This window comes from Dermacentor andersoni, chromosome 8 (assembly GCF_023375885.2).
Source record: "Dermacentor andersoni chromosome 8, qqDerAnde1_hic_scaffold, whole genome shotgun sequence".
In the NCBI taxonomy this organism is placed as follows: Eukaryota; Metazoa; Arthropoda; class Arachnida; order Ixodida; family Ixodidae; genus Dermacentor; species Dermacentor andersoni.
Window position 1 is genome coordinate 142065848 of NC_092821.1, and position 71568 is coordinate 142137415.

The following is a 71568-nucleotide window of genomic DNA, read 5'->3' on the forward strand; positions in this document are numbered from 1 at the left end:
CGGCATGATTTTATGTCTGTGTCTACACTCTGCGTAGATAGTGCAACACCCGGAGATAGTGCAATACCGGCCCGACCCGCGGCGGAGGGGAAGCACACGTTAAGCACTTCCCATACGTGGGCCGGTCCCGAAGACAGTGCAATGCCGGCCCGACACGCGGCGGAGGTGCAGTTCGCCATTAAGGGGCCCACATACACAGCTTCGCTGGTCATCCTTCTTCACAGAGTGGAAGGACACTGCAGAAATTTTTTATCCCAAGACACACTGACCAGGTAAAGTTATACAGTTTTTAGCGTCAGTGCAGAATATCCGTATTTAGCGTCTGAAAGCAAGACAGACGTTACTGCCTATATACTGTGAGATGGTACGCGTGATATACTACAACACGAGTCGATGTGCGTAGTTGCCGGCGAAGGTCGAAATCCGTCGAGTATCGTACCTGTACCAGAAACGCCGGAGTAACGCATGGAGTAACGCCGCGAACAAGTAAGTGTCTGCACTTTTCGGAGGCCCGCTCTGCACAAACACATCCTCTTTTAAACCTCCGGCTCGCATGAAATCTTGTTTGTCTTAAAAAAAAAATCTGATGTGGTTCGCTGCGCAGGCCGGATATATGCACACACAGCGCAAGGATTTCCGCGGTTTCGTCGCTGAAATCCTGGAGACCGTTTAAACTACGAAAGGTAACCGGCAGCAAGGACCGTGTCGGATTCGGCGAAACAGCTCGATTCGACGCCGCGAACGAGAAACGCATGAGCGCAGCACCAAATGAAAGAGCTGCCGCGAGCCTGAATGCCGTAGCCATAGAAACTCTGTGGTCGTAGCCATCCTTTGTTTACTTGGACAGTGTTGCCAGCGCAAGTAACAGATTCTCGAGTTAATTGCCGATAATGGCGGTTTATAGCAGAATCACACGGGAGAATTTGATAGCCCAGTCACGCGGTCGTCGGAGCCGAAGGTCTGGCGACGCCATCCTTGCAGGTCCTCCAGGATGGCCCGCAATTAAGATTAACAGCCGGCGTTTGCCCGCTATGGCCTGTGGACGTACAAGCCAACGCTGATGTCAAGCTGATCAAGCAGTGTGGAGGCCGAACTGTGCCCCCGGAAACGAAACCAAAACTGGTTTGTAGAAATGTTATAATAGTAAATCATTCAGGGGCGCTCTGAGGCTCAGTAATTTTTCCCCCGGGGTTTCGGGGTAAGGACCTTCATTTAAAGCAAAAAATGAAAAGTCGAGAACGTTATATGCTAGTATTACTTTAACTGCATTTGCAGTTTATGCCTTTTTGTGTACATATGTGTGCTCGTTTGGCACGTGCAATATAGTCACACTTTGTGTAAACACTTATACACACTTCTAGCACTGCGTACACTTAAGAGCATAAGCGTCAATTACGGGTGAGCAAGGATACTCCCCCGCCCCACCCCAACCCCGCCGGGCCGGAAACCTTAGACGTGTTACGTGTTGTTGTTTTTGAATGTTTGAAGGAGATTTTGCTCTACAAAGAAAGGAACCATGCGTAAAAAACTTTGAAAGTTTGATCACAGCAATGACTGATTTATTTTGTGTGTCTCAATCAACAGAACAGCTAGTTCCACTTCCCCCCCTCCCCCCTTATCCAGGAAAATGGGAACGTTACGCCTCTACTTGAGAGAGTTATTCGTTAAATACAGAGCCATAGTACACAGTGCACCATGTTGTAGAGTTATTAAGCATAATGTACACTTAACGGCTAACGAAGGCCGATTCCCAAAACGCAAATATACACGTGTACTTCACTTCTGGAACTCTTTTGAACATCTTTTTCTATCGGCTATTAACGACAGGCGGGGTATTAAGCCCGAAACGCAACAGATGCGTCTCTAAAGACTGCAGTATTCTTTTGAGCGAGCCTGCCGGAAAGTCGTGCAAGAACAAAGCCAGACTACAGCTTTACGGGCGAATAGGAGAGACAGCGCGTGGAAGGGTAGTTAGCTCGAGTCCCTTTGCTTTATCTCTCCTGGGTTCAGCTGGCGTAAGTTGCGTATTTATTGTCCTAGCTCTACACTGCAGTCGATGTGGCACGGTAGCGTTGCACAGTGTTCAGCGGATGGAAATTCGGGTACAACTCTCAGTGCGAAGAACAGCCTTCTAGGTGCACCCTAAAGGAATATTCACACTTAAGCTGTAATTAATTCAATCTTTGGTTCAAGCTATAATTCAAGCTGTAATTCAAGCAATTAATTCAAGCTGTAAGTCACGCTTTTGTAATTACCGATCTAATGGGCGCTCCCATACCACCAGTGGTCTCAGTTCGCCATGGCCACCATGACCAGCAGCTCTCGATGACGTCCCAGATTTTGACAGCGTCTGTTTGGGTCTAGTTAAACGTTTCGCTTTGAAAAAGTAGCACGGACAGGATTTTTTTTTTGTGTGTCGTTTGCACTGCTTTGCAGGATAGCCGCTGACCCATTATTGCGCTATGGAGCCTCAAATTTACGATTACGTCGCGCGGAGTTTTAACACCAAAAATATGAACGGCCACGACAAGAAACCGCGAAGTGCAAACTACCAACTCTTTATTCCTTATATTCTTATATTTCAATGCTACACTTTAGGGGTGCGCGAATATTCCAGACCAAATTGGAAACGAATCTATTAGTGCCAGAAGCGACTCGAATCGAATATACATCGAATATTCAATACTTTTCGAATAGTTTTCTAATAATGAACAGCCTTTATCGCACGTAAATTTAGCAAAAATTAGCAAGTCTCTGTCGTTACATAGTACATTAATTACGAAGCGTTGTTTATTAAAATCACAAATGGAGCATTAGGAGCAAACAAGCAATCTTTTTTTCTACAGATACACAGGATTCTTCGGAGATTGCGGATGATCGCTGCATAGCCCGTGAAGTATGGTTACCTAAGTGACGTAGCCCGCCGTACTACGCAAGTTCTCATGTTTTATGTCAATAGTATGCCTGTGGTGGCGGAAATTTACCGTACTCTTGCTCCAAGTTTATGTTTAATTGGGCGCAATTGACTGTTTGAAATGTTCGAAATATTTTCGAAAAATATTCGCATTTACGAATATTTTGCCTGAATAGTGTCCTGTTCGATCGAATCGAACAGGACACTATTCGATTCGTTAATAGAAAGTTTCAAATATTTGCACCCCCTAAAATATTTCATTACTTCTTACATTTCATTCCTATCGCCATGTAAAAAACGCGTTCACTGACAGTAATAAAGTGTTGGTAGTTTGTACTTCATCCTTCCATGTCGTAGACGTTCATATTTTCAGTGTTGAAATGAACCTTTAGCTCAGGCAATACAGGGGAAAGGAAAAATCCGTTTTCTCGGGAACTGCTGCTCCACATTTGATGAGGTTTGTTGCAATTAACAGAAAACGTTCAAATCTAGTGACTGTTGGAAGCGAATTTCTGATTTGGGCCGGCACTTCTTCAATAAAAAAATGTTGAAAAATTGTAAAAGTTTTAGAAAAGAAAGTTATCAAGTTTACAACTCCTTAAATCAGCAATAATAAAAAAGCCATATCACAATTCTGTAAACCGCATCTAATAGTACATTTAAGCGGACAAAATTGATGTGTTACACATATGGCTCTCAAACACATCACTGATATGTGGTTAGGACTTTTGTGATACCCTTGTAAACGTTGCAACCAATTCACATGAGCTGTGAGTTAATATATGAAATTCGTCCACTTTAACAGATGAAGTGTCCAGAACTGCAATATCTGCTTGTGCTACGGAGTTTCGCGTTTGTAAACTTTCGGCTTGTATTTTTTTAACACAATAATTTCCGGCAACTTTTGTAAAAATCTTCAGGGCCTAAATAAACGTTCTGCTTCCTACAGTCACTAGAACTCAAATTCAACAACTTTTATTCAAACCAGTCCAGAGGTTGTTTATAAGACCAGTATTGCGATTCACATGTAATTACTTTTAACATGTAAAAACAGGCAAGATCACACGCTGCTGTAATATTGAAAAATCCATGTTTTCGTTATCTCAGATGAAGTAAGAGTAGTACGTATTGCAGATGTCACTTAACTAGCATGGGAAAGTGCTTTGCAAGTGTTTATGTTCGCACTTCTATTTTATGGTTTACGTACCGAGCGAAAAAGTAACCCAGTGAATTAAGCCTTCATATAGTTCGGGTGAAACAAAAAATAATTTGTCCCTACCCTAAGCATGACACTTAAGCTGCATACTGTTGTTCGACCCTGAAACTTTCATCACCAGGACATATTCACTCTTTCGATTGCTCGAAAATTGCCTCCCAACGGATAAACACGCGTAACCGACTGCGTCGTTTCATTATCTCTGATGACATTTATTTTCCTAACTGGGTATGTGTCGCATGCTCTTACATTTTGTCGCTTTGTAGTAAGTAAGCATCAGACCAGATTTTTTGACGAGGCACCGTCTGGGGACATCGTAGACATATTGCGAGTGTTTTATATGCGTTTGCTTAGCACATAATAAAAGCAGTCTCAATATCCACGCATGGAGAGCATATGTATTCAAACAAAGCTCACATGAGGAAATAAAACAAATGCAGAGTAAAAAAAGAATAAGTACAAGCTGTTCTCTTCGTTGTTTTGTATTAAAGGGACACTAAAGAGGAACATTTTATAGTTAAGATGCACGGAGTGTTGCAAAAAAGCAAGAGTACGTCAGCTGTTTACATGGCTCTTCCAGGCAAGCAGCTGGCTGATTTTCGTTCAAATTTCGCATAAATGCATGGCCCACAAGTGAATTCAATTTATTTCGATGTTTGAGAGCGCCACTTGCTTGTTCAATTCAAAATAAAGCCGAAGTACAAGCTTACACGATCGACCTTGTCAGTACCAGGAACCTGCACTCTCTGCATGTACGTGCAACGAAGTTTAAATTTTTTTTTTACTCCTACTGCATGTCAAGGTTTACAACAAGAAAAATGTAGTATAACTGCCTATCACCGCTACCAGTACATTGTAAAATAATTTACGCTCTTAAACGTGAATAAGGGTGTAAATATGTCTATAACTTACACTCTTACCCTCGAAAAAGGGCCTCAGAGTGTGAGTTATAGACACATTTACACCCTCATTCACACTTAAGGCTGTAAATTTTTTTACAGTCTACCAATAGAGGTACTGTTAATCATTAGGGCCTACAACAGAACTAGAATCATTCAAGAACGACACTGCCTCAATGTTTATGACAACGCCACATTACAAGAAAAAAAAAGAAGAACATGCAAAAGAGTTGTCCACCATTAAGAACAGGAAATCTCCTATATATATTGCTTTCCAGTGCGAAAAAAGAAAAAAACAAGTCGGGACATTTGCCAAGGTTGAAGACATGGGCGTGTTGGTATAGCATATCAGAGGCTGGAGTGCTCTGTGGTGTGTGTTTATCTTCTGTGTGTCTCGTCAAAATGTTGCGCAATCCAACTACGGGACATTTGACCACCCCAAGGGGGTCAAGTCTGAATCCACTCGGGACATTTACTAAAGAGTCAGGATTTGTCTTGCCGAATTCGGGACGGTTAGCGATCCCAGAATACTTAGATTGCGATGTCTCGACGGCTACGCGCGAGTACCTCCCGGGCGACCTGGAATACCCCCGTTTTTCCAAGCATCCTTTCTACATCTCGATCGTGTCTCTTTTGCGATTTAGTGCTCCCTGTGATGCGCTCGCGATGCACGTCTCCAGCTTTCTGTTAGATACCCCGAAAGTGTGTATACAAGTCTGGCTATATCTTGCTATAAAGGAATGCGTGGCCAATGGTGGGATCCAACCTCCGTCTTACAACACAACTGCCGAAATGCTCTTTTTTTTTAAACACGACTCAAACTGAATGCTCTGCTCGCTCCCCTGGCGGCCGCGACGAGAACCAAGCCGATCTATGCATGGCCTCCGAGATACACCGTGGCGCAGAAACGCGTGCGGGGGTAAATCTCGGAGGCCATGATCTATGTTCATCCGCAGGTTCTCGCATTACAGCGTGTGCTGCAACGTTGCCTCGTAGTCTTCAAATCGTTGCGACGTGGTCGCGTACAAGCCCCCAAAAAAGAAGAAAAAAAATTATGCAGATCCCACGCACTGTGGTAATCGATGTAAGCGAAGCTTTCTGTGCTGGTTGCTTCGATTGGCGATAATTAGCGGTGATGTGGACGGCGCTAAAGCTTAATTTCATCAACGCTTAGTCTAACACGAGAGCGGTGAGTTTATGTTAAACGTTACCTTGCCTGCGCCACGGCCGTTTGTCTGCGTAGTGCACAGAACACACAGGGAGAGGTGTTTGCTTGAGGCGTTGTAGTGCGCCATATTTCGTAACCTCTGAGAGGGTTGAGCATTGTCGTTACCTCGCATGGCGCATCGCATCTTGGCAGAAGTATAAAACTTGAATTGCATCATGGGGCCGTACGTGTCAAAACCACGATCTAATTAGGAGGCACACCGTAGTGAAGGTTTCCGGATTAATTTTGACACCATGGCGTTCTTTAACGTGTCTCTAAATATAAGTGCATGAGAGTTTTTTTTTTATTTCCGTCGAAATGCGGCTGCCGCTGTCGGGAACAAATGCGCGATCTCTAGCAATGTCATTGCCGCAAAGCTAACGCGGCGGGCACAGAAGTGTTGATTTGACGGTCGACTGCTACCGTAGTGTAGCCTAGACCCTGTGGTGCGCTTTAATTAATGTGGCTTTGCTTTTGCACGTCCTGCGTAAGCGTAATTTGTCCGCTTGGCAGGGAGTGTTAGCCAGCGCCACCACCTCTCATGTTATGATTAATAAAATCGGGCCCCTCGGTTCCCTTTCTGCTCGCATGTCTCTCTCTCTCTCTCTCTCTCTCTATATATATATATATATATATATATATATATATATATATATATATATATATATAATGTCAGCATATGCCAAGTGGCGCTTATATTGCTGCCATGTACAAGCTTAGCACAACACAATTAAATATATAACAATCAGAATAGGATAGTATATACATATATACTCGGTTATATACTTATCATAGAACAAATGGCCACCTCATCGTGTAATTTTGATCAAGGGTTAGAATTGTGCAATCTGCCACAGGCAATTTTGGCAAAATTTTGGACCTTCTAAAAAAAGCTGCAGAAATTCTGAGAATTGCCTTCGAAAGCGCAAGCATTGTTTGATTTGGCCCCCCTTTGTCTTGATATTTTGCTTACTTGTTTTTTTCCCAGCTTATGCGCGCCTACAAGTTGCCTTACCGGCGGCAAACAATGCTTAGGCTTTCGTATATAGGCAATCGTCAGATGTTCTCACCGCATCTGGCCACTCGAAAGCGATCGCGTCAATTGAGCTGGAACGCCCCGGGCTCGAGCGTGCCTAAACGTAGCAGAGCGGTCGAAAGAGAACGGCAGCTGCCGCAGTAACGCGTGAGGCGACGCGTGAGGGGAGAGTGTGCGTTGCCGCGACGCCACGTCACCCTCGCTGTAACTCACGCAAGCCTGCATTATGCGCGCGTTCCTTGTCCACGCAAGCTCTCGGCTGCGTTCTGACTGCGCGTCGGTCGGTAAGGCCCGATGGAAACGCGCCAAGCGTCTCAATGCGCTCGCTTGCCGGCGAAATGTTCAAAACTCGAAGGTGCTCAGCAGCGTTCAAATGGACACGGGGTTACACCAAAATGTCAGGTTGGCCCACACCCGAATTACAAGTTGTCCCGCCCCCTGATTTTAGTTGGCCCGCCCCCAAATTTAACTTGGCCCACCCCCAGATTTCAAGCTTGCCCACCTGAAATTTAAATTCATCAAGCTTGCCCTCGGCCTTCCAGTCCGAACGCACACTAAAGACCTCCTCAATTTGGGAATTCACAACACGTTCGAAGAAATAGTTGAAGCCCAAGAGATTTCCCAGTTTGTCAAACTCTTCGGTACCCCACCGGGCCGAGCCATACTTGGCAAGCTGGGACGTAACCTTACGGTCGTCGGTCCCGAAATTTCAAGTTGAACCACCCACAAATTTCAAGTTGTCCCACTTGTAAATTGCAAATTGAACCAGCCCCAAATTTAAGTTGGCCCACTGTTATGACTGCAGTAGACGACACGCTGTTTGTCACGCGCAAGGATAGAATGCGAGAGCCACGTTGGGAAGCAGATAGTCGGAAGACAGTCCCCACGCGATGCTGGACGCTGCTGATTTTCCCGTAACGAGCTCCCATCGTCAGAGAAGAAGTGACACAAAGGGGAGAAAGAGTTGCCGCTCCAGGGGAGGTGGGGACGGCGCGAAGGGCTGACGGATGTTTCCTGGAAGAAAGCCGCCCCGATCTGGTGCCTGCCATGCAGCGGACAAGACCACTTGGGAGTAATAAAGCCCCTTAACCTTCGTAAAATAGCGACACTCTCATCCTCCGCCTTCACTCCTTCTCGTTTCTCCTCTCTTTCACGCCCCCTCCTCGAGCGTGGCGCCACCTACACTGTTCGAGCGTAGCAACGGCGCCAACATGCGCTGCTCGCCACTCCGTAGACGCTTCTCGAGCAAAAATGGCGCTGATGCACGGCGTGAGGGCCCACGTGATGCTATCAGGCCAATAGCGACGCGGCGGCGGCCTCGGCCAGAGCGCGCGAGGAGGAGGCGCCATTCTTCAGAGCGTGGTACTACTTTACGAAGTTTAAGGGGCTTTAGGGAATAATAGATCTCCTCTCCCATTCCCACGGCCAGACCCTCTCTCCGCCTTTGCATCCGCTGGAACTTGGTGGGGCCGCTGGTCCGATATTCCGTCGGCAACAGTGTTGTTTGTGCTTCTTGATTGGTTCTGACCGGTGTGTGATAGGCTACCGCCAGGAGGGAGGGTTGGAACAAGGATGTTGTAATGACGGTGCGGAGAGAAAACAAGCGGCTCTGGGCCATGGATACGAGATTCTTCCAGACGCTGGGTGCTAAACACTTCACTTTTTTTTCTGTTTTTCCTATTCAGCGATGTAAATAACTTTTGTTCAAGTGCCAGTAAACCGGTTGGTCATCGTTTTGCCAACTTCCGAACATCTGACTTCTTCAACCTGAAGCCCCCGCCCTGCTACCATATGGAGCCGGGTTCGAGACGTAACCTAGCACCACGACACCACCTCCAAATTTCAAGTTGGCCCATCCCCAAATTTCACTTGGCTCACCCGTACTATAACCTTCCCTATGCATTTTCTAAGGAGCCCTGTGTATCTCTATGGGCCTCTATGTGTATTCTGTTCTTATATTATTTTGTTTTTGCTTTAAGTTATTCCTCATCAGTTAAAAGCTACCATTCATCTACATTTACTTTATCACAACGATTATATGTCGTAACATTGCAAATTATGCATTGTTGGGCAGATACAAGGCAGTGCACTTTTCGCGTGGCAGGGCCGGGGAGCTCGCCAAAGAATGCTTACGCATTAAAAGCACCCGGTACACAATTTTTCCCACTCTTCCACTCCTAGTACTGACGCATTGTTAAAAAGAAGATTGTGGTCTAACGATTAGAGAATAAGGCTGCTGTTCCCGGAAATCGAGGTTCGATCTATCGTCGGACACTTGCTTTCCGTTTCTTTTATTTTACCGAAGAAGCCATAAACGATGCGAGACAGGAACCCACCTACAGCGAAGTGCCCGGTATTCAACAGATAATGATTCGCATCTAATTGCGCACTGCTTTCAACGCAGCACGCCCGACATGGCCAGACCGGTGGTTGCACTCCTGGTTCTGGTTTGCCTGGTGGTGCTATGCGAATGCACGTTCGAGGGGAAGATGGGGCAGCAACTCCGGACGCCCGAGTGCAGGAAACGTGAGTAGAAATGAAGTTTAGCAGGATGCGTTGTTGGGCAAGTTGGATCATTGTAATAGGAAACATTGGTTGCGCTTTCTAGACAATCACATGTAAGAAGACAAACCGAATTAGCGCCTTTCCTGTCTTCTTACATGTGACTGTCTAGAAAGCGCAACCAATGTTTCCTGTTACAGTGAGTAGAAACGTAGCGGCACGTTGTAGTGACCGCTTGAGAGCGCTCTGCTGGCGTTATGAAGATCGTAAAAAAAAAAAAAAAAACGCAGCTTTAAAGCTGTATGTATTACGACAACACCCTGGTAGGGTTATAGCGATAACGTGGCTTCGTTAAAGGGACACTAAAGCGAAACAATAAATCCGTTTAAACTAATGAAGCATTGTTTGAGAACCCTGCAGGCATTTGTTAAAAAAAAAACTTTGATAATTAGATGAGAAAATGAAGGTCGAAGTATCAGTATTTGAATTTCGCGCCGAAACCCAAGCGCCGATACGTCAGGGTGAGGTCAGGGATTCCAAATTATGTTTTCGCATTTGGGCCGCGTTGGCTGAATAAAGGTTCCCGAAACTTGCCATGTTTAACATTTGGTTGCTTTAGAACACAATGTAGTCAATCTGTACCGCTATATACAATTAGTAGGCCCTAGACGATGCCATCAAAATCCAAGACGTCACAGCCCCCAGGTGCGGCAACATAAGTAGGCGTCGCCACCCGTATTTCGTTCTTGCGCTTTTTCTGGCTTACCAAACGCCTTATCGTTGTAAAAATGGTGTTTTTCGTTTTGTAGAACGCTAATTTATTGATGCAGAAGAAATCATTTTGCCCTTTAGCGTCCCTTTAACATCACTGGAGCCGTTTGATTCTTGCAGAAGTGCTCTTAGTTGGTATTTCTCACCAGCTTTGTAACAAAGCGTTGTCAGTTCGCCATGAAAAGAGCACCCGAATACGCCGCAGAAGTATCGTTGCAGGAGGAGAATAATAGGTCCAGGAAAGGGTAAACGCAGAGCTATAACCACAAGGCTCAGCAGTGTTAGTGTGTACGTGAGTGAGCAAGTAAGCGAGTGAGTGAGTGAGCATAAGCGAGTGAGTGAGTGAGCATAAGCGAGAGCGTGTTAGTGAGAGAGTAAGTAAATAAATATGTAGGTACACGAGAGGCAAAGAAGCTTGAGAACAGGTTAAGGACCGCGCACAGAGCGATGGAACGAAAATTGCTAGGCATAACTTTAAGAGACAGAAAGAGAGCGGTTTGGATCAAAGAGCAAACGGGTATAGCCGATATTCTAATTGAGATTGAGAGAAAAAAATGAAGCTGGGCAGGTCACGTAATGCGCCGGTTAGATAACCGTTGGACCATTAGGGTTACAGAATGGGTACCAAGAGAAGGGAAACGCACTCGAGGACGGCAGAAGACAAGGTGGAGCGATGTGATTAGAAAATTCGCGGGGTGCTAGTTGGGATCGTTCGGCACAGGACAGGGGTAATTAGAGATCGCAGGGAGAGGCCTTCGTGATGCATTGGACACAAACAGGCTGATGATGATGATGACACGTGAGGAGTCATTAATAAATGAGCGAATGAGTGAGGAGGCAGAAAAAAATATTGGAAGAAAGTTGCTAAATAAACGTTTTGTGAGGCCTGTTCGCTGCAGTAACGCGGTTCGGAGGGATACCTGCAGTTGCACCATCTAAGATTTCGTAATTTAGGCGTTCGATATTTCGAGGCTTGCTCAATTATCTCCTACGCTGATGGTTTACTTGCTTGCTTGTTCCTAAATTGTGGCGCTACGGGAGATTGGCCAAGAAGCAGACGGTTAAAGGTTAAAAGTTATAGGGAAAGGGAGAGAGAAAAACTGAAACATAAAATTAAATCAGGATGAAGTATAACGTTCATGGTAATTAAAAACAGATTTACGTGGAAGATATAGAAATGTTTTTTTGTAATTATGTATAAACTGCAAATTTCGTATCCTTGTTTTTTAAGTAGTATTAGAATAATTTCGAAGGCACAATCAGGGACTTAATGATTTATCCAAGCATTGATTTCGAGATTTAACATGGTGGCCTTTTTGTGCCAGTCGCAAATGGCCACGCAGATGTTCTTGCCGCTAAAGCCCAATGAAGAAGCCCCGAAGGAGTGGATATTTTGAGTAGTTAAAGAAATACCCAATTTTCGGAATGAACACTCTAGTTTCTTCCTCTGATTTCTAAATCGACGGCATGCTACTAGAAAGTGATCAATGTTTTCGGGTTCAAGGCAGGTTGGACATAGAGGGGACGGTGCCAGACCAGATCCGTATAGGTAAATACTTAATGGTGGGATGCGGCATCGTAATTTCGTTATGGAGATTTGTAATTTACGTGTGGGACACCATTTATTGTCCCATGAAAGGGACAAATGGCTAAGTTCTGACATTGGGACACCGGTTTCGGATTTCATCATCTTCGTTTATTTCTCATTTTGCATGTGACAGTACTCAAAGTATTCAAGAAGTGCGGCATCAAGAAGCATTGGACAAACCAATTGCAGAAGGACTTGGCCGCCGTCGTAAGTGTGCCGTAACCCACCGATGAAGTCAAAGCTTTCGAAGTCACGCGATGAGCGAGTATCCCTAATGGGGTACGCGACGTGCTGGGCAACCATCACAGGGCCTCCGGGATCGGGAAGTGTGTACGTCGCGCGTCACCTGATCACGGAGGCCATGGGTGACGTCGACCATTGTAATATGCGAACTTTTCGCTTCGAGTAAGCAAACGAGACCGAAAAAAAAAAAAGGTTTTGAAGCCTAAACTAACATTTTTACTGTCCTATCCGCTTGTCAGCTCTTTGCGGAGGAGTGCGCTGGAGCGCCTTCTTCCCCTGTCTGAACGTTACTGTGCTGTAACCTTTCAGAATATCCATACTGGGGCCGCACGATCAGGGATGCCATATAAAACTTCTTTTGCGGCCGGCTAAAATATTACTGTTCTTTTGTTTGTTTTGTTCACTGTCTCGATTTAATTTTTTTGTTCCTTATAAACTTTTAAAATTAAAGCACACAAATTGCATCATCTGCAACCCTTCACAAGTTGTTTATCTTCAATAAGAATTGCTCCTCAAAAGGTTCTTCCGCGATCCTCCTTCGTTTTCGGGAGAAGACATGTGCAGCGACTCTGAAAACTGTTAAATGCTCGCCCTGAAGGAAAGGGCCGCGCTAATCGTGATGTACGAACACATTCAGATGGACTCAGACGGTGCAGACGTCCGTCTGCATCCTTTTATGCCTATTTTCTATTTTTTTTTTGCTAGTGTAAAAAAAAAAAAAAAACAGCGCAGCGTAATCATGGACGTGTGCCAGTTAGCTCCTCTCATTGCTTTACGAACGCGTTACACACAAGATTGCTGTTATTCGATGCCGCGATGCTCAGGTCTGGGTCTTCTGCGCTTCGTTGCTGCTGGGGCCAGCAGAAGGCGCTACCGCGATAAGGCCAATGAAAAAAAAAAAGAAAAACTGAAAATTGTTCACAAGTTGATTCCCAGTCATCAACGTCCGAAGTAACAATAACTAAAGGGTCGTCGAAGCGCCGTTCCATATTGTTGGCCAACATCTGGTGGACCGGCGCCCCTCACTCGCTAGCCACTCAGAGATTTACATGATTAACTGTAACGGACAGTCAGCGAACGTTCACGTTCCTTCGAATATTGGCTAAATTTGTGTTGTCACTTACCATAAAGCTGCATATCATTCCGCGCTGATGATACTGCCCGTGTCTTACAATCGCAAAACACAGGTGTATGCGAGTCACGTGTACACGCCTATATAGAACAGATGAAAGCATTTGCGTTGAAAGGCCGAAAACTGCACTAAGCGAATAAGAATTGAGCAGCAGCTCTTGCCGCCCATGAGTGGAACGCGCGCTTCCAGGGGCGAGAGAAGGAGAGGGAAATTGATTATAGGAAAAAAGTTCGGCGGTGGTGTACTTCCAAGAGAAGTTTGCAAATGCGCAAGCCTGCCTTGTTAGGGAGATCGAGGCACAGTTGCAGCAGCAGAAGCAGAGAGAGAGAGAGAGAGGGATATAAGGAAGGAAGGTATATTAACCAGTCAAGAGTCCGGTTGGCTACCCCACGCTGGGGAAGGGAGAATAGGAAGTGACAGAAAGGAGAGAGAGAGAGAGAGGACGCCGATTGTAGGAAGGAGGTAACACGCAGGTAACTCACGTAAATATTTACATCCATGTGGGCTCACTATTGTTGCCGCCAAATTTAAGAGCTCGAAGCTGCATGGAATGGAAAACTTTATTGACTCTTTTAAGGTTCTAGCGGGTCGAGGCCGAAGTCTTCATTCATCGCCAATTATGGCTTGTTTTGCCAAAAAATGCAGCTGGTTACATGTAATTGGTTGCTGCAAAAAAGTAATTCAATTACAGCGTGCGTTACCGAGTAAACAAATTATTCGTTAAATTGCCACATTTACTAAAGAGCGTAATTGATTACTAGTAAATAATTACTTGTAATTGATTGTGTTTTGTTACGTACAAGTCTTAATATCGCCCGCATGTAAAGAGTATCATGGTAAACTACAGCGTTTATCGCGCCATTCAGCGCTCTCTATCCATTCATGGCGCTGTATAACAACGTCACACCTAGCATGGATAGCGTCTGATGGCTACGCGAATATAATAAGTATGGCTCTGGAGCAGCGTGAAGAAAACAAAGGCATCGAATTTTTCCTTCTTTCTTTTTTTTTTTACGATGGCTAAAATATATTTTTTTTGTGATGGGCCCTGGCACTTGCGACCTCTCCAACAGATGGCCCAGATTCCATTCCACGACGATCTAAACGGCTGTTTGGCCATGTCCCTCGACATGGGGACCAACCAGTCCTACTGCAAGGATGAACCAAGTGTAAGTAGCGATACGTATTTGTTCGTGGCGCGAAAGACACGCCAGTGATAATGAGAACTCGACCAGGCAAACTATTTTTGCGCATAAGCAAGTGTATATTCTACTTCGCTGTTGGTGTAAATATTTGGCGGTGTCATAATCGGGTACAGGTTGCCTTTTTAAAAGTTTTTTTTTTCAATAACACTCGTGGAACAATAAAGTGTGCCTGTAATTAAGGTTATTCGCTCTCTGACCTGCACCGCTCTCATCCTGTCTCTTAACGTTACGCCTAACATTTTCCTCTCGAGCTTCCTTGATGACCTCCAAGTTTCTGTCCCATAGACTGGCACCGGTAGAATGCAATGATTTTGCGCTTTTCTTTTCAACCAGAGTGGTAAGCTTCCAGTCAGGAGTTCGTAATGCCTGCCGTATGCACTACAAGCAATTTTTATTCTGTAAATTTCCTTTTCATGATCAGGGTCCCCTGTGAGTAAGTGTCCAAGGTAAACGTACTCCTTCATGGACTCTAGATGCTGACTGGCGATAATGAATAGTTGTTCCTTTACCAGGCTCTTGAATATTACTTTTGTCTGCAGCATATTAAACAACAGTACTCATCCACTTTCTCGGTTATGGCCCTCAATCATTTGTTGCAATTTATCCCCAGTGTTACTACTGAACAGGACAATGTCATCTGCAAATCCAAGGTTGTTGAAACATACGCCGTTGATCCTCGCTCCTAAGCATTCCTAGTCCCAGATATTTTAGTTAACATTAACAGATAAAGAAATGGAGCTGGGCAGGCCATGTAAAGCGGGATGCAGATAACCGGTGGACCATTAGAGTTACAGAGTTGGCGTCAAGAGAAGAGAAGCGCTATCGAGGAAGCGCAGGAAATTAGGTGAGGTGATGAAATTGGGAAAGTTGCAGGTGCAAGTTTCAGTCAGCTTGCGCAAGACAGGTATATATGGAGATGGTTAGGACAGGCCTTCGTCCTGCAGTGGACATAAAAGTAGGCTGCCGCTGATGATATCAATAATTAAGGCGTTGTGGTTGGCTGAATCGGCAAATGATGTCGCCAACGGCGTCCGGTAACCAGGTACCATGCAAACGCCACTGCGTATACCGGAATAGTGGACACGCTAGATCTCTCTTTTGTATATATGTATATATATATATGAGAAAAAGGCTAAGACTGTACTAGCGGACAAGACAACTTTCTGTGGCAATCGAGCGAAAGCTGGAGGGGCGGAGCTTCTGTACATGTGTTACTGCGCCAAGTAGTCCAACAGCGTTTCAGAGCGCTTCTTTGTTTCTTTCGAATAGTCTGAATCAGCGTAGCTTTCATGCGCGACGGTTCCGCATTTGCCATTGTGCGGAAGAACAACGCGGAAGAAACGGTTCAGATTTAGAAACTAAATGGCGCAATTGGTGTTACCATTTAGTTGTCGGGAAATGATGTTCGCATTTTCTCTTTCCCCGCTGAGACAAACGTGGATTACAATGCGCGACTTTAAAGCCCCTTAAACTTCGTAGTGCCACGCATTGAAGAATACCGCCTCCTCCTCGCGCGCTCTGGCCGAGGCCGACGCCGCGTCGCTATTGGCCTAATAGCATCACGTGGGCCCTCGCGCCGTGCATCAGCGCCATTTTTGCTCGAGAAGCGTCTACGGAGTGGCGAGGGGCGCATGTTGGCGCCGTTGCTACGCTCGAGCAGTGTAGGCGGCGCCACGGTCGAGGAGGGAGCGTGAAAGAGAGGAGAAACGAGGAGTAGTGCAGCCAGAGGCGGAGAGTGTCGCTACATTACAAGGTTTAAGGGGTTTTACGAGACTTCAGCCGGGAGCGCCCCCTGCTTTGTGCGCGCGCTCCCTGTCCGTAGCTTCGCCTCGCTTTCCCTTCACTGAGACAGAAAGTTGTGCACGAGTTTAGGCGGATCACTGTTGCACGCAGTTGTGATCAAATAAGACGAAAACAAAGCTAAGTGCTGGGCAACTTCGTACATTATAAGTACATCGACTTATGTTGTGATCCTGTTTTTTTTGTGCTATGTATAATTGTGTTCTGAGCTTTGCAGTGTAATTGCTTGTGTTCTGGGTTTTGGCCATTCAAAATGTTTGACCTTATATATGCGTATGTGTACTGAACTACCCATGCACAAAGCATTGTAGGTCATGTACTGTAGGACGGCATTTTTTTTATACATCTGATGTTCTTCTGAACGCCATATTTTGTGACACCATTCGCTCTTCTTTATGCACATATTTGTTTCCTTTACTAAGTGACAAAGAGTAGCCGGTGCCGCTATAAAGGTGCCGCCAACTTTTCCTATTATTTATTTTAATAAAAAATACGTGCCCATATATGTACACAAATGATCAGTACACGAAAGCGTATGTGTGATGTGTCAGAGCCATCCTCTGCTGCATTCTCGACTGATTTTTCGTTGTTGTTGGCGGAGACACGCGCTGTCACGGTTTGCATACCGATTCATAAGTGTGCTGCTATGCGTAAACTTTAAGTTTGTCGCATCGTTTCTTTTTGTTTTCAACTCGTCGAAGCGCTACATTATCTTTTATTTCGACCGGCTTTGCTCGGGAGCGGATCATTATAGCGGCAGGCAAAGCAGACGAATTTATCCGGGGATGTCAAATAATCTCACGAGAGGGCGTCTGATACTCGTTCGCTTTGCTTTCTCTCGCAGTTGAGGGTTTACCTACAGTGTTCAAGAATGGCACTGGTCAGAAGAGTCGTAAGTGTCCTTTTCGAGATCTTTTTTTTTTTTTTGACGTTGCGTCCGTCTGCGCGCGCGGAGCTGGTGTTAAAGAGGCAATAACAAAAAGCACTACATTATTCTAAAGACTGCGTAATTGCCCTTTCAAAAGTGTCTCTGTAATACTTTGCGGGGAAAAAATAATGCTCGTTACTAGAGAAATACGAAAGCCCAACCTCTCGTCCTAATTTTTTTTCAAGCATTGTGGCAGACGCTGGCAGTAACGTCTGTTCGTGCTTTGAAGCCTCTGCGTGTTAAAGGGGTGCTGACATGATATTTTCTAGCCTTAACTATTTGCCTTTAAATGAAGGTCCGGTACTCCTAAAGACGAGAGCAAATACAGCCAAGCGTCCCAGTGTCCTAAACAACTTCACGAATTAGCTTTTCTATAGCCAGTTTTGGTAGTGTTTCTACAGTGTCGTCAGTCGTGACACAGTATGCGGTCACGTGGGAGCCGGTCATCGCGGCGTTTCGACACTGAATCCGGCTCACTTAGTAGTCCGCTATGCCGCTACATCGGTGTTCGCAGTGAACGAAAGCATAATCCAAAATAGTTTACACCCATGAACGCCCCCCCCCCCCACACAAAAAAATAAAAAATAAACATGAGATTTTCATAAATAAACTCACACACCTGCGCGGAACATGCAGCCCAGTCACGGCGTATGGTGGAGAAGCGGCTACATAGGAGTTCCATTTTTGGCACCATGCACTAGAGGTCCTCGCAGCGAAGTATCAATCAATCAATCAATCAATCAATCAATCAATCAATCAATCAATCAATCAATCAATCAATCAATCAATCAATCAATCAATCAATCAATCAATCAATCAATCAATCAATCAATCAATCAATCAATCAATCAATTCAGTATCAAAGACACTTGGTGACACTATCATCATCGCGTTCTTTTCACGACAACGATCTGAAATGCCTACAACTCATACAATTACGCCCCAGAAGGGTGTAAGGGCGTGAGTTATAGACCTATCTACACCACTCTTTTGCCTCTAGGGGTGCAAATTGTTTAACAATGCACGGGTGTCAAAACGCCGGAGCGAATGTCAGAAGGTCGCAAGACGCTGCACTCATGCGACCGCATGCCGTGTTGTGACGACGCGACACAGCACCCTCTTGGGAAAGGTCACCAGCAATGGCTGTAGAGAAGGAGCTATATTAATTAATTGATGGCGCTATTTATGGTCACTATCTTTTATAGGGTTTAGAGCTGTAGGACCTTCATATAACGGAAGAAAAAAAAGATAATTAATGGTGAAAATTTGAAGTCAGTACTCCTTTAATCGTTAAAGGTGCATAAAAAAGGTATTCGAGCTGCGTCAGAAAATTACTCTTCTGAAATACAAAAAAGAAAAATGTCACTTTTACCGTGAGCAGAGCCTCATGAAGGTTTCACGCGGCGCGCACTTTCGATCGCGATCATGCCCGATCGGGACTGAACTTAATTCTCGCTCGCGATAGGCTCCTTTGCTCAAGCCGAGCAAGAAATCCAGTCACGGTCTCAAATTGTGATCCAGATCGGGCTCGATCGCGATCTAGCGTACGCCGTTTGACGCCGGTAGTAGTAAGCGTGCAAAAATGCGCGAGAACGGAAGACGGTTTGGTGACACGAACTCGGTGTTTCCTGATTAAAAAAAATGACGTACAGCGCGAAGGACAAAAACTGCGAGAGACGACATACACTGCGCTCTCGCAGTCCTCCTCCTTCGCGCTGTACATAATTTTTTTTTATCAGGAATTACCAACTAGCCCAAGCAACCACCCCAATTCGGTGATTCCGCACCAGCTCCCCCAGGACGTCATCAATATTGACGTTATCGGCTCCGGCTTATACATAGTATGCACGTACGTCATTCAATGATACTCCGTGACTTCCGGTTTACGGCAGCGCCATTTTGGGGGACCTATAGGCCTATGCGCGCGCCTGTTGATAAGGTACCCCAAGATGGCGGAAGGTAGCGGAAGCAGACGACAGCAGCGGATGTGACGTCACGTGCATACTATGTATAGTTAACTTATTATCGGTAAAGATGGAATACGTTGCCTTCTAAAAGAGCCCCAAAGACTGAACTTATGAAGGTTTCAGAACATTCACTGGGAGGTCTCAATGGCCCGTATACGAAAAAGTATCTTGAAATCTGTGACGTCACAATGACGTGAGAGCTGTGGTGTTTCGGCACGATATTGAGGAACTGGAACCTTGACCCTCGTTTCCGCTTCTAATGAGAAACCTGTTCCAATGAAGTTGTCTAAAATAGTGTGTGGAGCGAATACTTAATCAGTTTAAACAGATTTATTGTTCTTTAATATTACATACAGTTAAAGTACTTCGGAATGTCGAGGATCCATAAACATTTATCCATCCTCTGCATTGCCCTTGAGAGGCATTAGACTGTGCGCATAACGATTTCCCGCTAAACAGTGTAGATTTCACAAACCCGCTATCCTAAACAGTGTTAAGACGGGCAACCTAACGATGTTGGCATGTCATACCAAAAGTGAAATTTTCGCGCTGGTTTTAACATGAATTTCAATCGTATAGTTTCAACTATGGAAGGCATGCCGCTTACATTAGTGCGTTATCATTCTGGAATCGCCTCCTGTTAGCCGTTAAGGAGTCTTCCTTGTAGTAATCTTGAAAAAAAAAAAAGGAATTCTAACGAATGACTGGTGTATGTGCTTAGAATTATTATTACGTACTCGCTGTTTTGTTTCATAAAGATTGTCTTGAATATTTTCTAAAATTATTTGACTTGACACGTTTTCTAAGCGTACTGCTGGTGTATTCCACGTTTATTGTTTATACAACTTGCTGGCAGTTGGTCCCCGTGCAGCCACGTGCTATGTGACCTCCTTATGCAAATTTATCCACGTATTCTTTACCTGCAAAGTAAAGATCACCGATTTATTGATTGATCGAACCCGTATCAGCCTTCTGAGTGTACCTTTCTTCTAAGTGAAAATTCGGGCAAAGAGAGACGATGATTGACAACGGTGTCTCGTACGGTAATCCTATGGTCGCACGTCATTGGAACGCTGCACATTAATTTTTTTTATTTTCTGCTGCGAGTGTTTGCGCTTGTGCAGGGTTTAAGCACCGTGCCAAGTGGCGATTCAAATATTTCCGTCTTGTTGCAGTAGAAGAAACGAGACAACCAAATTGACAAGACCGTACAGAGCGCTGCAGCTATCAGTTCACATTGGCAGGTTTTGCTTCGGTAGAATGTATCAGCTGTAATCACAAAGGGTTACGATCGATCCGTCACGGTAGCCCATCAGTGGATGCGGCGTTGGGCTTCTCAGCTCGCGAGGTCGCCGGTGCGATCGCCTCCCCCCTGCGGACGCAATTTCGATGAGAGTGGAATGCAGGAAGGCGCTAATGCATTCTGCTCCCATCAAAATGCCGAATCGCTGATGTACTGAGAGTTAGGTTCAAGTTAAGACAGCCCAATGTGGCCAAAATTAAGCCGTAGACCCCCCCCCCCCCCCTCCTACCCGCTAAACGGCGTACGTCGCAGTCACATCGTGGTTTCAGCGCTAAATCCTCAGTTTAGTTAATTAATTTATAATAAGCGATGCAAAGGAAGACTTATGAAAGGGCACCTTTTCTTTTGTTCCACATCGAGCATGGCTCGCAGCATACACTACACGTGCCCAGGGAAAAATAATTAAGGTCTCGTCTGTGCCAACGGAAACGGAAGCAACGCTGACGCTTACCAGGAACTTGGATTTATTTCTTAGTTACGTGTCAGGTACGGTTAGAACTTTGAGGCGAAGAAGATGTCCTTTCGAGTGCCCACCTTTGTCTCTGTGAATTGAGGCTCGTATATGCTATCGGGGAGTCCAACAATAAACAACTGCGGATAGCCAGCGCCCTGCGTTGTCTCGTCTATTTGGTTGCCCCCCCCGACTCCCCCCCTCACCCCCCCCCTTGCTTCATCGCTGAAAACTAGCAGTAACGTCAACTAGACTGGCAGTACCTCCTCGCGAGTTGATTCAGAAACGTCGGCCGTGATCGGCGTGGGCCTGAATGATGTGCCGGGAAAAAAAACGAGCACCTTCGAGGGGCTCGCGCGTTCATTAAGTGCACGCGAGTTTGTCTGGCAAGAAGGCAGCTGGCCGAGCTTGAGTAACGCTTTTTTTTTACTTTCTCATTTTCCCTGTCGCATCCAAGGACGTGAGGAACAAGTACGCGGCCATCAAGTTTCATGGTGGATATGACGTAAGCTCTTAGTTCATCGCCTGGCAAAACTGCGCGGCACATGCTATAATTATAAGCGTTAGATTACCTGATGTGTGTATGTATATGCTGTGTACAATGCAGAAAAAAGGATGACGAACTTTAGAAAATGTCTTTACGTAACGCACGTCAGAAATTCACTATACTGGCGAAGGCAGGTCCACCAGCTGAAACGTTAAGTAAGGACCTATTAAAAAAAAAAAAAACCGATATATATCTGCGTCGCCTGCAGAGTATTTTTCACTAAAATATCCTTGACGATTTTCGAGGAACTCGCCAAAGGCTCAGGGCAGAAACAAAGGTTACAGACCTTGTTCAAACTTCGTGGCTAGGTTTACACCCTAAAAGACAGAGTGAGCAACTGATTTATGTGGGAGTAATTGCATACACCATGTTTAACACCCGTTTTCGTGTTTGGCGTATCACTCTAAAAACGCTTCGCACTCTTTGGAGTGTACCCTTGTCTCACAACAGGCACCCTTTCTGTCACCATACGTCCGTGACACTCTCTATCCACACTCTCCGTCATGCTCTCAAACTCTCATTTACTCTCACACTCTCCTTCATGCTCTCAGATAGTCTCCTACTCTCCTACTCTCCCACACTCTTATGCTTCACACTCTCCATTATGCTGTAAGGTTCTGTCATACTCTTTGTCATACTCTTCGTCATACTCTCACACTCTCTTACTTTCGGACCCTCTCGTACTCTTATATCCTCCATCATATTAACACACTCTCATATACTCTCATGCAATTTGTCATAAGCCGAGGTGCTGCCATACTCTCACATACTCTCTGTGATACCCTCATACTTTCCTACTCTTATAACTTGCATCATACTCGTTGATACTCTCCTCCTTTCATACACAACCATACATTCCAGCATACTCTCGGATGCTCTCATACTCTCCGTCGTACCCTTGGGTACTCCACACCCTCGGTTTCAACAATAATCGTCATTTCTCTTAATTGCTTGCGTTTCCTATCTCAAAAAAAAAAAAAAAAAATCTGAGCTCACTACTTTTCTGGCAAGAATGTAATGTGACGCTAATAACGTGCATGCCGTCCCTCATCTGGACGTACCTGGCGCACCGCGATAAACAATGCAAATGAACGCAAGATAGATTACGTTAATTGTTGTAGGACAAGAATACTCCCCAGAAAGTGTAAACTGTTTTTTTATAGCGTACTTTACGAAGCAGTACATTGACTCTGGGTAAGTGAGGTGTGTTCATAAGGGATGTAAATGCCCACTCCACCCAGAAGTATGGAAAATTCTCGAAATACAGGACAGGCACTTACAACCACATTAAAGGTGCTAATTGAGGGCCCTGCCTTCGTATTTAAGGGGCATAATAGAGAAGCCGAAAATTTTTCCTTTCTTTATGGTATTTATTTCGAAAAAGACAAACAAACCGGTACGTGTTTGAAGTACTATACCTATTGCGATCGAACCAGACATAGTATTTAATGCAGAACATTAACACAGGACAAAACGATTAGTAATTCCGTGTTTCGTGTGTATACATTCGTGATAGTCCCTCATCGGCACCTTTCCCCTTCATCGCCGCCTTCGTATTAGGCTCGCTCGGTTTCTCCTAATTAAAGAACAAACAAATTTTCTGGCGTCTTGCGACGTTTGTGTTGCATGGGCAGCAGCTCCACCGCTTGTAAGATGTTGTCTGATTGAATGCTTAATTCGGAGAAACCGAGTGAAACCAGGCCGAATAAGAAGCCGACAACTCAGCGACGTAATCGCTTTTGAAGTCAGTTCTTACGACCGACCGGTGCGTTAGAAGCGTTAAAAGCAATCTTCTTTTTTTGTTTGTTTACGTACCACGGTTAGATGTCGAAGAAGAGATTGTTATGTAAGTAGAGAAATGGTCTGTCTGAATGCTCGAAACTTTCCAATAACGAATCGAATATCATTATGCAAAAAAGAGGTGACGCGTGCAGACAGGACATAAGAGTAGAGAAGTGGACAACACGAACGCCGTGTTGTCCACTTCTCTACTCTTGTGCTTTGTCTGCACGCCTCACCTCTTTTTTGCATAATGAATCCTTACCAACTAGCTCAGCTTTCTGTCGTTCTAAGCTTCGAATATCCTCCTATTCGATTCGGTCGTCGAATCCAATAGTCACTATTCGTAAGTACGAACGTTTTTCTAATAGCTTTTAAATGTTTCAGAGCTGTCAACTGAGCTCAATCAGGCATAAATGTAAAGCAAAAATACGATATACTTAACTTCCGCTGCCGTGCTAGGCGTAATACGCAGGAAGTTACAGAATGGAGCAGGTTACGTCGATCAGGGTACATCGAGACAGACTTGACCGGCTAAATCGCGACCATTCAACCTCTCCGAAGTGTCCTGGGCATAAGAGCTAACTACTTAGTTGTTCCTAATGCTCGATTTGGTCATTTAATAAGCGAGGCTTCATAACGTGCAATTTATCGACTGAGACTTGCCAACATTAATAATGCTGGAATGTGAAAATCGCTTTATAATAATCGCGAAAACACCTGTTTATTATTCGAAAGCCATTCGAAAGGTATTCGATATTAGATTCGCTTGTGACACTATTCGATTCGTATTCGATTCAGTCCTAATAATTGCTATTCGAGCTCCCCTAGTAGCGAAAGACTCGTCGTTCCATGTTTATACCGTAAAAAAGAGCTTTTCTTTGCCTAGAGAGAGAGAGAGAGAGAGAAGGCGACACATCGGGTGGTCAGTTTTCATGTTGATGTGACATATTTAATTTGCATGCCGACTAGTGTTAAAGGTGCCCCGGCCGTCGAGGTGAAACTAATGTCAATCTAAACATAGTCTTCCAAATACAGCAGTTCCCGCATGCAGCTAACTTTATATCCGAGACGAATATCTTAACCCAATCGCTTCCGAGTTAACTTTGACAGTAATCGAAGTCAGTGTGCATTATAGTCTACAAAGAGCGAACGAGGATGAAGCGCGCATAGTAGTTCAATTGAAAAAGACATTGCTCGCGTCGCGCGGAGGTTGTGGGTTCGGCGCCCATCTAAGACGATGGTAATTTCTTACGCTTAATTTCTCTCCTTCCTATTAAAAATAATTAAAGAGAGAAAGCTTATCGTAAACGTAACGAATAATCACATCTACATAATTACAATTAGTACAAAAATATTCGTTGGCTATTGGCTTCTCATGGTTGTTTGCCACGAGTGACTGACACTGATTGTGCGTCCTTCTCCCGTGCAGCATTGCGTGAAAGTTCGCATGGGCATGCTGGGAGACTTTGGCGGGATGCCGTTGGAAGCTGGCGACGACGATGACGATGACGATGACGATGACGATGACGATAGAGACGGCGGTAAAGTACGTGATGATGGTCAACATGGAGGTGAAGACAAGACTAAGGCCTCGATGACGCAAGGGTCCAGAGATAAAAGGAGGAGAAGGTATATCCGTCCATGACGACAGGATCTGCGCGTTCGCGAAAACGCCTCGGTAGCAAAGACTGTCGATGTCAAACAAGTTCGCGCGGTGGGCCGACGGGGGCCCAGCGCGAACGTTAGAGCTTGCTAATGTTCGAAATTTCGAATACGCATTGTCTATAAGCCTTTGCTTATCGTCTCGCACGGAATTCGAGTATTCCCCTCTTCCAGTTTGTCGAATAATTGTTTGGCCTCGATTAAAACGAACAACGCCATCGATCGTAGTCCAACGTAGTCAGACCAACGTAGTTGAGTCAACGTAGGCCAGTGAAGGTCCAAAACAGTACAGGCTTTGCGGATATACGAGCTTTCAAATATAAAGCGAATATATTCCTTTGTATTAGGATCGTTCCTGATTTAAAAAAAAATACTATTGCCGAAATTTGCTATATACTAATGACTGTTGCCGAATATTCGTTTCTGCTCGAATATACAGTAAAGCAGCACTCGTAGCCCACCGTAGCTAGGCCCATGTGAGCCAGTGAAGGCCCATCACACACAGTGGAGGCATGCGAATATTCGAAAATTCGAATTCAAATTGAATACAGCCTTTGCTTCTAGATTTATATTTCATTCGAGAGAATTCACCATTCGAAGTTTTCGAATATTCGTTTCCGTTCGAATATGAAGGATAACAACACTTAGCGCGTGTACTCCACCCACAGAAATACAACTGCAAGTGGGGACTAATTCCCAACAATTCTACTGTAGGGGAGTCGCAGCTTCTGAACGAACACGTGGTGCAAATGATTTCTGCAAGGTAATTTTCCCTCAATAAATGAGGACGCCTGCTTACAGTTTTAAACGCAATAGAGAATTTTAGCGTGTCCAGTTTTCGGGCAAACGCAAACGGACTGGGCGTTTTACTGGATGAGCGGAGGCGAACGAAGAGGAGGAGGAAACAACTTTATTGAGTAGTAGGGGAAGAGGAAAGCGGATCCAGGTCATGGGGAGGCTAGGTCGGGGCCCAGGGGGTCGCAGCTGTCGCCGTCCATTCCGCGAGCCTGGATTGTGATTCTTGGCCAACACTTCTCAGCTTTTCTTCCATTCCTCAAACGTGAACGTCCTGCACGGTGCAGCCACCCGATGGCACAGAGCTCGATCAGACAAATACGATGCTAATATTGCAGTAACCCAGTGTATTCTGTTTCGCTGCTGCTGTAAATTTTCGGCAGCGGTGTAATCGTGTTCCTATCAAATATTTATGCCAGCAAGAAAGTAAGATACATTTGGTTACTGCAGCATTAGCTGCGCTTCTCTCATTGAACTCTGCGCCACCAGGTGGCTGCACAGCGCAGGCCGTTAACTCTTGCACTCATCCGGTAAAACGCCCAGTCCATTTGCGTTTAACCGAATACCGTACTCTCTAAAACTCTCTATTATATTTCTTAGCGAGTTACCTTCTTTCTTTCGATTCGGGTATCGGTGAATTTCTGGCCTTTCTCGAGGGCCGACCCCAAGAATAGTGCAATGTAAATATAGGGGCTGTTTTCGTGGGTATTTGCAATCTAAAAAAAATGGGGATGAGCTCGAAGATAAGGTGCAGTAAAAAAAAAAAGAAGTTGAGCAGTCCGATGCTCCTCCTACTCCCCACACGCGATGAGCGGACGTGATAGAGCACCGTGCATAGCGACTGACCTATTTTCAATCACAAATTGTTCAGGAAGACGTTGTGTTGGATCTACTTTAACTGTAGGTTGGAAGTATATCATAGTAGAAGTAGGCATTCCAACTTCTTTCTTTCTTTATTTTTTCGATTAACTCAGACAATTTTGTTTATTCGTACAATCTCAGACTACAGCATGCCCTGCATAGTTAAACTACTTTGCTCCTTGAGTGGTGCACTCTACGCACTGTTCTTGTAAGTTCGTTACGGTCACATTGCGTTATCTATAAATAAAACCGCCTATCGGTAATTTATCACTTGAAAGCTCCTCAGTCTACCGGATGGCCCGGTCTGAGCGCATCTGCTTATGTTAATACAGACTCTGCGACCAGCGGCCAGAGCACATCACCTGCGCATCGTTACCAAAATATAGATTTCGAAACGAAATTGCGCCCGCAGGTTGCGGCTGTAATACAGAAAGCATACATTCTGTATAAAACGTCGCAGATAAAAAATCCTCCATGTTATCAGGCATGCGATGCAGCTGGCGAAGCGAGCGGAGGCGAGCGCAACGACGAGGAACGCGGCATGACGTCTTACCAAGCGGCGGTGGCGGCGGAAAGGTGCGGCGCTGCGCAGCGGCGGAACACCAGTGGCTCGGTGCGACTAGTGGCGCATGCGCAATAGTGACTAGGGAGCGAGAGAGAGAAATATCCGCAGCGAGGCGCGCGTTGTGACCTCATGTGCCTCCTCGGAGCACCGCCACGGCGAAATCGAAAGTTCGCGGCCAGTAAAGCTTTCGCTTAAAAAAGAAAAGACAAGTGCCCTTTAAAAGAAGCGGAGTGAGACCATTATGACCGCACCACTTCCGTAGATTACGCAGCGTTTTCTGCTACTATGAAAGTGAGCGTAACCTGCCAGCGAATTCTCGTCACGCACCAAGCATGGGCTGCCAAAGTGCCTTGACTTTACGAGTCGATAGTTTGGAAGATCTCGTGGTGGCGGCGCCAAGCACTAGTCTTTACTTTTGTGGCGTTATGTGGTGCGGTTTGTTATGCCTGTGTCTTTGACGTGTCTTATGCATATCGTTTCTATTCTAATCGTTTCTACCGCGTTCAGTATGTTAGGATCAGCGCCAGGACTGCCTTTACAGCTTTCATTCAAGGGCCACCACCCTGTGCTCCATGAGAAATTTCAGTGACAGAATGAAACTTGCAGAGCACCGTTCAGCGAGCTTTCTACTGCAAAAAAAAGAAAGAGAGATTAGGAGACGCGGATAAAGAAATCAATTGACAGGAGAGGAAGCGAGGTACCGTCTCCCGGCACATGTTCTCTACTTCAACCTCCCTTTGTGTCCGCAAGTAATGCCACCGTGATATGGCAAAGCCTGTGCACTCTGATTTATGACGTCATGCTTATAGGGCCTAAATTTCCATTATCCAACCCGGCCTGACGAAAGCGGTGACTCCAAAATCACTAGGCTAACTCGGCAGCGTTCCTATTAGATTCTATGACAGTTGGTCCTAGTTGCATGGCGTCATAAAGCAGAGTGCACAGACTTTCTGCTATCTAGGTGGCTTTGCCGCAAGCAACACTTCTCTCTTTGTTTCCGATGGCCCACCTCTCTCGCTCTCCTTCGTCACGGTTCCACCCGATCGCCTCCCCTTTTCTTTCCTCTTCCCTGTTTCAAATGCTGCGCTGGGTTTCTCCACAGGCCGGGTTCTGCCAACGCCTCCTAAATAGTACAAGGCCGTTGCACTTCAGTCCATGACGCCATGCTACCTTGCTCGACTGCCATAGAATCTGACGGCGATGCTCCCGAGTAGGCCACGGTATGTCACCGCTTGTGTCACGGCGGGCTTTCCAATGGAAATTGCACTCCAAGTAGCATGACGTCATAAAGCAGAATGCATAGGCCTGGGGCGGAGGGAGGTCTTGTGTAAGTGTCCACCTATAGTAGACATGTTCATTTCGGCTGCTGCTGAAGTTCTGACTGGCTGCGCTGGAGATCGCGTCAGGAGGAGACAGGCGCTCGCCACCAATCAGCACTTCAGCAGCAGACGAAATGGACGTGACCACTGGGTGGACAATTGCAGAATTCCTCCCCCCCTCTCCCCTGCTGCTATCTAAGAGGCGTTGGTTCGAGATTATGACGGCGCACATCCGGCGCAATTTCGGGGGTCAATGCCCTCGAAATTGTCTCTGTGTTTGCGCATGTTTGTGCATGGCCTTCGAGATCGGGCCGCCTCCCTATATCAGACGTCATGGCGGAAGTTCGCGATCGAGTTGCTCGCGCTGTTGCATGCTTGTCGTGAGCTGCACGCGCCTCGCCTGTGACGCAGAAGGCCTATTGCGTGTGAGCGTTAGTTGCTCGTCGCCCTCCCCGGAGGCCCCTGCGAGGGAAAGAGCGCACGGACTTCTGTTTCGATTTGAGGCTGCTTTCGCGGCGCACGCCAAAGCGATATTCTGCATACACGATTGGCACCACGCGATCTGCGCCCCGCACGAACGTCTGTTGGCAACGCACAAACGAGGTGACCGGCCATATAAGTATAAATAGATAAATTCCGATCCATAGCCTTCACGAGTAGCCGACATTCTGTGTATCCAGCATGCACCTAAAGAAAGAGAAAAACGATGTTTCTTCTTTCTTTTGTTTAGACAAAGTTGTGCAACTTATGCCTTTCTTTAGGACGGTTAGCAAGTACAAGTTCTCGCGCGTGGCCAGACTAACACGTACGTTCTCTTCTTTGCTCGCTTCAACCCAGGCGGAAAACACCGACGCATGAAACGGAAGCGATGGTTATCAGTCAACCGTATCCCGACGACGACGACGACTCCTCAACTCGTTACGGCAAGTCGATGCGACGCGAAGAATCCGGGACGCGGGGCGGCGGGCACCGTCGTCCCAAGCGCGTCGCCGACCGCGCCCCTCCGGGGCGAGTGCGTGGTCGCGAACCGGACGTCTTCATACGTCGTCCTCCCTACGACAGGCACCGTATACCCCCAGAGCGGCCCAACGAAGATGAGGACACAATGCGGCAACGCCGCAGGGACCCCATTGGATTCGACGACCGCGGTGAGTTCGGCGACAGCGACGACAACGAGTACTTGTAACGACGTAAAGATGAGAAAGCCTGGCAGGCGGCCACATCGCGACTACAATTAGGACGACTATGACGAGGCTTGGAGATGAGGGAGAAGATAAGGTCCGGCGATGCGAGGGGTTCTGCTGGTTTCTTCTTTTCCCATTCCTCCTATTCTTTATATATAGAGGGCGGTCGTCGTCGTCGCAACCACGTCACCCAAATTTACCCACACGAGAACAGCATGTGCGCCAACGTTTCCCAGTCTTTCTCCCTACGTATGTTTTTTTTTTGTCAATAAAGCGAAACGTGCGATCATTTGTGTGATCAAAAGTGCGATCATTTGTGTTTTATTCTTAGTTTTGAAGACAATGCCTTCCTAAGGGCCCTGTCACACTAGACCGACGCCAACAGTCTGCAGACGGATCGCTGACAGCCGCGTTGGCAGAGTGTTGCCGGGAACGGACGGTAGTCGGCAGAGATTTGGGCGATTTTCTTGTCACACTGCAACGACACGATATTATGCGACTGAACATGGCGGTGCCTTTGAAGCGACAGCCGGCCGCTTGGCATCTATCAAGTCGTCGTTTCGCACTGTTTTTATTTTTCCTATATCACTCCCTGCAGATACCTGCAATTGCTGCTGATATGAGTAATGATGCTTTCTTCAACAAATTATTAGTGTCCACTGGGCTCCGTTTCCGAGATGGATTCTCGGTTATTGGCCCATTAGGCCTAACGAAATAAGCGGGACATGGCCTCTGAGATCTTACGCGTGGTCAAATTTCAGAGGCCATACAGCTATAAAGGTTTGCTTGTTTGTGGCGTCACAACTTTTCACAGCGATGGACAGGCGAGCCTATTTGCACCTCATGACCTCGGGATCACGTGACCTCAGCGATAACGTCACCGCGGCTGTGCATTGCTGTGGCTACGGCTTAAACCGGCTGCGTCTTGTTTAACGACTCGCCGATCAAGTGACTTAAAGAAAAGGAGAAGAAGAATGGGAATTTTCCTTACGACGTTGGTTTCGTTGTTGCTCTTAGCCTGTATTTGTTTGATTCTTGTCGCCGCCTTTAGCCTAGACTTGTTACAGCTTTAAAACGCGCTCCCGATTGGCGCCTTACGCGGAATACTGATAGTTTATCATATTCGTCGCTAAATGATGAAGCAAACGCAAGGCCACATCTCCTGAGCCTCGATAGGGACGAGTGCGACTGGCGTGGTCACGTGACGACGGGTCCGCTCTTTGCCTAGGAGTTTCACTCAAGTCGCGTTCAAGGCGAGTCACACAGGTGCATCACAGATGAGATCCATCAGTCAAACGCGAAGGGTATGTTCGATTCGCCTGCACCACTTGAACCAGTTCACGAGGTGCTGCACCCTGCCATTCTTTTCAGCGGTGCAGCAATCACGCCCGCAGAACCACGACGTTCGTTTCAAAAGGTGCAGGAAAGGTGCAGGGCTGGTTCATGATTTTGCTGCACCCGCTCCACTGTCGGTGCCGACTTGGTGCAGGCATACAGGTGCGAAGCAGCGACGCAGCACACGGGCGCGAGCACCGTCAAAAGACCGCTTACACACGAGTGATGTGTCTACGCAATTGTAGCGTGTATTTACGCCCCAGAAACCGATAATACCTGCAGTTTAGGACCTCTCAAACTTACGCACTCCATGCACATTAGTCTGACATAGCATAACGTCTACACCGCGTCTGCACCTTTGCATTCGTTTCGAGTGTTTCGCTGAGCCTGCACCTCCGGAATCGAGCTGCACAGTTTCTGAACTTCTCGTGAACAGCCGTGAACTGGTTCACAGTGGTGCAGGCGAATCGAACAGACCCTAAATCTTTACATTTTGTGCTACAATGCTCTAGGATCTACGGCACTGTGCTTGCACTGGTACGCGGACTCACTGGCGGACTTTATTATAGACAAACTGTGGCACCCTGTGCGATGTCCTGAGGGTAACCGAAAATGGCCGTGAATCAATTCCGGCACAGCTACTGACAAAATTCGTGGCTCTAGACTCCAGCGGTTTCTTCGGTGTTTTTTTTTTTTTCGTATTAATTCCAGCAAGTGCGCTCGGAGGTCTTCACACGTGATCCCAGGTACCGACGCTGCCTTTGGTGCACACGGCACCGTCCGCGCGTGTGCCAGCAGCCGCAGCTGATCCTTGTTGCGTCGCCCAGCCGTTCGAAGCGCTCGCATCGCGAATTCCACCACTGTCTGTAGCACTCGTCACGCCTACGAAGCCACACGTGACGCGTCAGTGGGCGGGCAATAAGTGACACGGCGTGGTCGAGTTTCCTCCATGGTGCACTCTTTGGCCAAGCTGTCACGAAGCGTTCGAACTAATTGCGATGCTTCGTCGTCCCCAAAGGTGAGTAAATGCAATCACAAAACGTCACGCTGGTGGTCTGTTGCGTCACGCGCATTTCTCAGCGGCACAGCCGCTCGCGAGGATACGTCAATCTACATGCACGCGGCGCGTTTTAAAGTACTGAAAGCAATTGCCGCCACTTCATAGCCCCCTGTCATGACCACTGTGCATTCGTTGCATCAGCGTCCGGTTTCATTTGCGCCTTTACACACGCTCCGTTTTCTTAGTCACGTGACCACGGAGTCCTTAAAGGGACACTAAAGCGAAGCAATAAATCAGTTTAGACTAATGAAGCATTGTTTGAGAACCCTGCAGGCAGTCATTTCGAAATAACAGTTTGATTATTAGACGAGAAAATGAAGGTCGAAGTATCAGTATTTGAATTTCGCGCCGAAACCCCGACGCCGGTACGTCAGTGTGACGTCAGGGGTTCCAAAGTATGTTTTCGCATTTGGGCCGCGTTGGCTGAGTAAAGGGTCCCGAAACTCGCCATGTTTAATATTTGGTTCCTTCAAAAAAGCAATTTAGTCAATCTGTACCGATATATAATTGAATAGGCCGTAGAAGATGCCACGAAAATCCATGACGTCACAGCGACCAGGTGCGGGAACTGCAAGACGCCACCCGTCTTTCGTTCTTCCGGATATTCTGTCTTACCTAGCGTCTTATCGTGGTCAGAATGGTGTTTTTGGTGTTGTAGAAAGGTAATTTACTGATGCAGTTGAAATCATTTTTCTCTTTAGTGTCCCTCTAAGGAACCAGGAGCCAGTTTAAGCCACAGCCACTGCACATTCACGATGACGCTAGAAAATTAAGAGCATGTGAATCCTACGGCGGGGCTCGGTGGTAGATATATAACGGCAAATAATAATAATAATAATAATAATAATAATAATAATAATAATAATAATAATAATAATAATAATAAACAGAACATGTGAAAAGTTATTGGGTGTTCTTTATTGTTCATTTTAAAAGTAGAATGAAACAGATAGGAAATATCGACGAAACCATGGATTGAGCGAAATGAGGCGCTGTAGCCTCATGTGGTTTATTTGCGTGTACTTTCCTGATATGTCACGTTGTTTTTTTCCGTTCTTTTTTCGGAGCAAATGAAAACGGACGACGAGGTCATGAAAGGTGATGTGCCACTGTCCTGTGTCTAAGCACGCTCAGTCTATCATAATGATAGTAGTGCAGGCATTCCTGAAACGAGACAAGAACGCCATGTGGCAGAACCTCCCCGGCAGGTATACACCGACAGCTTCGCATCCATGGTATGGGGCTATTGAGTCTCGGACCTACCCTAAAACCACAAAGTCCTTGATATGAGGCACAGGTCATCGTGCTTTAGTCTTTTTTTTTTCGTCAATGAACGTCCAGGCCTTCTAGCCAAGAAGTAAAGTACCAGCAATCCACAGAGTGCCTTCAATAATTAGCTAAAGTACATTTCTGCAAACATGATTTTTATTTTGTTTTTCCTGGAGGCGCTGTTTCATGTCATGACGTAGAATATGGCGACGTTTTGGGGTTCACTTAGGTTCGCAAGGTCGCATGGTATGCGGCTACACAGGGCCGGGCTAAGGGTGGCAGAATTGCAGACGATCGAGCTGAAGCGAATGCCGAAACGTCACGATGTTCCGCTCCCATGGGTCCACTCTCTGCATCATGACGTCATGACAAGTACACCTACCGGAAACTCAAACCTAAACATGTTTGTGGAATGGCTATTATAATTATATAGGGCAGTCTGAAGATTGATAGCATTCTTCTATGGTTTAGAAGGCTGGGCACTTTAACGCAATGAATTCGAGGAATGTCATGCCAGTACGTCTTTATTACATTTCCCTTACGACTTCACAAACGTATGTATGTGTTTTCAGCAGTCTTTGTTTTTGCTGTTATAATTTTTTTTTGCTATAACATGCAGTTATGGCATGGCCAAGCAACAAGCACATATCGCAGCCCACATTGGCAGATTGATTTTATTGTCCGCAGACAGATGGCGCCACCACTGGTGGCGTCGCCACTTTATTTATTGGTGGATGACACGTTCGATAAATTGGACTCCACCAGCACGACCTCGCACTGATTCCACCACCGAGTCGAGCAATCAGAGCGATAGTTTTGCTTTTATACTTCACCGGTGTCTCCACGAAACAAACAAAAAAAAAAAAACATGCAAATCCTAGTCAATCCAGAAGTCACCGACTAAGCCCAAACTAGGGGACAATCTAGCTGCTACAGTCACTTCTTGATGGATGACATATCTAACAGTGTTAACACAGTGTAAAACATAGTGTCGTACACCTGCACATTTTTTCTCGGTAAACGAAACTCCTGTTAACGGGAACATGTTCTACCGGCCTCTTGAATTTTCATTTAACGAGATTCGACTGCAATGCTAGAAAACTCGGCATTAAACGAAACCCCCGCAAAATGCCACCCCTGTGCGAAGTTTTAACACAAATCAGCCAGTGATTAAGACGAGCAGCCATGTGTACATCAGGGCTCCTATTTAAACAACGCTTGGTAGATCGTACAAAGGCATTTTGGGTGCGATCTTGTACGCGTTCCAAAATGGAACGGAGGCGGTCCGTTCTTTACGTCACGAAATTGGCGGTCCGTTCCGTTGCGTTCGTCCGATAGCAGAGGACACTGAATGATTGACAGCAGATATCACGTCACAAATGACGTCATGGCGTTCGTCACGGTTCAAATTGACCATTCGTGTGCGGCTCGGTGGAAAGGACCACCTCCGTTCTATTTTGGAACGCGTACAAGATATCTTCAGCCGAGCAACACTTTACCACTAGGGGATCTCTAGGAAAACTTCGATTTTAACGCCTTAAATTACCTACCTCAACAATTTGAACGGACTCACCTCCATTTCATTGAGAAGTACTGTGGCTGCTTGTCGCTGAGCCCTCTGCGAAAACGCACATTCGAGCAAACATCAGTGCAAGAATTTGATAGGTAATGAACCGGTAATTGTCCTGTGCTATCGGGGCTTAACGGAGGGACGAGAACTATGAGTCGGATTCCTGATTAATAAGGATATAGCTGGTAACACACAGGAATTATATAGCATTAACGAGAGGGTGGCAGGTCTTGTTGTGAAACTTAATAAGAGGCAGAAATTGAAGGTCGTACATGTCTACGCTCCTAGATCCAGTCATGTTAACCACGAAGTCGAAAGCTTCTATGAAGACGTGGAATCGGCGATGGGTAAAGTCAAAACAAAATACAGTATACTGATGGGAGACGTCAATGCCAAGGTAGGCAAGAAGCAGGCTGGAGACAAGGCAGTGGGGGAATATGGCATAGGCACTAGGAATAGCAGGGGAGAGCTATTAGTAGAGTTTGCGGAACAGAATAATATGCGGATAATGAATACCTTTTTCCGCAAGCGAAATAGCCGAAAGTGGACGTGGAGGAGCCCGAACGGCGAGACTAGAAATGAAATAGACCTCATACTCAGCGCTAACCCTGGCATCACACAAGATGTGGACGTGCTCAGCAAGGTACGCTGCAGTGACCATAGGATGGTAAGAACTCGAATTAGCCTAGACCTGAGGAGGGAACGGAAGAAAGTGGTACATAAGAAGTCGATCAATGAGTTAGCGGTAAGAGGGAAAATAGAGGAATTCCAGATCAAGATACAGAACAGGTATTCGGCTTTAACTCAGGAAGAGGACCTTAGTGTTGAAGCAATGAACGGCAATCTTGTGGGCATCATTAAGGAGTGTGCAACAGAAGTCGGTGGTAACTCCGTTAGACAGGATACCAGTAAGCTATCGCAGGAGACGAAAGATCTGATCAAGAAACGCCAATGTATGAAAGCCTCTAACCCTACAGAATAGAACTGGCAGAACTTTCGAAGTAAATCAACAAGCGTAAGGCAGCTGACATAAGGAAGTATAATATGGATAGAATTGAACATGCTCTCAGGAACGGAGGAAGCCTAAAAGCAGTGAAGAAGAAACTAGGAATTGGCAAGAATCAGATGTATGCGTTAAGAGACAAAGCCGGCAATACCATTACTAATATGGATGAGATAGTTCAAGTGGCTGAGGAGTTCTATAGAGATTTATACAGTACCAGTGGCACCCACGACGATAATGGAAGAGAGAATAGTCTAGAGGAATTCGAAATCCCACAGGTAACACCGGAAGAAGTAAAGGAAGCCTTGGGAGCTATGCAAAGGGGGAAGGCAGCTGGGGAGGATCAGGTAACAGCAGATTTGTTGAAGGATGGTGGGCAGATTGTTCTAGAGAAACTGCCCACCCTGCATGCGCAATGCCTCATGACTTCGAGCGTACCGGAATCTTGGAAAAATGCTAACATAATCCTCATCCATAAGAAAGGGGACGCCAAAGACTTGAAAACTTATAGACCGATCAGTTTACTGTCCGTTGCCTACAAAGTATTTGCTAAGGTAATTGCAAATAGAATCAGGAACACCTTAGACTTCCGTCAACCAATGGACCAGGCAGGATTCCATAAAGGCTACTCAACAATAGACCATATTCACACTATCAATCAGGTGATAGAAAAATGTGCGGAATATAACCAACCTTTATATATAGCTTTCATTGATTACGAGAAAGCGTTTGATTCAGTCGAAACCTCAGCCGTCATGCAGGCATTACGGAATCAGGGTGTAGACGAGCCGAATCAGGGTGTAGAGCGTGCAGCGTGGCGTAGAGGTAGAGCATCTGCCTCGCATGCAAGAGTACCGTGGTTCGAATCCCTGTGCCGTGCAATCTTTCACCGGATGAAAAAAAATCCGCGTGTTGATAAGATTACATAAATAGGCCTGGAGTGCGGCCTGATCCCGGTGACCAGAACCGGTAATTCACTCCTTCACCAGAGCAGGATTGGCCACAACCTCCTTTATGAATACAACCAAACCCCGGCCCTCAGTCCCCAGCAGCTGCGAAGCAACTGACCACGGCGGCGGTCAGAGCTGTGACGCAGCAGAGGGTGCTAAGAATATCTGCGTCCGGACAGGCCGCCATTGGTATCTGAACCACAGCCACCGTAGTCCTCCATAAAGAAAGCAACAAAATCCCCATAAAGAAGGGCGCAGGCAGGGAGATACGATCTCTCCAATGCTATTCACAGCGTGTTCACAGGAGGTATTCAGAAATCTGGATTGAGAAGACTTGGGGATAAGAGTTAATGGATAATACCTTAGCAACTTGCGATTCGCTGATGATGATGCCTTGCTTAGTAACCGAGGGGACCAATTGCAATGCATGGTCACTGACCTGGACAGGCAAAGCAGAAGGGTGGGTCTAAAAATTAATCTGCAGAAAACTAAAGTAATGTTACACAGTCTCGGAAGAGAACAGCAGTTTACGATATGTAGCGAGGAACTGTAAGTGGTAAGGGAATACAACTACTTAGGACAGGTAGTGACCCCGGATCCGGATCATGAGACTGAAATAATCAGAAGAATAAGAATGGGCTAGGGTGCGTTTGGCAGGCATTTTCAGATCATGAACAGCAGGTTGCCATTATTCCTCAAGTGAAAGGTGTATAACAGCTGTGTCTTACCAGTACTCACCTGCGGGGCAGAAACCTGGAGGCTTACGAAAAGGGTTCTACTTAAATTGAGGACGACGCAACGAGCTATGGAAAGAAGAATGATAGGCCTAACGTCAGGGGATAAGAAAAGAGCAGATTGGGTGAGGGAACAAACGCGAGTTAACGACATCTTAGTTGAAATCAAGAAAAAGAAATGGGCATGGGCAGGACATGTAATGAGGAGGGAATATAACCGATGGTCATTAAGGCTTAGGGACTGGATTCCAAGGGAAGGGAAACGTAGCAGTGGGCGGCAGAAGGTTCGGTGGGCGGATGAGATTAAGAAGTTTGCAGGGACAACGTGGCCACAATTAGCGCATGAGCGTGGTAGTTGGAGAGGTGTGGGAGAGGCCTTTGCCCTGCAGCGGGCGTAGCCAGGCTGATGATGATGATGTCGAACGTGCGCGGGCACAGTAAACTGGTGCACTTGGTGGGGAGAGAGAGAGAGAGGGAGAGAGATAGCAAGGGGAGGAAAGGCAGGGAAATCAACTAGACGAGCTCCAGGTTTTCCACCCTACAGTGGGAATATGAAAAAGGGGGAATAGAAAAAGCAAAAGAGGGAGAGGTGAGCACTGGGTGCGCGTGGGATGATGTACAGGTACCCACGCGGGATTCCAATGGACATTTAGCTTCCCTGAATAGGTAGTTAGTCCCATCGCACACGTCGGCGACGGTTCCCTTAGAGTAAGGGAAGCTAATCTCGAAGGCCGTGCTTTCACATACTGGCCATGCTGTAAGCGATCGCTCGTTGCAGATACATAATAATTCCAGTTAGGAAAGCACACTATGAGGTGGAGATTGATGGCGCTCCGAGCGTTTTACTTGCAAAGAGGCGTTCCCGGTTGAACTTTTTGGCGGCACCTAATGGTACACCCAATTACGACGGTGACAATGAAGGTTTCTAATTGTGTATGGTTTCAAACGGCATTTCGCTATAGGGACTTGTTTGGTGCGGGGAAGTTTGAATGGTATTAACTAGGTGCACGTCACCGATCTCAGGGGGCTCGCAATTGTGCCGAAGCCTTCCTGCGCATCTTCTCACAACCCATGAAGAGTTCCGAGCCGTCAAATCCAATGAAGGAAAAATTCGTCAGAGACAATTAAGACTGCCTCCGTGCGAGTGTACGAAAGCATTATACCGTCTGTAGACCTCGGAACGCCATAAACGCGCTCATCTTATACAATCGTGACGTGGCGCCACCTCGTCCCCATTGGCTTGCAGCTGTCACGTGCCCAATGACGAACGCACCAATCAAACCAGGTGGAACCGTGGAGCCGCCGTGACGTGGTGGAAGCGTGCTCGTCTCGCATCTCGGAGGCCCGGATTTGATTCCCGCCCAAATTATATTATGCCAAATTTTTTCTTCAAAGCCACTGATCTATATTATTGACGGGAACTTCGCTGAGGAATTCGACGTTAATCCGATAGTTTTTTTTACTTGTTTTTATTTTATGCGCCATCTACAATTTTTCGTGCTATCTTTAACTCAGGTCGACTACAATTGATTTTCGCGTAATGGGGTATATATAATGCTTTGGCATTGAAATGGATGAATGGCTGAGTTATCCAGTCAGTTGAGACAGGTGTTGGGGTAGGTTTCGCAGGCGAGCATAAGTAGGTGGACTAGCATGAACCGAAACGAGAATGTAGTATAGGTAGAATATGCGGATTACTTACGCTCTGTCCGGAGAGATTGTCTTTTACGCAAGACTTCAAGATATGCACCTAAGAAATGAAATTGTAAGAAAGGGGCAGGCACAAAATAGAAGTATAACCGTGAATAGGCTTCAGAATCAAGAATAATTATTCACATAGCCAAGCGTCTGTTTGGGTTAAAAAAGCTTAATTGCCACCGCGCCTCTCATTTGCACTGTCTAGAAAGCCCGAATCTAGCGTTCAGGTAATGATTGATCTTCCTTAAGGCGAAGGTAGGTCCCCCTGGCGAAGACAAAATACATCTTGTCAAAACGTTAGCCTTGCCAAAATGTTGGAACATTCGTCTTAGGCAGGATGGAGACAGATTCCTCTAACGCAGACATCACGTCTTCGAAACGTTGCCTCCTAACTGAGGCCAACAGTTCGGCAAGGAGACAGGGCAGGATATAGCGCAGGTCATTTGTCGCTGTACTCGAATCAGACACCTCGGTGATACTTTGGTTGACGTCACGAACAACTTCGCCAGTCACAGTCCGTTATTCTGGTGAAATTCAAGCGGCTTGTGATGAGTATGACCTGTTAAACGGTGATTTTTTTTGTATCCTAGGGTTGAATAACTATATTGTCTCGCTACTAACTTAAGTCTTCTGAGAAGTGCTTGAACTTCCCGTTGCTGTCAGGAAGTTCTGGACGGGCAGACGCAAGGAGCCTGCACGCCCAAGATCCCGAGGTCTGCTTGAGTTTCTCTGAGAGCCAAGCGGGATTGCTTACGCAGGGAAAACGAAAGCCCCTTGCGACCACTAATCTACGAGTCTCCAAAATAGCATATTTTGGAATTTTCACGCTGCATGACGTGCATACTTGAACTGGGTTGCCACCTGTTGCCGTAATGCAGAACGCTATTCCTTTTTTTATCAGTGCTGTGCTTCGTATGAGAGCTCCACAATCTTGAAGGCGAAATCAATGTTGAAGGCCTACTCCTGCGTTCTTATACCGCTTTAATGCATAGCGATCTAATATTTCTTAATTCTGTAAATTTTTTTTTGGGGGGGGAGGGGAGGGCTTTAAACATTTAGGCCGTAGAAAGCGTACTTGTAAGCCTCAAAGCGCCCCGACTAATTCGTCACGACAGCTCTTATGCAAGCAAGTTTCGGCTTCATTTTGCGGGCGGTGTGTGTTTCATGACATCGTGGCGCAGAAGATGATCACGTGGGAGCAGAGAATTGCAACGTTTTGGAACTCGCTCTGCCTAGCTCCGTCTTCTATTATACTGCTAGGCGGCGCCATTCTCCCCCGATATGCCCTCACGTAGAGATATGTAGAGAACTAAAAAAAAAAAAACAAGTAAGCTGCGTATGCCCTCATGTAGAGATATGTAGAGAACTAAAACAAAAAAATATACAAGTAAGCTGCGCCAGCTCTAACTTACGGACTCTTTGTCGGTGCAGTAGATCTTATCCGGCGCTTCAACGCTTCTTACGGTCAAGCAGCTGAGGAAACCACTGATAAAACGGTCAGTTCTCATCTGGCCAGGTGGCAGGACAGTGAGAACGAAGAAGCAAGTATACGAGAATTCAATGTTTCGTCTCAGTATACGTGGCTTTCTTGCTAAATTCTTAGTGCTATATGTACAAAGTCAATTAGGTGGCTCTCCTAAACTTTATGTTTAACCTCCGATATCCGGTGAAATCTAAGTTGACGTTCCCGAATTTGACATTTCGAACGTTAAATTAGTGTACACAAAATATAAATATCTGAAATGAGGGACACCCACTTATTTGACAAGAACGCTGAAAATCGACAATGGATCTTGTTTTTCTGCGACTATATACTGTTTCAGTTTTATCGTTAAAAAGTGAGATTAGCACTAAAATGATATTATTTACTGACCAAGCTTCATAGCAGCGGCGTATATTAGAAGGCGCACCGTAATCGCCAGTTTATTATGAAGCACCAAATTTTCATCCGAACGTTTTTCTAAAGACTATATGCCTTGGACTGTTTTAAAGAACTGCGATCCTAAAGTGTGCAGTGAAATGCATTGCTGTTAAAGTAACAGTTTTCCGTAATGCCTAATAACCCGCTGTTGAAAGCATTAACTGAAACAGCCGTTCAGTTTGCAGCAGATGTTAAATACTTCTTTCTCGTAAATATATAATGCCAGTTCACAATGTTTACCGCGAAAGGTCGTGCATTGTGTCCTGGCGCACTTGATTTCTGCATCAACAACTTGAAAACATAGAGTTAATAAGCTGGAAATGTTCATTAGTAATCTTGTCTCTAACTGAGCTCTATCCCGCGAAATTTGATGCCCCACGTTGCAATACGGCACTGTCTAGCTGGTAACAGCCTAACAAACTTCTCTCCAAGAATTTCTTGGGACTTTTCTTCAAGATTTCGTCCTAGTAATTTTAACGTGAAACTTCAATGCTCACGAGGCATGTTTTTGGGTATTTTCTAGTGCACCAAATATTGGGACTACAATTTCACCCGACTCGGTGATGATTACTGAGAGTGATAGAGATCTTGTTGAACTTACTTCGCGCGTGACGAGTTGAAATCGCCGCATAGACATCCTGGTTTTCATGCACTGGAACAACGCATTCGTGACTGAAAAAAAAAAATTAAAGCAGGAAAAAAAGCCGACATGTTACAGTTTTTAACCCGTGCAGAAGCTTCAGAACATAACTGAACAGATCAGATTGAAAACGTCGATATCTCAGGTGCACAAGAACAGTGAATCAACAAAAAAAGCCTCAGCTTAGAGCCAGCGCTTCGACAACAACGACAGCGATCGGTGACAAGCTGTGCCCTTGGAGTAACGCTCCATTACAGAGATATGGACTCACAAGATGACTGGTGCCAATCACCTGATTAAATGACTAGCCAGCAGGTAGGTCGGACATGTTTTGAACAGGTTACAACGAATTACGACTAGGGTTGCCGACTCTACCGCTCAGAAAGAAGCCGGGTGTAGGAGAGGGGCTTCCTGCCCCTCTGTGATGCTGTGATCGTTTTCGATGAAGGAAGTTTCTTGTCACGACGCAGGCAGAAGGACACTTTGACTTTAGGCTGCGCCACAGCAAGTTCGACACGCCCATTTGACTCGGTCAGCTGTTCGCAAGCTTCTCCACAATGACAGATACTATCTCCCGTGAAACGCCGTGAACGTGGGCCAGAATTAAAGTCACTTCAAAGTTAACGACTTCTTTCAATTTCCAAATGACACGGCGCATGTTCCACGAGCGCCGTTATCGTCAGCATACAAGGCCCCGAGTAGCACTGGATAACACTCACAGTTGCTTAGTTTCAAGTACGTGCAAGGAAATAATCGGTGAAGCGGATGGACAGATCAAGGTGGCGAAGGCTCGGCAGGACTATCCAATAGACCTGCAATACCAGAGACCGTGGATTTCGCAAGCTTCCATGTAGCACCGCTCCAGCGAAAGATAGCGCACTAGTGCTTAAGGGGGCTGAAGAAGAGCGACTGTGGTAAGAAGGGCGTACGTCTTCCTTGTTATCGTGACGCACCAGCTTAGCCGTGCAATGAGCAAGTAAGAAAGCGAGGATAGAGAGGGAAAAGAGAGGTAAGAACAGAGAGGAAAGGGCGGGGAATTCAGCGAGATGAGACTTCCCGGATGGCACCCTGCACCGTATGCTCGGGGTTGAAAATACTTCAATCTCCACCTGTTTCTAAAAAAGGGAAACGCTCACAATGGCATTCTCTCCCAGCTCGCTTCGAACCCAAGTATGGCGAAAAAGCACTCGGAACTATACTGGAATTATGGCGCCGGCAAGTTGGGTTTGCAAGTGCCATTGAACGTGATGAGATCGGTCTGTGTAGGGAGAACATCGCACGAGTCATGCGAAGGCTGTGGGTTCGGCTGCCACCAGCAGCAAAAGCTATCGTTCTTCCATTTCTGCTAGCTCGATTCGTACATTTATTGCCATAAAAATTAAGCCCTTCAATTCTCTTCGTTTGTTTCGCTTCCTCTTTCATTTAAAGAGACACTGAGAAAAAAATATTAGGTCGAGCTAGGTCGACAGTTTATCGTCGAGAAGCCTATCACCCTTTTCTGTGCGCCAATATACCATTCTGTTGCGTAGAAAATTGCCGCCGGATTTCCCATTCCTGCTGAATTTCAACTGTCCGTCGCCAAAACGAAAGAATTGACGTAATCTCCACGTGACTTCGGTCTATGCCATTGAGAATCAGCCAGTGCTGACGTCACATTATGGGTGCCATAGTAGACAACAGATGACGTCACTCCGATTTTTCATTTGCCACTTTCTCGCTTACAAAAGCTGCGTTATAGCTACGAATGATGAATTTGTCCCTGCAGAAGCCTAAACATTCAATCGAGCTCGACTTAATATTTTCCGGTAGTGTAGTGTAGGCTGACTGTAGTTTAACAGTCAGCCAGGCTCTCCTCAGTCACGTGACTATCTCGTTCGCAGTGCACTCACACCACGGGCATTCCATGGGAACTGGAATGTCCTCATAGTCGGGGTGTCTCGGTGGTCGCCTTCCGCGTGACATTCTCGGTTCGTGGTGATGTCGGTCCCAATCGCGTTGGCCTCGAGCAAGTGCTGTTCCGAGCAGAAGCAGGAGTAAAACGAGGCATGACGAAATGGTCGACGGGAATCTCATGACATCGCCAGCCATATGGTCTGCGGAGAAAAAAGAGTACACGGAGAAAAGAAAATTAGAATCGAGCATGGAGGAAGGCAAAAGACAAAAAAAGAAAGGCGCAGTTTTACCCGAAAGGCGAAGCATTGCTTGCGATAGCAAAATACAGTTATGCGAAGGTCAGTCGGTTTATGAGCTGCATAAACTGCTGTAAACTTTCGCTTACAAATTAAATCAACGAGCACGATGTCAAGCGCGCATAGGCAAACACGAACGCTTCTCAATTGATGACCAAGGGCACTCGCTGCCAGAACACTGACGTGATGAAAAGCGGCAGCAGCGGCGAGCGAATTCCCTTTCGGGCTGCCTCTTATTTCAATGCGAACTGGGTGCGCGAGAGCAAAGCGCACACGAAGCCATCAGCTACCTCGGGTCGCCTGGCCTTCGAACCCATCGCAGATTGCCTTCAAAATAGGGCGCTGGCAGCCGTGCTCAGCCGCCGCAGCCGGAGTAGAAGAGGAGAGGGGCATAAATCTGCCCCCTCCCCCATCCTAACGCACACATGTTCCTGCTCGACCCCCCTCCCCTTTGCGTGCGTGGGAAGACGGCGAGCACTCTCCAGGCCTTCGTCCCTCCCAAGCGCGAGAAGTCCCCGCCGCATCAAGCTACTATGTTCGGCTCAACCTCGCAAGCTTTCGCTCGCACCAACAGCATACGGCGCGCGGCTTCGTTGTTGTCACACTTGGAGTTTAAGCGAAACATCACGGCGACGACGATGACGATGGAATTTCACCTGAAATGCCCATATAATTGAATTAACCTTCTTTAATGACGAAGACAGCCCAAGAATCGCTGCGGCCGCATGGCGCCTGAAATGAGAAAGACAGACAAAAGGATCAGTGTTGAGACCACATCATAATCATTCATGGTTATATTGCGCTTAGTTTTACACTGACGATTTTAAGTGAAGGACAGGACGTGGACGTACGTAGCGCCATTATAATAGCGCATTATATAGCGCCAATGATAAGTTACGGGAGCACAAACACACGTGTCAGCTTCTGACAGCACCTAGCAACTTGGCTGCACACTGCAAACAATGCAAATGCTCTCCGCTACTAGAAAGCACCACAGTCATTTGCACATCAAAAACAAAAACGGAGCGAGAAATATGGGAGGCGCTTCCGATAGCTAAAGAAAAAGAGATGTGCATAAGCACTCCGTCCATCGCGCTTATCGAAGCTGAGGTCGAGTTTGCCAGGGCGAACGGGTGCAAGTGAACGATGTATGCCTGCCCCGAACTAAGATCACATGTCGGCACCTTGTCATATATTTTATATGTCTCCCCCCCCCCCCCCCCCCCTCCACCGCGCGCCATATCTCCTTGTACATAAGCGCATTCTTTAACAGTATTAAGCAGTTGGTAGTTTGCACTACGTACGTCCACGTCCTGGCCTTTGCTTAAAATCGTCAGTGTAAAACTAAGCGCAATATAACCATGAACGTTCACCAACTAGCCACCTTCATTGCTTTACATCATAATCATCTTCATCATCATTGGTGTTGCTGCCTTCCTCGTGTTGGCGCTTGGCTGGAACTGCTCAGCTACTCTCTGCGCTGGACCGACGTGACTGGACTTCCCGCTAACCGTCAATAAACCCCGTAGCACTTGCTGGGGGTGCGTGGCACCTAACGACTCGCCCTGGAACTCCGGAGCCGCCCTTTTCCGGCCGCTACCGCCAACACAGAGAAAGACGATGCCGGTGAGTGACCAATTTCGTGAGGTTGACCAGTCACGTGCGGTGCCGCTCGTCACCGAGACCAAGCTGTCTTCAGTGGCACCGCTGATACTGACGTCAATGACTAGTTTTCGTCGTACGAACACGTGGGCAACCACAACAAATGGTACAATCCCACAAACCTCAACAACGTTAATATTTATCTCACAGATGACGCCTATATCTGGTTCCGAAACCGCAAGGCAACCATTGCGACGTGGAAGTACTTTAAGGCTGCCTTCGCGGAGGTACTAGGCCGTCTGGCCGTGCGAAAGGTTCGCGCCGAACAACACCTCCGCCATCGAGCGCAACAGGCGGGTTTGAATTTCACTAGTTTTATCGAGGACGACATATATCTTTGAAACCGAGCGAGCCGAGTGATGACGGAGGAAAATAACATTAAGCAAATACTCAAGGACATTGACGTCGGCGCTTTCGAAACGCTCCTAGGCTAACAATCCTACCACCGTCGCAGCCGAAGACACCTACTAGCAAAGCTTGGTCGAATCACACCCCGCAACGAATGCTCGCCCGCCAAACTGTTCTTCACGTGTCCTCACTATTCAGCTTGGCGACTGCTACTGGGCAGACTGATGGCGGGTCTCTGCTATCTTATATCAAAGTCTTCACTCGTGAAGAGGTGGGAGCTGGGGTGAGGGAGCAGGAAGAGCTCCTCCTGCTCCCTCACACCCAGGAGCCTGTCCAACTTTTGTCCTCGGCCGCGCAGCAGGCCATGCGCGAGCAGGTTGCAGAGGCTTACCCGCCAGTCCACCAGCACGCTCACATTGCCGCCCCGGTGACGTACGCGAACGTCAAGTCGCGCCCTAAACCCAGCCCTCCTCGATGTGCTTCAAACGTCCCGTCAGTGCTTCCGGCCGCAAGGTCCATGGTCCAGGCGGAACAGTCGGCCGATATTCTTCGCGCGCGGCATCGCGTGACATGTGGCACGCTTTTGTCGCCACCGCCTGCCGCGTCCGGACGTCGTCGTTGATCCACACGCCCTTGCAGCCCAGCAGGATGCCGATACGAGCCCGTCGCCGAGCTTCTGGTACGCTCTTCAGCAACTTCTGCAGCCGTCGTTCATACCGAGGTGGTGTCGCCGCCAGTTTAAATTTAGTTTTTGCGTCTTTTCCTACTTACCAAGACTCCTCTCATGGTAAGAGAAGCTTTCTCAGAGACTCTTCTCAAGGTAAGAGAAGAAGGTAAGAGAGGGACCCAATTTCGGGGAGAAAAAGAAATTGTTATTACAGTAATAAAGTAGAGCTACACACTCGTTAATGTGGTATGACATTCCCATTTACGGGCTATTAAAACTCACACTATTCCATCGACTCGCTAAATTTGGCGGCTTATCCGAGAGCATGAAACTCGTACTCTTCTGGGATCCACGCGTCTAAACAAAGAACATCTTTCCTGTATAACCTAATTTTATTAAAACATTCTAAGAAAAGAAAAAAAAGGGCACTGTCCTAAAAGAATTGTAGAATCATTTCGCGCACTTTCTAATTGATGAAATATTACATATGCCACAGTTTTGTGTGTTTGGTAATATAATGTGTTGCGCAATGGTGCCTAAGAGACATCCGCTAGATCCATGGTGTGCGGCCTAGAATGTCTTGCAAACGTTTATCTTCGCATGTTCCACGTGGTAAAACACGGCACACACTTCACCGAACCTGACACAAACGTACAACCAAACCGCGCATTATAAAAAAAAATACTACAAAAATTCTGAGAGTTGTCTGTATACTAATGCGTAACCATTCTTTGGCTCGGCTGCTACTTCGGTTTTGCTTGCTTATTTAGCTAGCTTATGCAAGGCTACCCATCGCTGCCAATCATCTACTATTACACACTGTCGTAACGATTTCGGGTTTTGACTTCTTTAATGTCTTGTTTTTTTCTTACGATCTTGCCGCGGGGGCGATGACAGAACCAGTTTCCTTTTTCTTTCTTTTTCTAACGTTACCAATCATTCACCATTACGTTATTATAACGATTACTTGTTTTGACTTGCGTTGGACTGGCATCGTTGATGATGCTCAGTTCGTGGTCGGAAGCACATTACGCAGGTTTCCAAGTGCGCATTTATGTTGCAGATACAAGGCAGATACACGACATATTTTTGCTGGGGTACTCGCCACGTATGCTTACGCATTAAAGCAAAGCTAGAGTCCGCATTTCACACTACCCACGTCTTGCTCTCCATCACTTTGTTTCTAAGAGGTGTTGACCAAATTGCGCCGACCAGGCATGTTCACACGCACCTACACATCACCCAATGACTCTTTCAGGCGTGTAAAGGTTTTCCTTTCCCGATGTTTTCTTCACAAAAGCACGCCTCCTGCTATCTTCACCGACGCTTAGCGGTCTCTCTGCGCATGCGTCGTACATCATTGCTCTTTGACTACAAAAGGACACGTGCAGCGGACTTCCCTATAAGGAACATTAAAAGAGAAACACACAAAAGACGTATTCTTTCTAAACGGCTTTTTTTTTCTCTCTTCAAATTCGCGGCATAGGTCAGAAGAGAAAATGCAGATTGAAACTGCACTTTTAAATGCAAATTTAGTTACGAAACGAAACAGCTGTACGTATGTATGACGACGTCACGAAATTAAAAAGTATTTGTCATGTTTGGGCTGTTGTGACTTGGTGAGAGTTCTCTGAGCTCAGCGACTTCTATTTATCGATTTTTTTTTTAGAAAAGACTGTCGTCCACGTTTACTGATAAAAAAGAAAAGAACGACGCTTAAGCTTCGCCTTTAAGAATGAAACGCCGATAGCATTTCTCTGGCTACATCTCATGCTTCCCGGCGACTGCAGCTTGTGTAACGATGACGTTCACCGGGAAACCCTGGCGGCGAACGCTATGCACGAAGGGCGAGCTTTGTGGTAGAAACGCGGGGTCCTACGTTTGACCATCCCGGAGGTTGTGCAGAGTCACGCCAGAAAAATGCACCATTTCCAGGTTTTGTTATCGTTTTGCACTTTTAATGCTTAAATCTCAGAGGATTTCACATAAAAGGCATGCGCGGTGAATGTTTTGTTTCAGGACATAAGTTTGCGGGCTGCCATTCTCAAAATTACGAAGATTAATTTTGCCAAGAATATGAGACAAGGTGCGAGCAGCCTTAAGTGTTAGAATGATGTGGGAATATGACCCGCACATACCACACGTCATATAGCAAGGCGTGGCCTACATATGTGCCCTAAAAATAAGCGGAAATTTTCGCTCGCGGAAAACTTCGCCGACGGAGAAGTTGACATCGGATTTTGTGCGACACGGGACCTTTAACGCTGTCGCGTTAAAATGAACTTTGTGCAAGCAGACGCGATCAAAATCCATGACGTCATCACAAGCAGGTTCAGGAACACCAAGATGGTGTCGCCATCAGTTTAAATTTAATTTTTGCGTCTTTTCCGGCTCCTCAAGACTCTTCTCAGGGTAAGGGATGCTTTTTGATATCTTACAAGCGTAATTCAGCCATACAACTGAAACTATTTTAGTCTCTGTCTCTTCAAGCGTATTCGCGGAAACATCTGTGAAGTGCTTAATCGTTTCAGGTACGTAAGACGCATGCACAAAGCGGATAAAAGCGAGAGTTTCACGAAGCGATATGAGTGCCCGTACGTAAGCTGCACGTCTCACATAGATGTGGTCTCGCTACAGCAAATAACTATACATACTGCATGATTTATTTACTTAACTATTCATTTATTTATTAATTCGAAATCATTATATGTCCCATGAGGCAGAAAATTCGGCGTAATCGCGCGATGGACCACGGCGCGAAGAGTGAGAACACGTCAAAACAATGCTCGGATTGACGTCAAATTTCTCATGAAAGTTAATGCAAACACAGAAAATAATGGCTTTGGAAAGACAATTTGGCACATTTGGGTTTCGGTAGGTACCGAACCCAGACCTCCGGTGTGGCAGACGAGCACGCTCCTTCGACGCCATGGTGGCTCCACAGTTATCGATGACTAAAGGTGGGTCTATCGCGTCCGTGATTGCACACGTCTCTACCATCGCAGCCAGATGGGTGCGACGTTAAGAGTGATTAAGGTGGATTAAGGATGGTACAAATGAGAGAAAGGTGGATTAAAGTGGATTAAGGTTGGTACAAATCAGAACATGGATTAAGGTAGACTAAGGTTGAGTTTTGAAGGACACGTGACAATGTATGACGTCACGTATCATGGACGTAACGAATCGAGAAGTCATAGTGCTTTCGCACTCAAATAACGTAAGGATATTTCAGTGACTTTCAATTATTTTATTTATTTATTTATTATGGAGTGAAAATGTTGGCAACAAGTACAGCATGTTGCAGGCTTTAAATAAGGTAAAATTTTAGGCGAATGGATGCTGGTTACAGGTGAATTGAGACGTTTCAACTATTTAGCAGCTCGCATCCAAACGTGGGTCAGTCACTTGAAACTAAAAAAAAAAAATACAGAAATATGAGTCTCATTTTCTTTTATGCTGATGTAGAGGTTGAAGGAAAGAGGTTTTTCGCAAGCATTCAGAGATACTCACTTTAAGAACAAAAAAAACAAACAAAATATTAGAGGAAGTTCTTCACTTCTGCAACATCTCACAACAAACCTGAGAAATCATCAAAACCAAATAGATACGCAGACAAAATCGCCCATGAGGAACCTACAAAACTGAAGAGAATGTAGAATATATTGACATAAAAAAACAACTAAAAGACTCATGCAGATCCAACGCACTTCGTGGAATCTACACGAAGTGAAGTTTAAATGAAGCCGATAATTCAATGTTTTACAGCTAACGGCGATGTATACAATCTGGTGACGGCAGGTGTATGCACTGAAAAGTAGGACACCTATCTAGCAACATTTAGGGTTTCTGTACGTACCTCTTATGCCGCAATGGACCGTGGCTCTTATGCCGCAATTATCCCCCTGGACCCATACTGAGCGGCTTCGGGAAATATAATTAACCCTTTGTTTCAACAGATCGGCTTGCTTTAGAGACATCTGTGACCACAGGTGACGTCTTAATGTGTTATGGTAGGATACGTATCTAGTTGTCCATACTCATTCGGAAGGATTGGCCACAATATCTAGTGGCACATAGTGAGGGACTAAATCAAATAAAGAATACATTAAATAAGTAAATTTCCATCAAATTCAATTGACCACTTTTATAACTTATTGGTGTGCTTTAAAGATGTCTGTGAACTGACGTTATATTTGCAGGTTTTATGTAGGAAGCCATTTTTTTACGCTAAACGGGGCTGAACGTACCTTTATGTAAGCTTCGCATATATATATATATATATATATATATATATTCGGCAGGACAGCCAAATTCTGGGAGGGTTTAGCAAAGAAAGATTCTCTTTCATATACAGAACGCTAAACGTTTGCTGTATACGAATAATTCGATGATATGTCATTATGTCTTCTGATGCATCGGGGCCAACACATTTGACAGGAACGTCTAGAATTTCCCCGCTACGCTCTCATTCTCTTTCCAGACAAGTTTTACTCAGTAAGAGGGACAATTCTGCAAATATATGTTCCACTTGATTGGAAAGACATTGCGAGTGCATAGGACGATCCTGTACAAATATCATTTATCTCTGTATTTGTCCCTCAGTTTATTTTTGAAATCAGCAATATCTGGATACAATGGACAGATCGCTGCTGCGGGAGAAGGCGGTAATACGCGAATTTCATTCTCTATAACAACGAATTACCTTTTCCGCGAGGAAGCTTCCAAACGTTGAGCGGGGAGTTGTAGACGACCGCTACAAAATGGCGGCCTCATGTTTGTTAGAGAACCTAGTTTATCTTGAAATGCTGTACTTGAATAGCTTCTCTCTCATCTTCTTTTTTTCTACGAGTTGATAGTTAAATTGCATCTAACAACGGGTTTAAGTCATAACAAACGGAAGAAAAAATCCTAAATGTAGTTGAAGAGTGCCGAGGAGTCTTTGTTCAACGCGCCCATTGCCACGTTTAAAAAGCAAGGCAATTTTGAGAACACTTGTTGGCTCAATATCTTTGTTATGTCCCTTCTTATTTGTCTTTTTTTTACGAACAAAAAGCACATGGAGATGCTAGCCCTATAGCCTTGCAACGAACGCGCATCGTATAAAGAAACCCATAAATGCCAAAAGTTCCTTTTTTCCGTTGAAATGTTTTTTCGGCGTCCTTGGGGGACAGCTTTACGAAATTCGGTAACACCAAGCATATAGACGCAGCTATGACGCGCAACACTGGGAATACTTGCAACGCACAGCAGTGAGATCTAGATACAGATAACAAATGCTGGAGAGCACGACCCTGAGATCACAAAAATTCTGATTACGTAAACGTAACTGTCGACGTAGAGTGTCTTACGTTAAGGGTTGAACGCATCGCGACGGTACAGTGCCATGGTGCGCGGTTCTTGCAGTAACTCACCGTAGTGTGCGAGTACACGTAGTCGTCAGGGTTGGCTATCGGGTAGATGCGCGACTCGTAGGCGGACACCAGCCGACGGATGTCTCCTTCCTTTACCGTACTGCGTCGCCAGCTGCAGTTAGCAACGCATAATGGAGAAAAAGAAAGAAAGTTATTGGACCCGCACACTGTGATAAATGGTCGACGTTTAGCGTGTTTGACGTTGGTGCTTGTGAAGGGTAAATCTGCAGAGGGTATGCGATATATGACGTCAAATGTGTCAAGTTACACAAATTCATTTCAAGGCACTTGACACTATACACTGCCTAAAAGACAAGATGGTAGAATGATTCTTCTTGCATTTATTTTTACGACTCGTCGTAATTAGAGAGAAATCAATTGTATACTTACTGTGCAGTTAATATTGCTCCGTCTTGCGCAAAAAAAATAAATCACACGCACACTTTCATTATTGCCTGCATGGATTATAGTCAAAGAAAATTTTAATGTTTATATATTGCTGCAGATACGCGGCCCGTCGATAGTCCCATCAGGCATGGTAAACGGTCATCTGTAGCAATATCGAGTACGTTGGAAGTGAAATGAAGGTACGTTGAGCATGCGGGGGGGGGGGCAAGGTTCAGTTTACCCGAGGCTGAATGTATGCTGCTCCTTCGTGGCCACAACTCAGCATAACTGGCAAAAACGAGTCGCCTCCCGAAAAGTAGACGCGGCGCCTCAAGGTAGTGGATACTACGCAACGCTATAAAGATGCAAGTTGTTCGTGATGCAGATGTCACGCTGATGTGCACGCGATGACAATGATTGCGTTGAAATGCAATACACGAGAACTGCTTGACTTCTTTACACTCTGGATGATGTGAATGATCCTAACTGCTTCACATTCGACGATTAATCGCATAATTCACAGTGTATGCTTTTTATACTACATCTTCTCCGACGGGTAAAAAGCCCAACACCACGTTGGAGTTCGCAATTCGAAAGTGACGTAATTTCACCGGCAGCGGTCTCGACGGGCAACTTCGTGGCGCCTGTGCGATGACATTACAGACCCTACACGGCGTGTTAAAGCTCATAAAGTGTCAGAAACATTGGCGAGCCCACGAATGTCGCGTCCACCTATATTTAGCACATCGTCCGAAGAGTTCGAGCGCACCGTTAAACCTTACTTCGGTGGCAATGTTTCGCCAAACTGTTAGTTTTATTCCGATAGCAATTATACGGACACTCCAGGCGCATTTCTGCTGTCGTCGTCGCTGTCGACGTCGCCGTGAAGTTCCGTATAAAGTCCAAGGGCGATAACATCGTGAAATATGACATAGCAATACTGACGGGAAAAGAAAGTGTGGCTGTACGGGGTCTTGTTCTGGCGCATGCGCCTGGTGCGAACTTTGCTAGTTTCTGCAAATAATAAAGTCAGTCGATGGTCCAACATTGTCCTATCGTCATGTGCACTTCTTTTCTCTGTGTATGCGTCTAGTTTGTAGGTTTAATTCGTTGTTCAACATGTACCAATTCGCCCAGCACTTAGCCTTGCTGGATAACATCGTCGCCGCGCGCCGTATAGGTGAACGAAAGCGTGCGAGGGTGAGCCGAGAATGGGGGCTCAGCCTCTCGCGCGCGAGAGATGAAGGCGGGGATGAAGCGCGCCGTCTTCTGTCGCGCGCAAGGCACCGGGGGGGAGGGAGAAAAGGGAGAGGGCGTTCTACTGCGGCGGCGGCAGCGTATGGCGCGTCCGCGAGCAGCCTCTCAGGCTTTGAAAGCGATCTGCGAAGGGCACAGGGTGCGCCGAGTGCTGATAGCTTCGTGTGGGCTGTGTTCTCGCCGCTTAGTTCGCGTTGAAGCGAGAGGCAGCACGAAGGGTGAATTCGCTCGCTGCTGCTGCTGCCGCGCCTTCTCACTCCTGCGTTTTGACAGCGAGTGTGCGCGGTCATCGAGTGAGATGCGCTCATGTTTGGTTGTGCGTGCGTGACATCGTGCTTGGCAGTTCAGTTAGTAAGCGAATGTTTACAAGATATTACGGCCGATAAAACGAATCTGCTTACTTCGTGTAGCTGCCTACTAATTGGCTATAGCGACCGACATTTCGCCTTTCGTGCGATGCTGCGACGGTCTCTCAGAGACACTGAATATGCGCTCAGAGACACCGAAACAGAGACATTGAAACAGAAATCGTTGTTTATCTCTGCCTGGTCATGGAGTTTCGCACACGAATTGCTAAACGAAACCGACGGCCATGATGTCTGCGGGAGCGTCACGCATGGTGGTTCAGCCAGCATGTCATCATCATCATCATCATCATCATCATCATCATCATCATCATCATCCTGGTTACGCCCATTGCAGGGCAAAGGCCTCTCCCATACTTCTCTAACTACCCCGGTCATGTACTAATTGTGGCCATGTCGTCCCTGCAAACTTCTTAATCTCATCCGCCCACCTAACTTTCTACCGCCCCCTGCTACGCTTTCCTTCCCTTGGAATCCAGTCCGTAACCCTTAAAAACCATCGGTTATCTTCCCTCCTCATTACATGTCCTGCCCATGCCCATTTCTTTTTCTTGATTTCAACTAAGATGTCATTAACTCGTGTTTGTTCCACAAACACAATCTGCTCTTTTCCTATCCCTTAACGTTGCACCCATCATTCTTCTTTCCATAGCTCGTTGCGTCGTCCTCAATTTAAGTAGAACCCTTTTCTTAAGCCTCCAGGTTTCTGCCCCGTACGTGAGTACTGGAAATACACAGCTGTCATACACTTTTCTCTTGAGGGATAATGGCAACCTGCTGTTAATGATCTGAGAATGCCTGCTAAACGCACCCCAGCCCATTCTTATTCGTCTTTTTCAGTCTCGTGATCCGGATCCTCGGTCACTACGTGCCCTAAGTAGATGCATTCCCTTACCACTTTTAGTGCTTCGCTACCTATCGTAAACTGCTGTTCTCTTCCGAGACTGTTAAACATGACTTTAACTTTCTGCAGGTTAATTTTTAGACCCATCAATTTTAGACCCAGCCAGCATGTAAATTATGAGTAATACACGGATATGCTGATTAATCTTTGTCCTTCGTCCGAGAATACTCGGTCAGAAAGCTTCGCTTTGAAAGGTCAGCTGCTGTTGAAAATGTACTGCCTACTTGCCTGTTCTTGTAGTCCGTGCCAAGGTTTCAATTTGTGGTGCTGAAAAAATTGTGTTCTATGTGGATACTCTTGTTGTCGTCCGTAAGTGACGCAGCAGTTGGTAGACATTAGCACTGTTCACTAAGTTTACTGTGTCCAGGGTTAGAAGCATAGCATCAAGGCTGAGCTTTTCACAAGTGGTGTGACAATATCTCTAAGCTTTCTTTGGTGGTTCGTCTGGTATACGATCTCACGTGGATTGCCGGTGCCGCAGAATGTTCCTCGCTTACCACCGAGACAATTTGAGCTTTGTGATATACGACTGTACTGAGAGGATAGTTACGAAAGTACATGGACAAGTAAGGCTTTGTCTTGTCTATTCTTTGATCTTCCCCACGTACTTGTGATGCCAATATCCTGTTAGCATAGTTTTTCACATGTGCCTTTCGTAGCAACTCATGCATCTTTCCAAGATGTAACGAAAATAATGAAAAAATTAAGAGCACGTCTATTCTAAGGTGGGGCTCAGTGCTATATATATGAAGGCAAATAACAACAACAACAACAACAACAACAACAACAACAACAACAACAACAACAACAACAACAACAACAACAACAACAACAACAACAACAACAACAACAACAACAACAACAACAACAACAACAACAACAATAATAATAATAATAATAATAATACAATTATTATCACATATTATTCATCTTATTTATTTATTTTTCTCGCCGTTTATTGACGGCGTTTCGACAGCCAATCAGATCTCTTCAATTTTGTTATATGCTGATGACGCGAAACTTTCAAAGCGGTAAAAAATGTTAGTGGTTGCGCCACCCTTCAGAAGGACATTGCAAATTTTGCGTCCTGGTGCACCGAAAACAAGCTGGTTATAAATGCATCAAAAATGAAAGTTGTAAGCTTTACGCGAGAAACTAACAGGACTTTATTTCGCTATAGCGTTAAAGACGTTCTCCTGCCAAGAGCTCAGGGAACGAAGGAACTCGGAGTGTACTTCTATAGCTCTCCGAGTTTCTCGCCCCACGCTCAACGTACGAGGCAACGGGAACTTCGAACGCTAGGCACAGTATGTCGGGTGACGAGCCACTTCAAACAACCCGGGCCATTTGTAACTTTATATAAGAGCATACGCCTTCCAGTTCTTGAGTACGCCTCCATAGTTTGGGGCGGCACTTGTAGGTCAAATCGTGAACTTCTCTGAAATGTGGAAAAAAGGTTCACATCCATATTTAAACATCGATTCTGTCAAAAGCCTTCCATCACCATAGAGCTAAAACAGACACTCAAGTTACCTACTCTCACCTGTTGACGTAATAAATCGGATCCTATTTTTCTCCACAAATTAATACATGGAAAAATCTGCTTCTCGCACTTGCTTTCTAATGTGTGCTTTTACATTCCGCAGAAACGCACAGGGGAACAGCGCGCCATTCAGCCTTCAGATTTTTATGACCCTCTATCTAGAGTGCAGGCGACATGTAACGCCCGTTCAGAGTACCTGGATATCTTTATGCCTAATTTTATTTACTTGTTTTATTGTACCCTCAAGACCGAAGTGTTACAAAGGGGAGGGGGTAAAAAACATACACAAGTAAATAAACAAAGCAGCAAGAAATGGTTAGTCATTACAGCAAATTTGATTAGTTATAGTATCCGGGAGTGATGATGTCTGATAAGGCCGAACGAAACTTTGAGTTGTCCTTGATTGCGACAACTGCGCCGGGAAGGTGGTTCCATTCCTGAGAGGTCCTAGGAATAAACAATTTGTTACAGTATTTTACAAAATTTTCAATGTTACAATATTAGAGTATTTACAATATTTACGTTACAATATTTTCCTGAAACGAGTTGCAGAGGTATTTCAATAACTGAACAAAAACTCTCATATATGTAATGTGTTCCATCATTCTGTAAACCTTTCTTCTGTTTCTCCCCTTTTGCTTTGTATTGTCTTCGTGTACACATTTTATGCTCTGTCAAAATCTGTATTAGTGAAATTATTATTATTATTTTTTTCAATGTGTGCGCGCGTGTGTATGTGTGTGTGAGCTTGCATCGTTTTACCGAGATAGCCAGCACCAAGACCCTCGATGTTGTTCCTGGGCACTTTAATGAACACCTTTCATTAATTGATTGATTGATTATTACTATTATATATCATTGATTATTGCTATTATATATCATATCTAAAAACTATTTCGTTTTTCTTCATTAATCAGTTTTTTAGTAGAAAGAAAAAGCGAACAAATATCGACGAGACCAAGTACTTAGCCGAAAGAGACCCTATTGATGCATGTCGTTTATTTTCACGTGTATTTTTGTAATGCGGCGTTTCCTTATCGTTCTTTCTTCAGAGCGAATGAATACGGTCGGCGAAGTCGCGGGACGTAGCGATGGTGCGCCCTTCTCTTGCTTCCTCGCATATTCATTTTCTCTTGATGAATGGCCTGCAAGCATCTCTGAAACGAGACAAGAATGCCATGTGATAGAACCCCCCAACGGGTGCACCCCGACAGATTTGCATCTGGTGTGGGGCTACTGCATCGGGTGACCCTGGTTGGAAGCCCGCCCTCGGGCCTACCTAAACACCACAAGGACCTTGATATGAGGCAAGGGGCATCGCCCTTTCATCGTTTTTTTTTCGTTAATGAAGCTCCAACCAAGCCTTCTAGCCAAAAATTAAAACAGAAGTTCACAGAGATTAGTTATAGCTGTAGTACATTTCTGCAAAGATTACTTTTATTTTCTTTTTTCTGCACCAGAAGTTCACAGAGTGCTCTCAGTAATTAGTTATAGCTATAGTACATTTCTGCAAACATGGCTTTCATTTTGTTTTCTTTTTCTGGAGGTATCTGTTTCATATCAGGACGTAGAATACAGTGGCGTTGTGGCTTTCACTCAGGCTCGTGAGGCTGCTTGGCATGCTGCTACAAAGGGCCTCCCAGCGTTGCAGACAACCGAGCTGAAGGGAGTGCCGAAACGTCACGATGCTCTGTTCCCATGATCCCACTCTCTGTGTAATGACGTCATGACAAATACACCTTCCGGGATATGAAACCGAAACAGGTTCGTAACGGCTATCAAAATTATTTAGGTTAGCCTGAAAATTGATAGTATTTTCTTACGGTTGACAAAGCTGGGCGCTTTAGCGCGAAACTGATTTCGAGAAACGTTATCCGGGTAAGTCTTTATTACATTTCTCTTAGAACTTCACAAACGTACGTACGTGTCTTCAAGAGTATTTGTTTTTACTGTAATGCTTTTTTTCGCTATAACATACAGTTTCGACATGACGAAGCAACAAGCGCCTATCGCAGCCCTCATTGGCAGATTGATTTTATCGTCCGCAGACAGATGGCGCCACCACATTATTCGTGGATGTCACGTTGGATAAAACGGACTCCACCAGCACGACCTCGCAATAATTCAGCCACCGAGTCGAGCAATCAGAGCGATAGTTTTGCTTTGACACCTGACTTGTATCACCACGAATCAAAAACGTGCAAATCCTAGTGAATCCAGAACTCGCCGACCATGCCCCAACCAAGGGACAAAATAGGGGCTACAGTCACTTCTCCATTTATTTATTTATTTATTTATTTCGTGTACCCTCAGGGCCAGAGGCATTAAAGAGGGGAGTGGTTACATCAAATACGAAAAAAAGAAAAAAGTACAGTGCAGCAAAATAGTTAATAGTACAGAAATAGATGGTTCTCGGTTATACAATGTTATTTGAGTGTTCCTGGAGTGCTGGTCAATAAAATTAAATACGGTGCATGCAGTGCAGTAAAACAGTGTTCCGGTAATACAAAACAAAAACAGTGATACAATTGGTAGTACAAAAACACAAATGAAATTCTCCTGTTTATACAATGTTATCTAATACTGCCGTGAAGTGCTGATGGTCAACAATAGTAGCGGTTGAGGCTGGTAGGCGATTCCACTCGGCAGATGTACGCGGAAGGAATGATTGAGACATGACATTGGTTTGGCATAATGAAATTCCAACTTTGTTATTGTGATCTAACCTTGATGAAATGTATTGAGGAGGGGAGATAAGTTCGTCGCGAAGTGAAGGATAATGAAATATCTTATGAAAAAGTGAAAGTCTAAGGCCTTTACGGCGAGAGGCTAAAGATGGCAAATCAAGGTTTAATTTCATTACAGAAGTGCTGGCAGTTCGGTTATAATTAGAAAAAACGAAACGAGCAGAGTTATTTTGTACCATTTCTAAAGAGTGAATCAGGTTTTTCTGAAAGGGATCCCAAACTGCTCCGGCGTACTCTAGTTTTGAGCGGACTAGTGACTTGTATAACATTAATTTTAGGGAAGACGGTGCCTTAGTGAAATTGCGTTTTAGGTATCCCAGCATGCGGTTAGCATTTTTAATTACGTAAGAAGCGTGCATGGACCACGAGAGGTTTCTAGTAATATGGACACCAAGATATTTGTAGGAGGAAACAGGGTCTAAGGGGAGATTATTAACGTAGTAAGAAGGAAGCTGGTTAGAAGTTCTGGACACGCGCATAAATTTACATTTTTTAATATTTAATTCCATTGACCATGATTGGCACCAAGTAGAAATAGCGTTAAGGTCGGATTGAAGAGAAGATATGTCAGTGTCACATATTATTTCCCTGAAGATTACGCAATCATCGGCGAATAAGTGAATGTTAGAGGAAACACAAGAGGGTAGATCATTTATGTAAATTAAAAAAAGGAGGGGACCAAGTACCGACCCTTGAGGTACGCCGGACTGTACTCTGCTCGGTTGAGATGTTCAGTCATTAGCAAAGACAAACTGTGAACGGTTAGAAAGAAAGCACTCAAGCCATGCTAGCAGTCTGGGATCAATGTTAATTCGACGCAGCTTAAACATTAGAAGGTTATGGCACACTTTGTCAACAGTGTTAAGACAGTGCAACAGTGTTAAGACAGTGTTAAGACAGTGCAAAACATGCAGTGCCGTAGGCCTACCCATCTTTCTCAGTAAACTAAACTCCTGTTAACCGGAACATATTCCCCCGACTCCATGATGTTCCGTTCAACGAGATTCTACTGCAACGCTATCAAACTTGGTATTAAACGAAATCTCCTGCAACATGCCATCTCTGCGCGAAGTTTGAGCACGAATAATTCAGCGGTCTCAGTGAACGGCCATGTGTGGATCTGGGGCTCCTATTTAAACAACGCTTGGTAGATCACACAAAGGCATTTTATCTGCGACCGAGTAACACTTGAGCACAAAGGGGTCCCTCGGAAATCTTCGATTTTAACGCCTTAACGAACTTAACGATTTTAACGAACTCACCCTTATTTCATTGAGAAGTGGTCTGGTTTCTTCTTGCGGAGCCCCCTGCGAAAAGGCGCATACGAGCAAACGTCAGTGCAGAAATTTGATGGGCAATGAACAGGCGCAGCCACAGCAAACTGGCGCACGTAGTGCAGTGAACCACGCGTGATTCGAATGGACCTTTAGCTTTCCTCAATAGGTGGTGTGGTCACACCGCACGACTCGTTGACGGTTCCCTTAGAGTAACGGAAGGTAACCTCGAAGGGTGTGCTTTTGAATACTGCCCACGCAGAAAGCGATTGCTGATGCGGGTAACGAATCATGACCAACTCCTCGTCGCAGATACATAACCCTAATTTCAGTTAGTGAAGCAAAGATTGAGGCGAAGAATCACACGGCGCTCCCCGCGTTTTGCCTGAAAAGAGGCGTTCCCGTTTGAACTTCCTGGTGGCACCTAATCGTGTTCTCGATTACACGTCGACAATGAAGGTTTCTGAGGGTATACGTTTTGAAACGGCATTCCGCCATCCGTACCTGTTTGATACGGGGCAGTTTTTACCGTGGTAACTAGGTGCACGTCAAAAATCTCAGGGTTGTTTCAGGGTCGCTCAGCGGCGTCTCATAACCCAAGAACAACTCTGAGACGTCAAACCGAACGAATAAAATGAATGAATGGATTATTTTTGAAGTGATTGACACAAGTATTGCGGTAGGTATCACAGGCAAGTAGGCGGACAACCATGTAAACGAAATGAGAATGTAATATAGGTATAAAATACCGATCACTTACGCTGTGCTTGGCGAGGCCGGCTTCTACACAAGACATCAAGATCCACAGCTGCGAAATGAAATTACAGTAAAGGGACGGACGCAAAGGGTAAAGACGACCATCAATGGATAATAGAATTAAGAACAATTATTCACACAGCCAAGTGTCTTTTTTGGTTAATGAAGCTTCATGGATGCCGCGTCTCTTGTAGAATCTAGAAAGGCCGAAAGAATGAAGGCCTGTCCGTATTATCCGCATGCTAGCTCCTATCCTGGAGCTAGCATACGGATAATACGATATTAGTCTTGTCAAGGCGAAGCTAGGTCCTCCGGGCGAAGACAAAAGACCCCTTGTCGGGAATCGAACCTGTCCCCTTGTCCAAAGGTAGGAAGGTTCATCTTCGTCAGGATGAAGACAGGTCCCTCTGGCGAAGACGTCACTTGGTCGAAACATTGGGTTCTAGCTGAAGCCAACAGTTTGACATAGGACAGCGTTTCGACGGAGGTACATGCCTTCTTCAAAAAGACCTGTACCCGCCTGGTGAAGGCATGTCCCCTTCATGTCGAAACATTGGGCTGTCGCCTTATCGAATGCTTGGCCTCAACTTGGAGCGAACGTTTCGATATGAAGATAAGAAGAGGACGTGGTTTATCAGTAGGATCTCTCCTCGCTCTGATGAAGACATGTCTCTTTGGGGAAAGGTTGGGTCTATCGTTGGTCTTAAGGTTCCGCCACTATTATTTGTCTCAAGTTTCGGCATTTCAAGAGACCAACTCCTGTCTTGGTTGGAGTTTTGTGGCTTCTTACTGCCTTTGAAGGCCCTGTTCTTCCATAGGCCATGGCACTGCGTTACGGGTAATTCGGCCACTTGAGCGCAGTGTTTCTTGAACCTGGTAACATTTAGAAATTGCCAGCGCTAGTGGTAAAAGAATTCGGCTTCACGTTTCCTAAACCTAACACCAGTGTTAATATTTTCTACATGCGTAGCTTTTGTTTGTATTCTTTTCAGGTTATAAAATGTATTGTGCAATTAGTCCCAATCGTATTTATTCCAAAAATTTACTATATTATGCGGCGTATACGTCTACTTGTTAAGTGAGTTCTAACTTCCTGTCATTCAATGTATGATGTTTTTGTATGTTTGTAAACATGCCCTTAGAGAGAAACAGAAGTTGTTTCGCAGTTGGAAAATTCGCGTTTCTTCGTAAAGCTGTCCCAGTATTATGCAATTCCTGAAAAAAACTTTCCTGGTTGGGCGAGTCCCAGCGCAGTAATTGGATATTAAAGAAAATCCACCGGAAGCGGCGTAAATAAAGCCTCCCGCGCAGCTTGCGCGAAAGATAGCAGCAATCGGCATTTGCAATGTTTATTTTAGTATGTCGCTGTTCCCTGGCGCAAAGCGCCATAGCTGCCTAACGAATACAGCGACGTTCACTATTCACTAATTAGAGCGCGGACACAACAGCGGCAAGCTACAAGCTATTTATAATTTCTAATTCAACGACAAAATATGTTGTGTCTTCCATTGCCCGACCTACAGTTAGCGCAGGTCATTTGGCGCTGTAGTCGAATCAGGCACCTCGGTGATACCTTAATTGACGTCACGACCATCTTCGCCAGTCACAGTCCGTTATTCTGGCGAAATTCAAGAGGCTTGTGGCGAGTATGACCTGTTAAACGGTGATTCTTGTATCCAGGGATAAATAACTATACTGCCTCGCTGCTAACTTACGTCTTCTGAAAAGTTCAACTTTCCGCTGCTGTCAGAAATTTTTGGCGGGCAGACGCAAGCAGCCTGCACGCCCAAGATCCCAAAGACTGCTTGAGTTTTTCTGGGAGCCAAGCGGGATTGCTTTCCCAAAGGAAACGAAAGCCGCTTGCGTACACTAATCTACAACTATCCCAAGCACATATGACGTGCATACTTTAATTGTGTTGCCACCTGCTGCCATGATGCAGAATGCTATTCTTTTTGATCGGTGTTGTGCTTCCTAAGAGAGCTCCGTGACAATCTAGACCGCTTGTGCCTACTCCTGCGTTATTATACCGCTTAAAGGCATAGTCATCTAATACGTCGTCAGACTAGCTCACGCCTTTGTGCTATGTCACTTCGCCTACGTAGCAGCCATGCACGATTGGCACAGATTAGAAAGAGACCAATGCATTGTTAAGGAAGGTAATCAAGATAGCTCTTGGGCTACCCATGTGCACAGAAACTGAAAGAATGATGCAACTAGGGCTGCGCAATACACTGGGGGAAGTAGCCGAGACACAAGAAAGAGCCCAATTCATTAGACTCTCCATCACGCGATCAGGAAGACACATCTTCAAACGGATTGGTATATACCAATTACAGCACCACATAATGACCATAGAGAAGTCCCCAGAGATCTGCGGAAGAATATCACACTCATGCCTGTTCCAAGGAATGTTCGCCCCATTCATAATGTGGGCAGAAGGCAAGCCAGAGCCAAAGCCCTACTGGAAAAAGCACAAAATCAGGCTGAAGAATGCTCGTTCGTCGACGCGGCTTTCATGTCAAATGGATGAGCCTTCACAGCGGTTCATTCTGAACGGCAAAGGTGAAGTCGTCAACTGCGCTTCCACGCACACTGCACAACCAGAAATTGCAGAACAGGTGGCCATCGCACTGGTACTTTTATACGCAAAGAGATCCAGCATCCACAGCTATTATAGGGCAGCCGTCGGAGCATTTGCCAAAGGAGTCATCTCCAGACAGGCCCTGGCCATTCTCGACGGAAAGGTCGTCAAACCCCACACGATCGTCTGGTTTCCTGCTCATGTGGGAGGAATCACCGGTGCTCCCGCGGACCTCAACGAATCTGCCCACAATGCTGGACGAGGACTTGCCAACGGTGCAGCCACAAGGCAAGAAGACGCTGAGGCTCCAGATTGCAGGGACCCCCTCCTCACGTACTACAAGCTAACCAAGCACTTCTACTTAGGACTCTGGGTCTTCCCCCCTCCACCGAGTAAACTAAATAGATCTCAGTCCATTCATTACGCTAAGGCTCTTGCAAAGAAGAAGCTATTCGAACCAGCTCCTAATCAACAAGATCTATCCGGAGTTCTCTGCACCTACAACATGCGATAAATGTAACTACACCTAAGACCTGAGTCATATGCTCTGGCGTAGCTCCGCCTTAAGCAGCGACAAGGACAACACTGAAGAGCGGTGGGACGAAGCTCTACGCTGTCTCACATTCGAAAAACAGCTATGAACAGCCCAACGGGCCCGCGAAGCGGCCGGAATGCTTGGTCTTTCGGTCCCAACATGGGAGCGACCCGCTTCAAGCTAAGAAACTAGCGCGGCCTAATGGACCACAATAAAGTTTTTCCATCCATCCATCCAGTATTTCTTACTTCGGATATTTTTTTTTGGTAGGAGGGGGGGGGGGCTAAACGTCTATACCGTAGAAAGAGTGCTTGCAAGCCTCAAAGTGCCTTGACTAATTCATTATGACAACTCTTATTCAAGTCAGCTGTGGTTTCATTTTGCCGGCGGTGTCTGTTTCATGACATCAATGGTGCCCAAAGTGATTACGCAGGGTCTGATTATTGCGATGCTTTGGAACTCGCTCTGGATAGCTTGGCCGTCTGCTGTGCTGCTACTTGGTGCCAGTATCACTATAGAGGCGCTTATTTATAGGCATACCGAGAACTAAATAAACCCTGCCGTCACTTACGGACTCTCTGTCTGTGCAGAAGATTCCATCCGGTGCTTCAACAGATCTTTGGGTCATGCAGAGAAGGAGCTCCCTGGAATAACTGGCATTGTCCATCTGGTCACGTGGCAGGACAGTGAGAACGAAGAACAAGTAAGTATATGAGAATGCAATGCTCCGTCTTATATGCGACCTTTGTTGTTAAGTTCTTACTGGTATATGTAGAAAGTCAAGTATGTGTCACTTTTGAGGTTTCTGTTTAACGTACGATATTAAATTAACTCTAAATTGACGTTCCCTTATTTCACAATTTGAACGCTAAATTAGTGTTCACAAAACATAAAAAATATGAAACTAGGGACGCCTACTTATTGGATCAGAACGCTGAAAAAATGAAAATGGATCGCGTTTTCCTGCGGCTGTACAGTTTCAGTTTATCCTTAAAAAGTGAGATTCGAACTAAAATGACATTATCTGTACTGACCAAGCTTCATAGCAGCGGCGTACATTAGAAGACGCACGATAATCACCAATTTATTATGAAACGTCAGATTTTCTCAAAATTTTAAGCCTTACGTTTTACTAAACGCTATCTGCCTTGAACTGTTTTAAAGAAGTACGATTCTAAAGTGGGCAGTGAAATGCATTGCTGCTCCAGTGACAGTATTCCGCAATTCATATTAACACGCTTTTGAAAACCAACTGGAACAACCATTCATTTCGCAGCACAGTTTAGACATTTCTTTTTAGTAAATAATGCCGATTCACAATGTTTACCGCGAAAGCTCGTGCATTGCGCTCTGGCGCATTTCATTTCTGCATCAACAACTTGCAACCATAGAGCAAACAATTGAGAAATGTTAACAATTAATTTTTTTCTAATTGATGTTTATCGCGTGAAATTGGACGCCTCCCATTGCTACACGGCAATGTCCCTACCTGGTAACTGCCTAACAAACTTCTCTCCAAGAATTTGTTACGACTTTTCTTCAAGATCTCCTCCTAGTAATTTTAACGTAGAAGTGCATGCTCACGAGGCATGTTCTCGAGCATTTAGTAGTGCACTAAAAAATTGCGACTTCAATTTCACCCGATTCGGTGATGATTACTGTAAGTGATAGAGATCTTGTTGTACCTACTCTCTCCATGATGGGTTCAAACCGCCGCTTATCCAGTCGTTCATTCGAGCAGTAGCTCAACGCCTCAGTGACTGCAGAAAAAAAAGCAAACACATAAAACAGAAAAAAAGAAACAGTCATGTTACTGTTTTTACCTCGTGCATAAGCTTCATAACGTACTTTGAAGAGATGAGATTGAAAACGTAGGTAGGAAACACACAGGGAAACCACGAGCCAAGAAGAAAAACCTCAGCATAGAGCCAAAGTATCGACAGTGACAGGTATGCTTGTCGTCGTCCAGAATCGGGGACAGGTTGTGTCCTTGGAGTAAGCCTCATTACCGTGATCTGGATGCGCAAGATAACTAGTGCCATGTCATGTTATCGGCAGTTATCTCACGATTAAAAGTTAAACTTGTTTCAGAAACGTTACAAGAAATTCAAACGGGCTGAATATAGGAGAGGGAGTCCCTGCCTGCGACGTTGCATTTTGTGATTGTTCTCCATGAAAGAAGCTTTTTGTTACCATGCAGGGAGAAGTTGTTCACTTTGACTTTAGGCTACGCCACAACGAGTTCGACGTTCATTTGACTCTGTCACCTGTTCAAAAGCTTCTCCACAAAACGTCACTTCAAAGGCAATGAGTCCTCGTAAGCTCCAAGGCACGCGTCGTTCAATATTGTCGCAGTAACAAGTTTCTGGACTTGACAGTCGACAGACTAATGAAGTGGACACCCCGTATTCCAATACTAAAAGAAAAGAAACTTAGATCATACGCGAGCATCTTCCATATGCCATCAAGCAACACGAGGGGCTGCTCCATAAATGCTCTGCTACGCATGTATTTACGGCTCTCTGTGAAGGTTCAAATTTCTTTGATACAGCCATCCTGTGCTACCGAGCTTTTCCCAAACCAACAGAAAAGCACTCACTGGTACGCAAGCAAAAGTTCTGAGGGTGTGCCTCGCCCTACCAAAAAAACACATCAAGTATAGGAACCCTTGCAGAAAGCAGGCCCCTATCGGTTCCAGGGCTTCTGCAGCAGGAGTACATATTCTACGAGTACATATGCGCTTTGCCGCCAGCGTACCGGGTCATCCGCTTGCTTCAGACATCAGTACTGGGGTACGAACCCTACCTGGGTTCAAGAGCACGAGAAGCACTCCCGGTCCAGCGCTGACATATTTCGCTCTAGGGCATACTAAAATCAGCTACACGGATCATTGCTAGAGTGTGCTAGAGTGACACAGATGGCTCCGTTACGCTTGCGTTATCTGCCATTGGTGTGTGGATCCAGTCCGCGAATGTTACCATCTCTGCCACTCTCAGTCGCCGCATTTCAACTACAGCCACTGAACTATAGCTGCACTGTGGGCAGTCTTAGTTACATCATATACCATACAGATGAATCTTGGGCCATCTTCACCGACTCAAGAGTGACCCTGCCGTCGCTGAAGTCACCATACCCGCAGGAGCAATGCATCATGGACGTCATACGCCTATGCAATAAAGCCGGCGAACTGCATCACAGCGTTGTGCTGTAGTGGTTACCAGCCCACCACAGAATACGTGGCAATGTCAAGGCTGACTATGCTGCCAAAGTTGGACACGATCGACACTTAGTCCAGAGACGTCTCTCGAGAAAAGATGCGGCGACACTGGTATCTGTACACGCTTGACACTTCCAGCGATTCTTGGCACTTCCCAATTTTTTGTGGCGACGTACACGCTGCGTTGCAATTTTTTTCGGCGTTTCAAGGAAGCCCGCGCACTATGAAATAAAACCACGTGACTGCGCCCATGCGCTATCGCATTGCAGAGCTCTGCATGGGTGATTTTAATGCTTTTGGCATTCATTGGTCTCCTATGAAAGTGAGCGGACACGAAGTGCCATCGGGCGGGAGTTGGCCCACATTTCATTGTCCTGTGGCCTGCACCAGATCGTTCAGGATTTCCGTCGGCAAACTTCAGTCCTTGAGCTTGTTTTTCTTACTACATCTATTTAATGCCCGTTATGAATGCGATGTTATTGATGGAATATCTCACCACAATGCTATGTTAAATTCAGTTCCAGGCATCGTGCCTAAAACGCACTCTATCTACTGCACATTTTCTGACTTTCACCGCACTGGTGATTTGGCAGTAACAGACGCCCTATGCGATTATTTTGATGAGTTTGAACCTATAAGCACCACCAGTGATGCTAATAACTTGACAAGTTTCTTCGAAAATCTTGTCAGTAAGTGCATCAACCTTTTCATTCCTTCAAAAACAAGGAAAACAAATACTGAAATTCTTTGGATGACTACGGACCTTTTGCATTTATCTCGTCGTGCAGATTGCGTCGATCAAAACGCTTTGGCGTCTCAACAAAACTCATGCTGTTCCAGAGCGCTAAAACGAACTTTGTTTTAAAATGGTTGCTGCAAAATAATTTTATTACAGGGCAATCTTGGCCAAATTAATGAAGACTAATTCCCGTGAGTTTTGGAAAGCTACCCTACCAACTGGGTCATCCTCGGACGGGTTAATAATTAACAATGTTTCAGTTTCTGATTCGCAGACAATAGCTTCTCCGTTTAGCACCTACTTCCGCTCTGTCTTTACAACTGATAATTCTGTAATTCCTGTTCTTGATCCTGAACCATACCCTCCAATCGACCATGTATCACTGCTTCCTGAGGGTGTACTTAACTTAATCCTAAACTTATACACCAAGAAGTCGTGTAGTCCTGACGGTACCCGACTGTTTTTCTCGTTCGATAGTCTCGTTGGTGCAGCAGATATCTGACAATTATCTTTAGAAAATCTCTCTCAACCGCCACCCTTCCTCCCTCACGGAAACTTTTTTCAACTCTCCCCTTATTTAAGTCAGGTAACATTCAATTGTTATCTAACTATAGGCCCATCTCCTTAACAGCACATTCATGGAAATTACTCGAACACATTATCTTTAAATATTTAGGAATTTCTTTAAATTAAAAAATGTTATGTACTTTCCAGTATGGTTATATAGACGTGGCCTCAGCCCTAGAACACAGCTGACAGAATTCGTTCACGACATCAGCAGCTCTTTAGAGTTAGGTGACCGGATTGACGCTATTTTTATAGACTTTATAAAAGCCTTCGACACTGTCTCACACCCTAGACTTATGCACAAGCTTTTTGCTATACTAAATATGCATCTTTGATTGGCTGGATGTTGGACTTTCTTTCCCAGCGCTCACAATATGTACGTTTCAACTCTACTAACTCACCTTTGAGGCCTGTTTTATCAGAGGTTCCCCGAGGCTCAGTACCATGGGTCCTCTTTTATTCCTGATTTATATTTATGACCTCTCCCCTGCACACCTCAGTTAAAATGCGCCTTTTTGTAGACGATTGCGTTTTATATCGTACAATTAAATCTAGTACTGATCTTGTTGTCCTTAACAATTATTTTACAACTGGTCCAAATCATGGCAAATGAATATCAAATTTTCCCAAACTGTCTCCATGTCCTTTACACGACGTTCCTTCTTTGCATATGCCTTTAATAATATCACATTAAATAGAGTGCTCGAATTCAAATATTTAGGTATCCTACTAACGCACGATTTGTCATGGTCGAAACACATTGATGTCACCTGTAACAAGGCCCTTAAAAGACTTGGTTACTTACATCGTAAGCTGCGTCTTGCTCTTCAAGAAACTAAACTTCTAAGATATAAAACCCTCATTCGCCCCGTCCTCGAATATGGCTGCGTTGTATGGAACCCATACACACACTGTGACGTCAAAAAACTAGAATCAGTGCAAAAAAAAAAGGCAGTGAGTTTTGGTTGCAGGAGATATGACAAGGACTTTTCGCCGTCTCACTCTCTTCCCCTACTTGGTCTCACTCCTCTTGCAGAGCGTCGCAAACTTGCATGCCTGAAATTCCTTCACCCGTTAATCAATTCTCCTCTTCTCTCCTCTCTGGACAACTTTCTGACTTTTTCCAACCCCTCATCTACGAGAAGTCACCACACCCTAAATACCTGAACCTTTTTTTGCCCGCACTGACTCCTTTAAATACAGTTTTTTTCCGTCAACAATCAAAGTCTGGAATTCATTACCGGGCAACATCCGTTCACTACCACTGAAACAATGCACGCAAGCTTGTTTATAAATGTTTGTATGTTTGTTGTTCATCCCACTCCTGCAATAGCTTCATTGAGGCTGCAGTATGTATAAAAACATAAAAAATAAAAATAAAATAAAATAAGCAGCTAAGTAAGTAATGTAAAGCAAATAAAGTAAGTAAAAGTAAGTAAACATAAGTAAAGAACGGCCAGTTCATCTTGTAGTAAGAGGAGTACTGCGCTATAAACACAAGGACAACAGAAGTAGAAGTTGACAGGACGCGCGTGTTGTCTTTGTGTTTATAGCGCAGTGTCTCGTTATTACAAAGTAAGTAAAGCAGGTAAATTAAAGGTAAGTGAGTAAAGCAGAGTAAGTAAGTAAGTAAAGTAAAATAAAGTAAGGTAAGCAAATAAAATAATTAGGTAAGTAATTAAGTAAGTAAGTAAAGTAAGTAAAGCAAAGTATTTAGAGTAAAGTAAAGTAATGTAAAGTAAATAAAATACGTATGCAAAGTAAGCAAGTAAAAGTAACGTAAAGTAAGTAAGTCAAAGCAAGTAAAGTAAGTAAAGCAGTAGAATGGAAAGTTGGGCTAGACGGTGGAAGCTCATCTTGCAATAAGGGCGGTACTGTGCTATAAACACAGGACAGCAGAAGTAGGAATGGACAGGACACGCGGGTTGCCCTTGTGTTTAAGCATAGTATCCCCTTATAACAAAGTAAAATAAGTAAAGTAAATCAAGTGTAAGTAAAGCAAAGTAGAGTAAGTAAGTAAAGTAGCATAAAATAAGTACGTACGCAAAGTAAAATAAAGTAATAAGTAAGTAAAGCAAGTAAGTAACTAATGTAAGGTAAGTAAAAGTAAGTAAGCAAAGTAAGTAAAAGTAAGCAACGTAAGTAAAGTAAGTAAGTAAGTAAGTAAGTAAGTAAGTAAGTAAGTAAGTAAGTAAGTAAGTAAGCAACGTAAGTAAAGTAAGTAAGTAAGTAAGTAAGTAAGTAAGTAAGTAAGCAACGTAAGTAAAGTAAGTAAGTAAGTAAGTAAGTAAGTAAGTAAGTAAGTAAGTAAGTAAAAGTAAGTCGAAGTAAAAGCTACTGAGCTACTGAACTACTAACA

General features: G+C 45.3%; 3 protein-coding genes across 6 annotated transcripts in view; 1 reads left to right on the forward strand and 2 right to left on the reverse strand.

Annotated features, from left to right (window-relative positions):
* The first annotated feature begins 2113 nt into the window (after nt 1-2113).
* On the forward strand, nt 2114-30187 carry LOC126526056 (uncharacterized). Its single transcript, XM_050174054.3, has 8 exons — nt 2114-2135; nt 9677-9798; nt 12267-12340; nt 14582-14677; nt 17358-17405; nt 21620-21667; nt 24921-25120; nt 29531-30187. The coding sequence occupies exons 2-8, from the start codon at nt 9687-9689 to the stop codon at nt 29877-29879; spliced, it is 927 nt and encodes a 308-aa protein (XP_050030011.3). The 5' UTR covers nt 2114-2135; nt 9677-9686; the 3' UTR covers nt 29880-30187.
* Nucleotides 30188-33247: 3060 nt separating this feature from the next.
* On the reverse strand, nt 33248-51735 carry LOC129383382 (uncharacterized). Of its 2 annotated transcripts, none has more exons than XM_055067908.2 (7): nt 51626-51735; nt 43947-44150; nt 42019-42089; nt 40909-41004; nt 39501-39548; nt 35115-35159; nt 33248-33436 (listed from the first exon to the last, which is right to left on the reverse strand). In XM_055067908.2, exons 2-7 carry the CDS (start codon nt 44143-44145, stop codon nt 33362-33364), a joined length of 534 nt encoding a protein of 177 aa, XP_054923883.2. In that variant the 5' UTR covers nt 44146-44150; nt 51626-51735; the 3' UTR covers nt 33248-33361. The 2 variants fall into 2 exon arrangements, with proteins under 2 accessions (XP_054923883.2, XP_054923882.2); XM_055067907.2 differs by lacking the exon at nt 51626-51735 and adding an exon at nt 50780-50915.
* Nucleotides 51736-57752: 6017 nt separating this feature from the next.
* Nucleotides 57753-71568, reverse strand: part of LOC129383383 (uncharacterized) — a 17360-nt gene continuing 3544 nt past the window's right edge. For 2 of the 3 annotated variants that reach the window (XM_055067910.2, XM_055067909.2), the window contains exons 3-7: nt 66376-66446; nt 65258-65353; nt 61572-61619; nt 60800-60844; nt 57753-57947 (exon numbers count right to left, since the gene is read on the reverse strand). In XM_055067910.2, the coding sequence (XP_054923885.2) occupies nt 57825-57947; nt 60800-60844; nt 61572-61619; nt 65258-65353; nt 66376-66446 (383 nt within the window). In that variant the 3' untranslated portion in view covers nt 57753-57824. The remainder of the gene's footprint in view (nt 57948-60799; nt 60845-61571; nt 61620-65257; nt 65354-66375; nt 66447-71568) is intronic. The other variant, XM_072289990.1, reaches the window with a different exon arrangement.

Bases quoted from the DNA above. Each gene is read 5' to 3' on its own strand.
- LOC126526056 (XM_050174054.3), top strand. From the start codon at position 9,687: ATGGCCAGACCGGTGGTTGCACTCCTGGTTCTGGTTTGCCTGGTGGTG. The intron at 9,799-12,266 runs GTGAGTAGAAAT...TGCATGTGACAG, and splicing joins GACGCCCGAGTGCAGGAAAC to TACTCAAAGTATTCAAGAAG. The intron at 14,678-17,357 runs GTAAGTAGCGAT...TTTCTCTCGCAG, and splicing joins ACTGCAAGGATGAACCAAGT to TTGAGGGTTTACCTACAGTG.
- LOC129383382 (XM_055067907.2), bottom strand. From the start codon at position 50,900: ATGTCTCTAAAGCAAGCCGATCTGTTGAAACAAAGGGTTAATTATATT. The intron at 41,005-42,018 runs GTAAGTTCAACA...CCACCTGGCCAG, and splicing joins TTCAACTCGTCACGCGCGAA to ATGAGAACTGACCGTTTTAT. The intron at 35,160-39,500 runs GTAAGTAATCCG...GCGTTTTCGCAG, and splicing joins ACAATCTCTCCGGACAGAGC to AGGGCTCAGCGACAAGCAGC.